This window comes from Onychomys torridus, chromosome 6 (genome assembly GCF_903995425.1).
Source record: "Onychomys torridus chromosome 6, mOncTor1.1, whole genome shotgun sequence".
NCBI classification, from domain to species: Eukaryota; Metazoa; Chordata; class Mammalia; order Rodentia; family Cricetidae; genus Onychomys; species Onychomys torridus.
In genome coordinates, this window is record NC_050448.1 from 71,253,129 (window position 1) to 71,322,679 (window position 69,551).

Sequence of the window (69,551 nt, forward strand, 5' to 3'; positions counted from 1 at the left end):
GTGAAGACTGGGCTTCATGAAAACTGTAGGTAGAGGAAAAAGAAGGAAAAATATTTGAAGAAACAATGGCTGGAAATTCCCCAACCAGGACAAAGATTATTGTGTTGTGGGGGATCTGCCAGAGAAGACTACTCAACAGAGGTTTAACCAATAGAAAGCCATTAGTAAGCTGGGTGTGGTGCATGCCTTTAATCCCAGCACTGGGGAAGCAGAGGCAGGCGGATCTCTGTGAGTTCGAGGCCAGCCTGGGCTACAGAGTGAGTTCCAGAACAACTGTTATAAAGGAAAAGCTCTGTCTCACAAAACAAAAGCAAAAAAATCAAAAAGAAAGTCATAACTAGTAGCTGGTGGCGGCTACAGTGGGTGCTCGGGATCCCAGTATGGACAGAACCTTTCTCAGGGTGAACTTTTAGCACAAAACCACATTCTGAGGGACAGGCCTAAGTTAACAAGAACAGTTAGCCAGAAGCGGTGTCACAGGGCTGCTGAAAAAGCAAGGTCAGTGCATTTAGAGACTTTCCCAGAACTGTGAACTCTGATGGATTAGGCCTTTGTTTCGTTTTGGCAGGTGGTGCTGTCTACCTGCTGAGTTTTGTGGCTTGGATGACATCTGTCGGTTAAGTAAGATCCGGGGCCTGTCACAATGAAAGCAAGACTCGCAGAAAGCTGAGGAACTCAATCCAAGAGTCATGATGTAAAATTAGCCCCAGACAGGTTGTAATCAACTCCAGCGGAAACGACATTGTAATACGTGGGAACAAGGAGAAAGCTCATGTCAAATTCCTTCCTGCAGTTTCCAAGACTATCTGTAGCCGCCTAAAGGAGAACACGGCAAAGGCAATTAAAAAAAAAACACTGAGGGCAAGAAAAAATCTATGCCATAATATGTTGTGGAATAATCTTTTTGTTCACTGTGAAGATGTGTGTTTGCCAAGGTGTAATAAAGAGCTTTTCTGAACGGTGTAATAAAGAGCTGAATGGCCAATAGCTAGGCAGGAGAGGCTAGGTGGGACTTCCAGGCAGAGAGAGAGGAAGAGATGAATCTAGATGTGGGAGAGACCAGAAGACACCCAGAGGAAACAGGAGGTCTGAGGTAGAAGGAAAAAAGCCATGAACAAAGATGTGGATTAATACAAATGGGTTAATTTCAGTTATAAGAGCTAGTGGGAGAAGCCTAAGCTAAGGCCAATTCATAATTAGTAAGAAGTCTCCATGCCATTATTTGGGATCCGGCTAGTGGGACAGAAAAAGACTTGTTACAATAATAGTTATTTTCTAAAAATGGATTCAGGAAAGAAAAAAAAAAAAAGGATCCAGACTTGATGGCATAGACCTGAAATTCTAACACTGGAGACGCTGAGGAAGGAGGATGGGGAGTTCAAGGCGATGCGCTACACAAAAGGAACTGAGGCCAGCCTGGGCTACAGAAGATCCTACTTTAAAAATAACTCAGGGCTGGAGAGGTGGCTCAGAGGTCCAGAGCACCGACTGCTCTTCCAGAGGTCCCGAGTTCAATCCCCAGCAACCACATGATGGCTCACAACCATGTGTAATGAGATCTGGCGCCCTCTTCTAGCCTGCAGTCACACATGCTGTATACATAATAAATAAATAAATAAATCTTAAAACAAAAACAAAAAAACTCATCTAAACAAAGGCATTCCGGGAAATGCTGAAATAAAGGGAAGAATGTCACTTAAACATGTGGAAAACACAAGGCATGTCAGAAACCCTAAAGCAAGCATTAAGAAAGAGAGTTTTAGAAAAAAAAGCCACCGAAGGAGAGAAACAAATCAACGAAAATAAAATAAAATACATAAACACTCGAATAGGGCTTTTGTTCTCCTCCCCCAGAAAATCTTAGATCATTGGTCAAAGGCAAGAAAGGGACCGAAGCTCATGTCAGATTTCATGTCTGATTTGTAATCAGAAAATCCTAGACCCAATTTAATCCAACATGTATGAGGTAACAGCAAAATAAATCATTGACTCGGGAAAATGGCAAACATGCCTAAAATGGTGAAGAACCCCGAGACTGCTGGTGGTTGTTTTGTTATTTAAAAGAGTCTGTGTACGGCCGGTTTCCTCCCTGGCTCTTTGAAAAGAGAACGACTTTTAACTTTTTTTTATTTTAATATCATTGTTATTCTTTTGAGTAGGGTCTTAACTGCGTACCTCTGGCTGAACTCCCTATGTAGTCCAGGCTGGCCAGGACCACCATTCACAGCCTCTCGAAGGGCACCAGCCACAGCAAAGACATTGGAGGAAAATGAAGGTGTCGCGAAGTCAGGGGGTGGGGGTGGCAAACACCACAACAAAAACACAAAAAGAAAACTGGGAGTAGCAGAGACTCGAACTTCCCACCTTCCGACCAGTACACGGCTTCACTATCCAAGCGAGCCACAGAAGAGAGCAGAGGAAACTCTTCCCATCGCAGCAGGAGGAAGTTCCCACCTCCGTGCCGGCCGCAGCCGCAGCCTTCTGCGTCACGGGCCGCTCGGAGACCTCGCAAACTGGCAGCAGATTCATCCGCGTCCGCGCTCGCTTCCAGCGGAGCGGCGGGTGGCCGCGTTACCGCGCAGGCATCCCGGGAGAAGCAGCCGCCGGGGTCAGGGCCGGGAGGACCTGGACTGAGGTTCAGCCAATTGTGCGAGCGCCGGTAATGTTCTCGTCGTTCGGTCTGTGGCTCGCCGTGATCGTATAGTGGTTAGTACTCTGCGTTGTGGCCGCAGCAACCTCGGTTCGAATCCGAGTCACGGCACTATCGTCCTTCTGCCCGGCGATCTTTTGCTCCGGTTCTGAGCTCATTTCTAGCCACAGATCTCCCCGCCCCCGGTGCTCTGGGGAGCACAAACACCAAACACTGCTCTCCCCCAAGATCTGGGATGGGCGACAACACTCCCCGCCCCCCACCCTCTCCTCCCCTCGGTCACCTACAATGGCACGCCAGCGGGCACCCTTACTCTGGGGCCGGCGTGCACTCAGCTGTGTGTTTCCAGCCTCGCCGAGAACATTTTGCACGAAATGGAAATGAACGTCCTCAGACTCATCCCTACAGTCTACAGCGGTTGTCAGCACTCAGAGTTCCCCTGCTTCGTATTTGTGTACTAACAGAAGTACTGGAGCATCTTACAATAATGGTTTTTAAAAGTCAACATCTGGACCAAGTCACTGTGAATTCCCCTCATCCCAGCAAGGTCGGGGAGTGGGTAGAGAGGAAGCGGGGACAGGGAGAGGGAGCCATGGTGCACCTACGAAGGTCAGAGGACAGTTTTCATGGTGCAGAGCGAGTCCTTTCATCCACCTTAAAAAGTGAGCGTCCAAGGCTGACTTAAAGCTAGAATTCCTGATCCTCCTGCCTAGGACCCTTGGTAGGATACAGACATTAGCCCACAGGCCAGGCAGCGTTTTATTCCTTGATAGTAACATGAACAAAGGTATCTCCTCTGCCCCCTCCTGGCTTTCCCCACGCCTCATAGCTCTCCTGCCTTGCGAGTCTGTCCACTTTCACGTGATTATCACTCCCTCTTTGGTGTCCTTTCTGGTTTGGAGTGTGTCTTCGTCAGTGTTCTATTGCTGTGAAGAGATGCCATGACCACGTCAACTCTTACAAAGGAAAACATTTAAACTCTGAAACATTTAAACTCACACTTCAGAGGTTTAGTCCATTATCATCATGGTGGGATATGGCGGCATGCAGGCAGACAGGGTGCTGGAGAAGAAGCTGAGACTTCTACATCTGGATCCTCAGGCAGCAGGAAGAGAGAGTGAGCCACTGGGCCTAGCTTGAGCTTCTGAGACCTCAAAGCCCACCCCAGGTGACACAATTTCTCCAGCAAGGCCACACCTCCTAATAATGCCACTCCCTAGGAGTCTATGGGGTCCACTTTCCTTCAAACCACCACATGTGTCTGTTCCATCACACTGGCGTTCCATCTTGCGGCCTAGAGCGTGCTGAGTACCTGCTGCAACACGGAGCTACTCCTCCATCCTTACTTTGGTCTCACTGATGAGTGTGACCACAGTACATGAACTGTGAGGTGCTTCTGTTTCTATTGTGTGAAGGGTTCTGGAAAGGCTTTCAGGCCCACCAGCCACTCTAAAGTAGAAGAAAGGGCTTGTGGCCCAGAAGACTTCTTCCTTCCTTACAGGAAAGAGTCCTTACTGAAGTGCTAAACTTACCAGATCTCCCACTGTAGCCCCATCTAGCCTTGAAATTCCTGTGTGGCACAGTGAGTGTGGCCTCGATCTTACAGCAATCCTCTAGCCTCAGCATCCCAGACGCTAGGATTATAGCCATGAACCACCACCTCCAGCTAACTTATTTCATTGAAATCATTCTCTGTGTGCCTTTAAAAAATATTTATTATTTTAAAAGTTATGTCTATGGGGAGTTATGGGGGCATAGATGTGTCTGTACCAGTGAAGGCTATAAGAGGGCATCAATTGTAACCCATCTGAGGCGAGTGCCAAGACCTGAACTTGGGTCCTGTGGAAGAGCAGAATTGCTGGTCCTTCTGCTCCTGCGCACCCCTCCCCCCCAGATCTGGTATTTCAGGCAGACTTCCAAATTCAAGTCCATTTTTTTTGTATACATTTTTCCTAGGTGCTGTTTAGCATATCTTTGCATATCATCATCTCCTTGAAGTACTTTACCACTAGATTTTAAGGTTTGACCTATGACACACATCAAATTAACTTTTGAGTGTGGCTGGGGAATCAAACCCATGACCACGTACATGCCAGGCAAGCACTATACCACATTAGACCCACAGCCTCAAATTAACATTTATGTTAGCATTCAACAGAAATAAAGTTGATGACATTTTGCTCTCCAACACGGACATTGAGTTAAGTTGTTCCAATCAACATTGTTTATTAAAGCTGGTTTCTTTCCCTCACTGAACTACTAGAGATGAAAACCAATTGATCAAGTAGCTGTGGGTTGGTTTCAACTCTTATTATTCGTCCATTTATGTATTTGTGCCTCCTGTTGCTACTCATGCATTGCCTAGTCTGAAGTGGCTTCCAGTACATCTTTGTTGTTGTTATTGTTTGTTTGTTTTTCGAGACAGGATTTCTCTGTGTAGCTTTGCACCTGTCCTAGAACTCACTCTGTAGCCCAGGTTGGCCTTGAACTCACAGAGATCCGCCTAGCACTGCCTCCCGAGTGCTGGGATTAAAGCTGGCAGTGGTGGCACAGTCCAGTATGTTAAAGTCAAGCAGTTTGTCAGTTTTCTCCAATGGGCATCCCTGGGCATCTCAGCCACACTCCAGGGCAGGCCCCATGCCCAGGAATAGCTGTCCAGCAAAATATGAATCCTCATTTGTTTGTTTTGTTTTGTTCTGACATCCCTTGCCTTATTGTGGTTTTGTTTGTTTGTTTTGAATTTTGGTATTTTGTTTGGAAGAACATGAGAGAGAAAGAACATGAACTTAGGTGGGTGGGGAGGATTTGGGAGGAGTTGTGGAAGGAAAAAAAATAATAAAAATATATTGTATGAAAAAATTGTACCATCATGTCTGGCTGTATGATACAGATCAAAATATTCTGAGACCTTACTTTTCCCATTCATTGTGAGCTACTTGCCCTCCAATATGGACTGGTTGTCCCCTGTGGCCAAAAACTCTAGACCTTTAATAAAGAAGAAAATGAAAGTTTTGCAGTCCTTTGATTTTTAGAAAGTTTCTTCATCTCTAAAGTGTGGGGGCGCACACGCTGTTTAGGATGTTCTGTTCTGGGTAGACTGCGTGTGTCTGCCTCCACTCCAAGTCTGTGTGTTGAAACCCCAACCGATGATGCAAGAGGATTAGGGGGTGGAGTTAGTTCACAATAATTAGATCATGAAGGTGAGATGGCTCTGGGGCTGTGCCCTTGTAGGAGGAGACCCACGGGATTCTCAGACTCTCTTTGCCCTGTGTGAAAAGGAGCCTTTGCCGGAACCCTAGTGGGCCAGGCAGGAACGCACTTACAGCCCAACATGTGAGGCTGTTCGGGTGAATCCTAAGTTGAAATGGAGACCTAAGATGTTGGAGACGCCAGGGATGTAGGCCTACCTCAGGCAAGGACAGGCACCAAGTTGCGGATCAATCTGGTAGCCTGTATGGCTCAGATTCCCATCCTGCTGTCATGTGAAATCTGCTTGCTTTTCTTTCATTTGCTCTTCCCCCTGTCTCCCCTCCCCCCCCCCCACCCGCTGTAGGCTTTGGCAGGCTGATCCCCAGTAAATCTTTCTTCTTTTCTGCCCACAGAGCAGTCGAGTTCGGTGGTTTCTCTGTACCATCGCTTGCATTTACTTCACCCTTTTGGAATGGGGATGTTTAGGGTTTACCATTGTATATTGAAGGTATGTAACGAGAAGAATTGTCTTGAGTCTCAAAAGCGACTGAGCTGCTGAACACTGTTGGAATTGTTGAGACTACGGGACTCCCGCGGTGGAATTGGATGCACTATGAAATGGCTCTTCTGGAGGAAGAGCAGTGTTCTGGTTTGAATGCAAAATATATACCCCCCAGGCTGGTGGGATGGAGCACTTGCTCCGCGTTAAGGGGCTATCCAGAGAGGTTGTCATCTTCGTCGTCGTGGTGTCTGTGGTGTCCAGCCCATCCCGTCCCCTCTCCGTCCCCCCACCCCACCCCAGGATGCGAATAAGCCCGGTGCAAGAGCAGAGCTGCTGTAGCTGCCCTGCCTTCCTCACCGCAGGGCTGTGCACCCTCTGAAGCGGGAACAGAAACAAGGGTGCTCTTTTCTCAGGGTGCTCTGTTGGGCATTCTGTCACATCGGTAAGGAAGGGAAGCGGTGCAAACAGAGATACAGAGCAGAGGAAGCATAAGCTAGAATCAGCAAGCTGAAATTAAGGGCTGGATCTGGACACCTGACTTTGGAGGACACTGATGGGTGCACACAGACAGGAAAGTCACTGGAAATAGCAGACAATGTAAGGGCATTTTATAGTTTTCATTTACATGCAATTCTTTTCCCCATTTTTGTAAATACAGCACAGGTGATTTTGATATGTATTAAATATTTGGGTATTTTATTTGTTTGTTTGTTTTTTATGTTTTCCAAGGCAGGGTTTCTCTGTGTGCTCCCGGCTAGTCTGGGATTCATCCTGTAGACCAGGCTGGCCTCAACTCAGAGATCCACCTGCCTCTGTCTCCTGAGTGCTGGAATTAAAAACATGTGCCACCACACCCATCAAGGCAAATATATTTTTGCAATATACTCTTGTATCCCCAATTTTAGATTAAAGAACTCCTAGAAGCAGTAGAGTTGCAAAGTAAAACTCTTTATCACGATGCCGGGCCTACTCACTCTGCACTGGAATAGGAGAAGATGGGCGGCAATGTTGGGATACATAGACAATTGATAGGGAATACAGAGATGTTGGGTTCAACCATAGGTCAACCAATCAGGACAGACAAAATGTCCACAAAACCATAAAAGCAGAACTGCCTGTTTACAAAAGAGTTTAAACCAACGGTCAGCCGATTGGAACAGCCGCCTGTTTACAATCTTAAGATTAGGACACACTTGGTGTCATTTGATTAATGTGACAGGTTTGACAACCTCGTGGTGTTTACCATCTCTAAGGTTACAACCCCTCTGTGACAGGTTTTACAAGTCCATGTTTTTGTTATGGGATTGTACACTGTGTGAAGGATGTATTGCTGTGATTGGTGTAATAAAGAGCTGAATGGTCAACAGCTAGGCAGGAGAGGCTAGGCAGGATTTCCCGGGAGAGAAAGGAAGAGAAGGAGGAATCCAGGCATGTGGATTTCACCAGAAGAAGTCAGACACAGGGTACAGAGCAGAGGTAGCTAAGCCACATGGCAGAATATAGATGAAAAGAAACAGGTTAATTTTAGGAGTTAGTGGGACAAGTCTAAGCTAACGACAGGCTTTCCTAATCAATACCAAGTCTCTGTGTCCTTATTTGTCGGCTGGCAGACCTGAGGAGAAAATACAAGTACATGTTTAACAATTCCAAAGGCAAATGTTTTATCTCCTGCTTTAGTTAGAGAGATCCAAGGGATCCTTTAACAACCGTGGGTGTGGCCAGATCCAGGTGAGGAACTGAACTCTTAACATGTGGGAAGAAAACAGTTGCTGTCCAAAAAGATTCCCTCTTCTGCCCCTTTTGGACCCAGCACTGGCTCCATTTTAACTCAGTGTGGAGGTTTCCTACACGTGGATATTTATTTAGCTTAAGAATTTTCCTGGACTGGGCGGTGGTGGCACACGCCTGTAATCCCAGCAGCACTCGGGAGGCAGAGGCAGGCAGATCTGTGAGTTCGAGACCAGCCTGGTCTACGGAGCTAGTCCAGGACAGGCTCCAAAGCTACAGAGAAACTCTGTCTCGAAAAACCAAAAAAAAGAAGAAGAAGAAGAAGAAGAAGAAGAAGAAGAAGAAGAAGAAGAAGAAGAAGAAGAAGAATAATTTTCCTGGTTGTAATGATTTCTTGGGATGCCTTATGAGATTTGTAAAACCTTAGAGAACTTCCTCTGTACAAGTGTTATATGATCCTGTGTACAGCGGATTCACTTGTCTGTTTGACTTTAGGAAATACTCTCAGGAAACATTTAGGGCCTCAGGACAACTGCTGCCTTGGTCAATCTGTAAGCCTTGGCACGGCACTTTGAGGCTGCAAAGCCATCCTTGTGTTACCAAGGTCTCCTCAGCTCTAGACATATCTTCTTTTTCTTTTCATGATGATAAGTCTGTCTATAACGGAAGCAGTTCTGCAAATTTAAGTATGATGTATAAACTAAAATTATTTTAAAACAACAACAAAAAATATAGTAGGTTACATCCTTTCTTACTCCAAGAGGGAAGAACCAGAGCACAATTAAATCAAAGCAAAACCAAAAATGTATTTACTTAGTGTGCAAGGTCTGGGATTCATGATCTTTTGTGTTCCAGAGGGTCTGGCTGGGCAGCCCACTTACCCAGTTCTGCTATCCACAGCACAGGCAACTTCTCATAGGTTCTTGTTTGTCTGTTGGCACTACTGAGACACTTCCAGAATCCTTCAAATGACTTAAAAATAAAATCTAAATAGTGGTCTCATGGGGCTCTTCACTGTCCACTGTCAGTGCTGCGGGTGTGAAAAGCATACTTACCTGGCAGAGCAGACACCGTAAATCAGGAAGGTGGCTTTTCCAGGGTGAGGATCACCCATTGCACTCAGGTTGTGCTGACCCCTGCGATTTCCCTAAATGCAAGAACTAGACTTTGAGAAACTGGAATGCATAATTTGTCAGCGGCAGACTGTGTTCGTGCTCTCCCTGATATACATGAGGTTGTTAATGACAGACTTCAAAAATTACATTTCCTTTCCTCTGGAAACCTCCAGGTTTTGTTTGTTTGTTTGTTGTTTTGTTTTTTCCCCTTGTTTGTGTGTACGTTGTAGCTTTGTTCGTGGCTGTGTGTAACAGACAGAATGCATGCATATTCATTACTTTAATTTCCTATAGTTCTACTTATTGGTTCCTTTACACAACCCAGGCCGGTGAAAAATGGTTAGGGGGAAAAAAAGTGGTGACTGTCTAGTGATACGTTCTTCTCACAGAAATTACTTTCCACAACTGATTAACAGACAGCAACAAGAAGTGAGCTCAGAAATATGGTGCCTCTCTGTTGTTCTGGCTTTTCCAGTGCTAGGTACTGAACACTTAAACTTATTTAAGGCCCTTCAAACCTTGAAAGAGTCTCTTGTCCCCTCTCTGGTCTGAGTAGTGGTCTGGTTCCTAGTCTCCAGTTCTTAGAGATGACAGTCTAGTCAGCTGTAAATGAGTAGGAAGAGCTGTAAGATTTGAAGTCTGGAGCTTTCGTGAAACCACAGAGAGCATTTGGGGTCAAGCAACTCAAAGTTTGGTTTGAATTTCTTCCTTGGCTCTGTGCTTTTAACATGCCTCAAACCTGCATTTAGTTGCCAGACAATCCTTCTCAATAGATGTTTTGAATAGTTGAGTCAGTGGCAATTGAAAGGACAGGGATGCGCGGACCAGCCTCAGCAGTTTCGGGGGTCCGAAGGACGGGATACCTGGAAGGTGCAGTAACTCAGAGACATGCTCATGCAAACTGATAGGTCACTTCTGGCTTCTGCAGTTGCTAAGTAGCTTCGGCTACAGCTTCTGCTTTTGCCCTGATAACCTCAGTCTTTTATTATCATGAGCAAGGTGAAACAGAAAGAAAAGGGGAAATCATTACAGGGTGTTCTCATAATTCCAAAGGTTATTCTTAGAAAATCACCAATATATTCTTCACCATCTTTGATTAAACACAGGAACTATCCCAGGCTTAACACCAAAGCAAGCATAATCTATTTTTATTATTGATTATACAGTCTTCTGAGCACTTGACCCAGAGGCTAGCAACATGCAATTTTGCCAAAAAGGTAAAAATAAGAACAGTGGTCAATGCACCAGACAGTCATTTCCTTCTCACACAGCCTGCTCCGACCTCAAGACCCCTGTAGCCACCTAAGTTCCTCCTCAGTCCTCTGCAAACACCAAGCCCCATGACCGGTGGGCCACAATGACCTCAGACAAGAAATCTGTCCTGGCAAGTCAAAACTTTTGTCCTTCTTATCCCAACAATCCCAAGGAAGACCTGATCCAATTTTCAGATCTTCCATGAAAAGAAGCTCACCTTTCCTAGCAGCTCTTTTCAATCTAGGAACCCAGTAAAGCTTGCAGCAATCACTCCAACCATTGCCATTGTCTCCACACTCCTTCAGGAGGAATACAAATATCTGGATTAAAATTGCCATCTCCCTTTCTTGGTGGAGTCCACCATTTTCCTCCTGTTCTAGGTTCCCACACTTCTTGTTTGTCATCCCATCCAAGTGTTACTCCATCCACGGTCTTCAGCCAAAGCCCCTTAGGGTCTCAAGTTTTACACAATGTCCTTGGAATATCCTCAGAAACTGAATTATTAATCATGGCCAATTTGAATCCAGTGTGTTGATACACATCATACCATGTGCTATAGTTGATCATAGGCTTGGTACAGTTTACCCAAGCCTGAAAAGCTTCCCCAGGCTGCAGGTTCTTTCCCTTGACCTGCATAACTGCCTTGATCCCAGACTGGGTGATCATCTCTGTATAATTTCCCGTGAAATTTACTTCACTCCTTTCCTGCATCACAGAAATCACCATTGATCTAGGAACACAGAACATGAAGATCAGATAGAAGAAAAACACTAGCATTACAAGAAGTAATTATATGGAGGAGAACATGACAAGTGCATGCCATAAAGCATGACCTCGAGCCCCGTAGGCATTTCTGCCTTGGCCCTCTAGGGGCACTCTAAGCAGAAGATCTGGAGGGGAACACACGGAGGGTTGATGGCCCACAATCTCAGGTCCCTCACCTCCAATCTCTGCTGGCAGCACGTCAGCCATCTTATATGAGATCCCTGGCACAGGGAAACAGTTGCTAGGAAACAATTTCTCGCTTATTTTTTGTTTTCTCTCCAGACCTATGCCATTAACTTTTTTTCTTTGAAATCCAACCTTACAATCTTCATGACAAATCAACCTAGAGCTGGACCACTTACTTGGCCTTTTCTCTTCTTGTTTCTTCCCATTCAAAGTTCTTGCATAACAAACATCCTCTTGGGTCTGCTGTCCGGCTCTGGGCACACTCTTCTTTGGAGGCGTGTATAGATATAGTTAAGGAAAATACATTCAGTCAGCCACTGTAGGCTCCCTGCAGAAAGACACTAATCCTCACCCTTCTAGTACTCTGTCACTTTGTGGGGCTGGTGCTCACCCAGTTCTTGCAGAAAGTCTGGTGAGTTTTAGGAAAGTTCAGGTGCACTATCCAGTCAGGAAACTGTTACATTTCTGTAAAGATGCTATCATTTGTGTGTCTGTTATAAGCAGGATAACTACAGTGGTTCTGAGTATTCTTAGGAGCCAGGATGGCTAAATTCATATTCAGTGTTTCATGTCCAATTTCATAAGCTGCCTGACCTTGAAACAAAGGTTATGTCAAGTCCCTGTTCCTTTTCCTTAATTTCCCTTCCCAGGCATCCTGGGCTTACAAGTCCCTGTAGGTGGACTTTTCCATACTGCCAGCCAGTTCCCATATAATCTCACAGAAACTTATGATTAATTATAAATGCTCAGCCAATAGCTTAGGCTTGTTTCCAGCTGTCTCTTACAATTTAAATCAACCCATTTCTATTACTCTCTATGCTACCCCAAGGCTCGATTCTCTCATCTCTGAGCTTCCCATGTTGTTTCGTTTGCACCTGGCTCACGACTCCTCAGTCTCCTCCCTTCTTCCCAGCACCCTCTCTCTGCCCCCAAATCCCACCTCTCAGCCAATCAGCTTCTTATTAACAACGAGAGCAACACATTTTCACATTGTACAGAAGGATTATTCCACCGCATATTTTGTCTAATAAGAAAGGGAGGTTTGGAAGACATACAGAGAGGACCGGCCACACTAGTGGAAGTCCACAAACTGTAGACTAGTGGCTGTGGAGCCCCCATGGGACTGGACTAGGCCCTCTGGATATGGAAGACAGTTGTTTGGCTCAAACTGTTTGGGGGGCACCCAGGCAGGGTTATCGGGGTCTGTCCCTGGTACATGGGCAGGGTTTTGGGAGTCTGGTGCCTGTGATGTGATGCCTTACTGTAGTAGGAATCTTAAAAGGTCTTATTAATGAAATCAAACCTGAGGCCAGTTATTGGGGTGAATGCTGGAAGATCAGAGAAGCAGAACAGGCCACAATTTCCTCACCTTGGTAGTTCCTCAGGTTGGTAGTTTCCTCAGGCTGGAAGCTTCTGAGTCCTCCTCCACATGAATCTCCCTTGAACTGTGTTGCTCCAAAGCCTGAACGCTTAACCAACCAAATACTTAACTAACTACATGCTTTACTCCTCTAGTTCCTGGTCCTCACGCCTTATATACCTCTCTCTTTCTGCCCCCACTCCCTGGGATTAAAGGTTGGGTTTCTGGGATTAAAGGTGTGGATCACCATGCTTAGCTGTTTCTAAAGTGGCCTTGAACACACAGAGATCCACTTGGCTCTGCCTCCCAAGTGCTGGGATTAAAGGTGAGCACCACCACCGCCCATCTCCTGCTCTGGCTTGCTCTGATCCATTTTCTAGCCACCATTTTTGGCTTTGTTCTAGTGGCTGTCTGCTCTCTGACCCCAGATAAGTTTATTTCAGGCAACACAATACCTTACACAGCCTTGGTGCAATGGGAAGGGGCTTGGACCTGCCTAGGCTCAGTGTGCTGGGCTCTGATGACTCACCATGGGAGACCTTGATTTGAGAGATGTGGGGATGTGGGGTGGTTTGGGAGGGAGGGCTGGGGGGTGGGAGGAGGGAGGAGGGGTATCCGTGGGTGGTATGTGGAGTGAATAGAAGTTTTCTTAATAAAGAAAAATGAAAAATTTTTTTTTGTTTTTTGAGACAGGGTTTCCCTGTGTAGCTTTGCACCTTTCCTGGAACTCACTTGGTAGCCCAGGCTGGCCTTGAACTCACAGAGATCCGTCTGGCTCTGCCTCTGGAGTGCTGGGATTAAAGGTAAGTGCCACCATCATCCGGCTCAGAAAAAAAAAAAAATATTTTAAACAGCAGTGAAAACAGGAAAAAATGAAAGAAAGGTTTTTACTTTAACATAGTAAAATTATATACAACAAATGTAAGTATCAAGCAAGATTTACAGTTACAATTCCAATCTATTTGTATTTGCAAATTTAGAAAATATATTCTATTATTTATCTTATATTTGTGAGCTCAAACAAAGAAAAGCAAACTAAGAAACAAAAACTAAAAACCCTTCATAAGCACAGGGACTATTTAGTGTTTTCCTTAGTTATGTTAAAAAGTAGATTTGAGCTGGGCAGTGGTGGTACATGCCTGTAATCCCAGCACTCAGGAGGCAGAGACAGGTGGATCTCTGTGAGTTCGAGGCCAGTCTGGTCTACAAAGCGAGTCCCAGGACAGCCTCCAAAGCTACAGAGAAACCCTGTCTCAAAAAAACCAAAAAAAAAAAAAAAAGTAAATTTGTACTGTGGGCCGCAGGAATATATCATATGAACTCAGCTGGTTATGGCAAAGTCACTACCTGGAGGGATCAGGGAATTCCTCCAGAGGAAGCCAAATCCCAAGGAGTTTTTGGTGTTACATGGCTTGTTACATATCAGCTGTATTCTGTTATAAAAATCATGTGTGCCTTCATAGTTTTCCCAACTGACTTTTCCCTAAGAAGGGCTAACAGTGTGGACTGATCACTCTCTGGACATACACATTCCAGGAATTTGGAGAACAGCCTCAGGAAAGGCTTTCTCTGGAATCAGATATCTTCCTTAGCCACTTCCAAGGACTACAGGAAGCACCGCCCAGGTGGGTGCCCAACTTTCAAGGACTAAAAGTGATAGCAGCCCACATACAAGTCTCCTGACTTAAGGTAAATTCCACAAGGAGACACCGCCCAGGTGGGTGCCCAGCTTCCGAGGACTAACAATAGCAGCCCATGTGCAAGTCTCCTGACTTAAGGTAAATTCCACAGGGGGACACCGCCTAGGTCAGGTGGTCATTAAGTAATAACTCGGACCCTCCCTTTTTATACCGGGACTTCCAGGGCACAAGTCAGAGAAGAGAAAAGAGAATGGAAGAACTAGATAGGTCGGAACTTGAGAGGAACAAACCAAGATGGGGAAGAACTAGACTGAAGGGCTAGAAGAGAGTACTAGAGGAATGAGATGGAAGATGAGGAAGAGCCAGATGGGGAAGAACAAGATGAGGAAGAGCCAGATGAGAGAGAAGGAGATAGGAGAGGGATAGGGGAAAGAACTAGATGGATGAGAACCTAGAAGGACAGAACTAGATGAAGGAATGAAGACAGAACCTAGAGGGGACAATAGTTAAATATAGAGAGAAATCAGGCAAGAAAGGAGCTAGACATGAAAGCAGAATACAAGCTGTGTAGAGAGAACTATCACAGAGTAATAAAGTGTATGAACTAAGGAGTTTGGTGTACATAGATTCATTTCTTTTCATCAAAGATTAATTATCAGCTGGTTGTAGATTCTTCCCGGACCCTGGGAGGGGACTATCGAGGGGCTGGACCCCCATAGTCCCAGATAAATTTGATTTAAAAAAAAAAAAAAAGCTTACAGATGGGAAATTTACAGAGAGTCTGATCCTGTATGTTACTGTGTTGCCTTTAGATTTTCTGATTGCTGATGAAGGAACCACAGCTGCTAAGACACACAAGATTATGAAAACTGCTGGATTAATACACTTCAAAAATTCTTGACTTCAAAACGGGAGTCAAAAGGTGTATTACTTTGGGGAAGAGGTTATGCTTTTATTTCCACAGGAAATGATAGCCTGTGAATTCATTCCAGGTTGATGTGGATCAGGTTTTATTAGGTAAGACCCCATGAAAATCCTGGTTACAGACATATAGAAATAAACCTAAAAAAGCTACAAGACATGTAACATATATTTTACCTGCTCAAACATAATACAAAAATCATCTTTGGCTAACTTGGGTGTAACACACAGTCTATACTTGTATTAATGCAGATATGTATGTTACCTTTAAAAGTTTATATATTTTCAAGAGGACCAGACACCAAGAAAAACAGATAGCCTAAATGATCCAACATCTCAGAGCACTTCTCCTGTGACTCTCTGTGCCCCTCTGTCTCTGTGGCTCTCTGTCTCTGTGCCCCTCTGTCTCTGTGGCTCTCTGTCTCTGTGCCCCTCTGTCTCTGTGCCCCTCTGTCTCTGTGGCTCTCTGTCTCTGTGGCTCTCTGTCTCTGTGCCCCTCTGTCTCTGTGGCTCTCTGTCTCTGTGCCCCTCTGTCTCTGTGCCCCTCTGTCTCTGTGGCTCTCTGTCTCTGTGGCTCTCTGTCTCTGTGCCCCTCTGTCTCTGTGGCTCTCTGTCTCTGTGCCCCTCTGTCTCTGTGGCTCTCTGTCTCTGTGGCTCTCTGTCTCTGTGCCCCTCTGTCTCTGTGCCCCTCTGTCTCTGTGCCCCTCTGTCTCTGTGGCTCTCTGTCTCTGTGGCTCTCTGTCTCTGTGCCCCTCTGTCTCTGTGGCTCTCTGTCTCTGTGGCTCTCTGTCTCTGTGGCTCTCTGTCTCTGTGGCTCTCTGTCTCTGTGGCTCTCTGTCTCTGTGGCTCTCTGTCTCTGTGCCCCTCTGTCTCTGTGGCTCTCTGTCTCTGTGCCCCTCTGTCTCTGTGGCTCTCTGTCTCTGTGGCTCTCTGTCTCTGTGCCCCTCTGTCTCTGTGCCCCTCTGTCTCTGTGCCCCTCTGTCTCTGTGGCTCTCTGTCTCTGTGGCTCTCTGTCTCTGTGCCCTCTGTCTCTGTGGCTCTCTGTCTCTGTGGCTCTCTGTCTCTGTGCCCCTCTGTCTCTGTGGCTCTCTGTCTCTGTGGCTCTCTGTCTCTGTGGCTCTCTGTCTCTGTGGCTCTCTGTCTCTGTGCCCCTCTGTCTCTGTGGCTCTCTGTCTCTGTGGCCCCTCTGTCTCTGTGCCCCTCTGTCTCTGTGGCTCTCTGTCTCTGTGGCTCTCTGTCTCTGTTGCCCCTCTGTCTCTGTGGCTTCTCTGTGCCCCTCTGTCTCTGTGGCTCTCTGTCTCTGTGCCCCTCTGTCTCTGTGCCCCTCTGTCTCTGTGGCTCTCTGTCTCTGTGCCCTCTGTCTCTGTGCCCCTCTGTCTCTGTGGCTCTCTGTCTCTGTGCCCCTCTGTCTCTGTGCCCCTCTGTCTCTGTGCCCCTCTGTCTCTGTGCCCCTCTGTCTCTGTGGCTCTCTGTCTCTGTGGCTCTCTGTCTCTGTGCCCCTCTGTCTCTGTGGCTCTCTTCCTCCTCCGTCTTTAGGTCCCTTTTCTCTCTCTAGTGTCTCTGTTCACCGCTCTCGGAGTCAGCTACCGTCTCTCGCTATCTATGACTTGCTCCCATCTGGCCCACTGCAAGAGTCCATGTGATGATCACTGGTTGGGTCCCTAAAAATCTTCCTTCCTGTTTGGGAACCTGCTTCATGTACCACAAAACCAAGAACATAAGGGGACAGAGTCCCAGGACCAGATGTTCCTGCTCTAGTCCTGAATCTCCGCCTGTCCTACTGAGCTCTTCTCCTTACTGTATGTAGCTGGATTTTTCTCAGGGCTTCCAGCTCACAAAAAACAATATGGAGACTTTTTGTTAATTACAAAAGTTTGGCCTTAACTTAGGCTTGTCCCCAGCTAATTCTTATGGCTTAAATTAACCCGTTTCTATCAATCAAAATTCTATCATGTGGCATTACCGAAACCTTGCACCTCCTGTCTCTTCTCCACGCCTCCATCTCTCTCAGCTCCAGCAGTGCTTGGACTTCGTGGGTATGCCCGATAGAGCCTTTTCAGACAAGATTCACTGAGGTAGGAAACAGGCCTTCAAATTGGATGGAGTTTTCCAACACAGGGTGTAGGGATAAAATGTCCCAAAGAAAAGCAGCGTAAAAAGCACCCGCCTGCTTGCACTTCCGCCCTACCAATATTGTCTAATACCACAGCTTCAACACAGTGTTGACTTCAGACCAGCCTTACAGCCTAGACTCCATCCCGTGACTCTCCCGGGAGCACCAGGCCATCAGCACCAGTTTGAGACAGCAGAGGCATCCTGTGCAATGGACTGAACTGGTTTCCCTGCTTCCCAGTGTGGTGATCATTATGTGTGGACTGAACAGCCCCTACCATGTAACCATCCTATCAAATACACACATGTGCAAACACACGGAGGAGAACACCCTGTTGATCCTGCCCCTCTACAGAATCTCGCTGTCTTCACCACTTTTCTTTTTGCTGTGACAAGATACTAGAAGCAAGTTAAGGGGGGAAAGACCTAATTTTGTTCGTGATCTGAGGGTATATTCCATCATGTCGGGGAAGACCCAGCATCCAGTGTCAGGCAACAGATCACACTGTTTATGCAGTAGGGTGTGTGTGGGAGAGAGAGACACATAGATAGATAGATAGATAGATAGATAGATAGATAGATAGATAGATAGATAGATAGATAGATAGGTAGAAAGAAAGAAAGAAAGAAAGAAAGAAAGAAAGAAAGAAAGAAAGAACACTGGTACTAAGCTGGCTTCTTCCTTTCTAATTTTCCCTTTGGTCTGTGAACTGAGTTGAGATGGTGCTGTACACATTCAGGATAGGGTTTCTCTCAGTCAAAACTTTCTGGAAACACCCTTACAGGCCGGCCTAGAGAGGTATGTCCTAGAGGATTCTAAACCTATGACAAGTTGAGGATGAAGATTAAACACACATCTGCCAAGTTCTCTCGGCCTTCAACATGTCTACCCCAGGGCAGTATTTATTTGAGTCTCTCTGTCTCCCCCTTGGTTCTCCATATGGCATGATCTGTGGTGAGAATCAAGCAGGCCAATCACAAAACCTGTCCCGTCAGCTGTGGCTGGAACACAGCACAAGACACTGAGCATTGACTGGTGGAGTGGGGAAGCGCTCCTATTTGGATTATAAAACTGATTGTGTTTAGGTTACATCCTCAGTACTCACCAGCGCCACAGACTCTGCTACAGAGGGGAGACTTTTCTGCTTGCCTTCCCGCTATCTCCTGGGCTGGGGCATCCCAGAAACCGGAGTCCCCAGTAGGTGCGCCTCTCACAGACCAGAGGACCTGCCTCTCACAGTCCAGGGGACCTGCCTCTCACAGTCCAGGGGACCTGCCTCTCACAGTCCAGGGGACCTGCCTCTCACAGTCCAGGGGACCTGCCTCTCACAGTCCAGGGGACCTGCCTCTCACAGTCCAGGGGACCTGCCTCTCACAGTCCAGGGGACCTGCCTCTCACAGTCCAGGGGACCTGCCTCTCACAGTCCAGGGGACCTGCCTCTCACAGTCCAGGGGACCCGCTACAGCATTCACTGTGGGATCTTATGTTCATTGCAAGGACAGTTAATTAGGTTGCTAGCCTCAAAACTGTCCGTATGACATCCTTTCTACTTTATTTTCGAGACAGGGTTTTCTCTGTGTAGCTTTGGAGCCTTTCCTGGAACTCACTCTGTAGTCCAGGCCTGGCTCTGCCTCCTGAGTGCTGGTTTAAAGGCGTGCGCCACCACCGCCGGGCTGGCACACCTGGCAAGTTAATTTTTTTTTTTTTTGCAATATGCATTTACAGAAAAAGGATGATCATATTTAAATATTCATCTGTGACAAACCTGACCTCCTTCAAGCTGTCCTCTTACCGCCACACCAACTATAGCCTGCACGAGCACACAAGTACACACACACAAGTACACACCACACACACACACACACACACACACACACACGCACACGCACCACACGCACACAAATGTAATTATCAGAAGTGTTTGTATTCTTTGAAAGTCTCACTCACTGTCACAATGCATTTTGATCATATCTGTGACGGCTAATTTTGGTTGTCAACTTGACTACATCTGAAATGAACTAGAGCCCAAGTTGCTGGGCATATCTGGAAGGGATTTAAAAAAAATCAGATCATTTGAAGCAGGAAGACACACCCCAAATTGTGGCCACACCTTCTAGAGGCAGCCTACAAAAAGCCTGGACGAAGGAAGCCGAGCTTAGCCTGTTGGTCTTCACTCTCCGCCTGTCCCGTTGCTGTGACAGGTGTTAAATCCACCTTCTCCAGCACTCCATTGTAGACTGAAGAGCAGCCGCCCTCCAGGGATCTCTCAGGCTTCCAGCACCAGACTGGGACTTCAGAGACATCCCGCCTCCCGGGCTGACCAAGGACTACTCAGAACACTACCCGTTAACCAGTTTAACAAATTCCCTTTTAACATACATTTTTTCCCCATCCTATCAGTCCTGTTCCTTTAGAGAACCCCAATATACTATTTGGCTCACAGCTACCTTCCTCCAACCCTCTCTAGACGGGGTAGGGGACACTAGAGGACACACCCAATTTTACATTTTTTCTTTTTCTTTTTAATTTTACAAATTTTATTACAAAATATCACAACACCTGCCTTCACTTAAGTTCTCTCTCCCCATATCTGGTGAGCCTTTAGACAGATGGCGACTCTCTTGGCGTGGTGTCTTCAAACAAACCCACGAGGTACGCTTCACTGAAGCTAATGCCTGCTGCGCTCTGAAACCTCAAGTCGGTTTTGAAATCCTGGGCGATCTCTCTCGTCAACTTCTGGAAACGCAGCTTCCAGGTAACAACAGTTCAGTGGATTTCTGGCAACCATGAATCTGTGGAAGAGACAGGATCCTGCGTCTGTAGCTATGAGCTTTCTTCACCTCTCAAGCAGAAAGTGCGCTGTTTCTGGCAGCCTTTGTGCCCAGTTGTTTGCGGGACGGGAACTTTCCCTGTTGGGATCAGAAGGGCTCTGACCCCTCTAAGATTGTCCCGCCTCCCCTGTTCTGAGTGCGCTGAGGTCAGGCTGTTCTGAGGATGTTTTGCTGATCGGTTCATCTGGTTTGGCAGCTGTGGCTTCCTGGGGCATGCTGACCATTCCTTGACCCTGGGTGCTTGGTAAATAATTCTGTTTGTTCCTCCTTCTGAAAGGGTATAAAAGATGGGGAAGAAAGAATAAAAGAGTCCTGATGCTTGCAACTTAACTGGTGTGTGCTGTGTTCATCCCGACTCCCCTCGCCAGATTTCGGGCTCAATTGCCGAGCGGGTGCGGCGGCATTTCCCTTCCATGGAATGTTTGGCTTGGTTCAGAGCAAAACACGAAGTCTGAGGGCTTTCTGTGACCACTGTAACTCTGATAGTCCAGGAGCTGAGCAGGAAGATGCTATAGCAAACCACCAAAGACTCTGCGCCCCTTGTCACCTTTAAAACTGTTATGAATAACCTGCTGAGTGCAGTTAGTGCTGCCCATACGCACATGGGTGTGTGGACACGAAGAACCACCACGAACCCAGCACCGAAGGAGAGTGACTCACTCCAGAGAAGCCATCAACTTCTGATCCTTGCTCCTTTACAGATGGTGCCTCCAAAGCAGTTTATTTGCTTTTTCATATTTACCTAGTGGTCACAAGGATGACATAAAGGTAGTCAATCAATAACTATTTATGCAGCTAAGATAGTCCAAGACAACCTGGCTGCCGACTTGTACCAGCATACTGATCACAGGAATCTCAATCAGCCAATAGGCCTGTGAAACTGCACAAAGCTGTGGCTCGTTCTGGAAACATTTTTAGTCTGCAGTTCCTCTTGTTGGCCAAGGGGGCATGATTATATGTCCCTCGTGCTGAAGGACTCATTCCAGGTTGTGCCATAGACAAGGCTGAATAGGCAGGGAAGCAGTCTTCAAGAGAAAAGGAAGTGGTTGGTAAACCATAAAAGGAAGACATCTGCGGACTAGATTGTCAAATGCACTTAGGTAGCAGGATCTGGGTTTGATTTCTGACTTTGATTCTTTTCCACCTGCAATCTAACATTGACCTATGACTCAACACTGGAGTGCCACACCTAACGTTAACATCATCAAGAACATAGAATGATCCAAACAAAGACACCGGGTTGGAGAGGTGGCTCGGAGGGTAAGGGCCCTTGCTGTCTTCCAGGGGACCTGAGTTCAACTCCTAGCACCCACATCAGGTGGCTCACAATCACCTGTCATTCCCCGCCCCAAGGGATCCCAGGCCGCTGGCTACTGGAGGCATGTACACATGCACAACCCCTTACTGATACACATGCACATATACATAATTTAAACAAATCTATTTATTTTAAAAAGGAAGCAAAGACAACTGATGACAGAAACAGGCACTTCAATCAACTAAAAATGTATTTTTAAACAATATCTAATAACTTTTTCATGGCTAGCCAGGCTGGCCTCAAACTCACACAAACCCACCTGCCTCTTCTTCCCAAGTACCGAAGTTAATAACGTTTCCACCTGATTGCCTCAGTATTTTACCAAATTTTAGTTTGAGGAATAAAGAGAAAGTCACATTACAGACAAAAATCACGTAACAGTGTTGCAGGAATCTTAAAGAATTCTTATTAATAAGAACAAACCCGAGGCCAGTTATTGGGGTGAATGCTGGAAGATCAGAGACACAGAACAAGCCACAGCTATCTCACCTTGCTATTTCCTCAGGTGATCCTGTTTCCTTAGGCTGGAAGCTTCTGAGTCCTCCTCCACATGAATGTCAGCTGAACTGTGTTGCTCCAAAGCTTAACTAACTACATGCTTTTCCTCCTTAGTTCCTGGTCCTCGTGCCTTATATACCTTTTTCTTTCTGCCCCCACTCCCTGGGGTTAAAGGTTGGGTTTCTGGGATTAAAGGCATGGGTCACCATGCTTAGCTGTTTCTAAAGTGGCCTTGAACTCAGATATCCACCTGGCTCTGCCTCCCAAGTGCTGGGATTAAAGGTGTGTACAACCACCGCCCAACTTCTGTTATGGCTTACTCTTCCTATTTTCTAGCCACCATTTTTGGCTTTGTTCTAGTGGCTGTCTGTTCTCTGACCCCAGATTTGTTTATTTCGGGGAACACACAATATTTCAGGGAACACAATACCCACCACATAACAGTATGGTTGTTCAGGTTGGTTTGGTTTACGAGATTTGCCTTTTGAGACAGGATCTCACTTTGTAGCCCTGGCTAGCCTAGAACTCACTTTCTAGACCAGCTTAGCCTCAAACTCAGAAAAATCCATTTGCCTCTGCTTCTGGGTGCTGGGATTAAAGGTGGGCACCAACATGCTGGCTGTTGTGACTTTTATTTTATGCCTACAGGTATGTTGCTCGAAGGGCCTTAGTGTGCAGGCCTATTTCCTGCAGAGGCCAGAAAAGGACTCTAGATTTCTTGGACCTGGAGTGGTGGTCTTCTGTGAGGCAGCATGTGGATGGTGGAAAATGAAGCTCGGTCCACAAAAAGCAGCAAGTGCTCCTAACTGCTGAGCTCTAGCTCCCAATATAGTAGTTTTAGAATTTCCTTTCAACAAAATTGTCTGGTTGTTTTTATGTACCAAGTATTATTAATAGCATGGATAGCAATAAGAGGTCGGACCTGTCAAAAATCGAGACCTGTAGGTTTGGGGGCATAACTAAATAGTATTGCTTGTTTTATGTTACAAAGTGAATTGGGACTCCAATAGGAGTCACTTTATATTATTGTCTGTTGCTTATTGGGGGGCTCTTGTAGAGGATCCAGATTCAGTTCCCGGCACCTACATGGTGGGTCACAACCACCCATAAATCCAGATACAGGGTTCTGATCCCCTCTCTTGACCATCATGGGCACTGCATGCATGTGGTAGACAGAAACACAAAAGCAAAAATACTCATGTGCATAAAGTAAATCTTTAAAATGTACATTTTATTTAATTAGTCTTTTTAAACCCAGGGTAGGTGTGCGTGCTATAAGGCTTCTCAGATACTTGTTTAATCAAGAAACATGGACTTTTAGTTATAAACACCATGGATGTCGTTCTCATTGAAGGTGCCTGTTTTGAATAATGTGCATAAGAACAACTAACTAAAGGCTTTGGGTATTTCTAGTAAGAGTCTGTGGAAGGGATGGAGAGATGGCTCATCAGCTAAGAGGATTTGCCCCTCTTGTAGAGGACCCAGGTTTGGTTCCCAAGACCTATGTGACATCTCAGAACAATCAAACATTTACAATTCCAGGAGATCAGACTCCATCCAAGGGCACCAGGCACTCAATTTAGAAAACACTATCTGGGGTTGGGGCTTTAGCTCAGTGGTAGTGCGCTTGTCTAGCAAGCACAAGGCCCTGAGTTCGATCCTCAGCTTAAAAAACAAAACAAAACAAAACTATCTGAAGGGACACCAGCCAGCCCGAGCATGGCAAGGATGGCTCTGGCAGGCCTTGCCCTTCTCCCCCATTCCCTCTGCCCTGCTGAGAACCTTTAGACTCCTAAAGCTAGCCACCACGGTCTAGCCCCTCATTGGCCACTTCCTCCTCCTGAGACTGACCACCAAGGTCCAGCTATGAAAGTACTAAGTCCAGCAATCAAGGTTCCTTTGGCTCATCCTGACACTGAGTTTCCCCCTTTACCTTTATAAACCGCCATTTGCTTATGGGCCACCCCTGTCTCCCCTCTATCCAGAGGCATCCCTTTGTCCCTCTGGGACAAATATCCCTCCCCCTCTCCTCCTTGTTCCCTTAGGCTTCTGCCTCCCATCTTCGTTTCTTATTCCCTGTCCTCTGTCCCCCTGGGGCAAATACATCTCCTTTGTGCTGAGAACTGAGTCTTGGGGCTCCTGAGTCCACACTGGTCACTTCCCTATCCAGCAAGCCTACTACAGCAAGCCCCGAATATTCCAACACAGCTCAAGCACAAGAAAGCAACCTTAAAACCAATTGTATGAGATGACAGAGCTCCTTAAAGAGGAGATGAATAAATTCCTCAAAGAAAGCCAGGAAAAACAAAGCGTGGTGGAGGAAATGGATAAAACGGTTCAAGACCTCAAAGTGGAAACAGAAACAATAAAGAAAACACAAACTGAGAGATCCTGGAGAAAACACTGTCTTCTTTATAAAATAGCTATATTCCAAACCAAAATCCAGGCAGCTGTATCCCAAACAAAGAAAATGTGTGTTTTGTATCTTAGCTGTCTCACAATTATAAATCAAAACATGTTATGAATGCTGCAGACATTTACATTTTCTTCTGGCCAACAAAACTGCATTAACCAGTTCGTTAAAATTTTAAGCCACGTGGCAATGGACACTTAGAGCTTCCCCTTTTGAGCCTAGAGACAGTGAGAAGCAGAGATACTATCTGATTTGTGTTTGGTTGTTCCATTTTTTTCCCCAGCCTTTACTACTGAGTCCTCTCTTTGCCTTCGTGAAGCACATGTTCATCATTTGATGAGTATCTCCCCTCAGTCACTCTAACCTTCTTTGAGCCTGAGGATCCGAAAACATTGTATAAGAGTAATTATGTTTATGATGTAATGACTAAACATTAGGGTCATCTGTAAACCTTAAAAAGCTGTATTATGTCTGTAAATGGGTTAAAGAGGTTTTAAGGGAGCCAGCCAGGTGTGGTGGCAGAAGCTCTTATTCCCAGAACTATGTAGACCGACCCTATCTGCGGGTGAAGGTAGTGGGCGTTGAGGTGGGGTGCAGAGAGAGACAGAGAGGGAGGGGAGAACAGGAGGTGGGGGCGGAGGGAGTGAGGGTGGGGTGTGGTTAAAGACCCAGAGAGAAGGCTTATAGGCAAGGGCAAGGGCAGTTGCCATGAGGCCTGACATTCCAAGAACTTGATCCACAGAGCCCACCCGGTAGAAAGTGATCCGACTGTTACAAAGTGTCCGGTGGCCACAACACGCCAGTCAGGGCACACACACCCGCCCCTCCCCACACAGACAACACAGAAAGGACAGTACTTATTTACTTCGTGTGTAATGTGTTTGTGCCAGAGTGTATGTGTGCGCACCACATACATGCAGGAGCTTGAGGAGGTCCAGAGAGGGCATAGTGGATCCCCTGGACCAGGAACACGGACTTGGGTCACCCCAAATACCATGACCACACGTAGTGTCAGCTTCACGGTGTTTCTGTAGAAAAGAACAAAGAAACTCATACATCAAGAGTCTTTTAAAATGCAGGGGTGGAGACACCAGGTAGGCAGGTTGGAGCGAAGCGGGGAGACCTCTGATGTAGCGCTGGCTCCCGGGTTCCCCGAAAACATTCTCCGACTTGGTGTTGGAGGGAGATGGGGGTCTGTTCTTACTCCCCAAAACCAGTTACAAGGCAGTTAGGCCACAGCGGTGGGGAGCCCACGGCTATTTAGGATTTGGAGACAATTCAAGATGATTTGTGTCTGGTCCAGCAACACTCCATCCAGCTCTCCGCGGGCAAGAGAGTTCTCCAGGACAACGTGGCAAAGGGGAGTGTTGTCATGTCACCCTTGGGTGCCAGTCGGGGGCGCGGTCTATGCAGAAGAGGGGCGCGCAGGGGCTGCCGGTCCTCACCGCTGCGGAAACGCGAGGGATTTCGCGCGCGGCGTGGGAGGGAGCGCGGGTCCGCGGGGGGCAGCGGAGCTCAGGAAGCGGGCGCGGGTGCGCGGTGACCCGGGATCGCCGGCGGCGAAGTGACCGTGTGTTGAGAGCGCAGGGCCGGTGTGGCTGAGTGGTGTGTGTCGGGGAGACGAGCATACTTACCTGGCAGGGGAGACACCATGATCAAGCAGGTGGTTTTCCCAGGGCGAGGCTCACCCATTGCACTTGGGGTGTGCTGACCCCTGCGATTTCCCCAAATGCGGGAAACTCGACTGCAGAATTTGTGGTAGTGGGGGACTGCGTGCGCGCTCTCCCCTCACGTTTTTCCTGTAACAAAAAGCAGACAACTTTTTCAGCATTTGTGTTTATCTCTTTATGCTTTGACAAGGAGCTGAACACATTCGAGGTGATCACAAAAACAAAGGAAAACAAAACACACAAACCAGGGCTGACCTGTTGCCTGCCAGCCACACAGCACTTTTAGGAGAACTAGGTCCCAATTTGGCTTTCACAGCCCAGCCCTTGCTTGCTTCCCGTGTTTGACATGCACCACACCTGCTCCCGGGGCCAGCAACACCACTGTGCAAAACCTGTTGTGAGTTTAGTACAAGTGAGTCATCTCTAGAAACCGAAGCTAGGCAGCAACTCCAACTCTGCTTTTTGTTTATTCGTTTCCCACCCACCCCCACCCCACCCCCGTGTTTTTGCGCTTAATTGAAAAGAACAAAACACCCGCGGGACTTCATTGTCCTCCTAACAGAGTTGGCTTCGCTCTGCGTCCGCTCAGTTCTAAACGCCGGAGCCTCGGAGATGCCCTGGGGCTGCACCGGGCTCGCGCCTCCTCTGGGCCCCGCCGCGTGTCCCCACTCCCACCCCACCCCACGCTCGCTCCCGCCGCTCCCTCTGCACCCCCGGGTCCAGTCCCGCCTTCTCCCTCGCGTCCGGCCTCGCTGAGCACCGCACCGCACTCGCCGCCTTCCCCTGGCGGGCCGCGCCCAGGCTCCAGCGCACACCGGGGGGACGAGCCCTCTCGCGTCCGTGCTCGGGGTCTGCAAAGGCCCGGACCCCAAAGCGCCCTCCGCGAGCCGCCAGCGTGGAGTCCCGGCGGCCCCGACCCCCGGGGGGCGGAGGGTCCCTGCGTCCCCGCGTCCCGGAGCCGCCGGCGGCCGCTCGCCCCGGGTTCGGGAGGTTCGCGCGAGCTCGGGAAGCGGGTGCGCGGCGCGCGGGGCACGGCGGCGCGGGGCCGGGTGGCTTCGGGGCTCGGGCGTCCCAGGTGTGGCCGCCGCGGTGACGCCCGCATCACCAAGGGGACGCCGCGTGGCCTACCGCACCGTCTCTGTGGCGCAATCGGTTAGCGCGTTCGGCTGTTAACCGAAAGGTTGGTGGTTCGAGCCCACCCAGGGACGACTGGCCTTTGACTTTTAACACTTTTCCCAGTATTGCCACGTGTGAACAACTGGAAAATACACATTCCTACATTCTATCCACAGATCCGTGACACCCACGTAAAACTCAAGCTTATGCATGAAAAAGCCCTACCTTACCCTCTCACAGATGATTCATGACCAGGCCTCTGGCAACCAAAATTACAACAACAACGCCTTTTTTATTTAATTCCGCGATGGGGGCTCCAGGGGACAAAACCTCTGCAGACTGGCGTCCACCCAAGTCTCTGGCCCGCTGGTTTGCTCCCTGCTCCGGGAAGGACCCGTAGCAGTCTGGCCCCCCGAGGTGGCCCAGCCTGAGCGCACAGCAGGCCGTGGCAGTCTGTCAGGGGCTTGGGGAAAGTCTGCTCCTGCAGGAGTGGCCTCGACCCCGGACTCAGTCAGCAGCTGCCCTCAGCACCCGGCCGAGGCGCAGACGCGTGCCCGGCGCCGCTCCCCACGCCGCAGCGGGGACAAATCCCTGATGCACCACAGGCGCTTCCGAAGCACATGGACACCCGCCGTGGGCTGTGGCTCGCCGTGATCGTATAGTGGTTAGTACTCTGCGTTGTGGCCGCAGCAACCTCGGTTCGAATCCGAGTCACGGCACTATCGTCCGCCCACCGTGCTGCTTTCTTGCCCCCTGCGACCCGTACCTCGCTAACGTCTTGCCACAGTCTCCAGTCTCCCGTGTTCGAGCCCAGCTGGCGGCAGGACTCAAGCAGAACTGTTACACTTCGGGGCTGTAGTCCTCACTGTCCACCCCGCTGGCTCCTGGACTCAAGGTCATTCCACTGTCGCTCACACCTGACACCTAGGGCATACTTTCCTCCCCTTTCAGCAACACCCCGACCCCTATTTTGGTCCTGGTCAGTATGATACAGGGTCTGAATGTTCTGTCTGTATTTGGTCTTAGGGTAACACATCCAGTGGAAAAGCTTGTTTAATGTGTGCTGCCCCACCCCTTTGAGAGTAAAATCTTTATCTTCTCCATGCTGAATAATTATTGAAGATGAAACCCGTTCTAACTACGCAACAAGACCACAATGTCCATAGAACACACACACACCTTTATGTTTATAATGTCCTGGTCAAAGACGTCTGAGAAGCATGAGCTGCTGCATCCCCCAGGGATCGGTTCTCCAGACCCATTGAGAGGAGAGACGGACAGCCTAGGACGCTTCCTGCTCATCCCAGTGCAGGAGGGCAGACAGGAGACGGATTACGTCTAGATGTGCCCTGTAAGCGTGTGATGGCTTTACTTGAAACGCTTTAATTAGTTCAGTTACAGAACAAATACTATTCGATGGGCTATTTGGAATTAATTTGAAACCCATTTGACAGACGCATTTAAAAGTGGCGGAATAATCTCACAGTATAAAAGACAGAGGCTGAAGAAGAGCCTGCTTGATGGACATGCAGAAAACTGTTTTAAAATACGTTCATGTTTTTGTTTGTGTAAGCTCCCATGTGCTTGTGAGCACACGTGCCCCACATGCTGTGGGGTAAGGCGGTAACTTGAAGGAGCCAGTTCCCCTCCACTCCACCAGGTGGGCTCAGGGAGAGAATCAGCACGTGACAGACTGCCACGGCCTGCTGTGCGCTCAGGCTGGGCCACCTCGGGGGGCCAGACTGCTACGGGTCCTTCCCGGAGCAGGGAGCAAACCAGCGGGCCAGAGACTTGGGTGGACGCCAGTCTGCAGAGACCGAAGCCGCCGTCCATCCCGGGATTCCTTCCCACGCGGCCCGTCCTGCCCGTTTCTCTGGTCTGTGTTTCCACAGCACATGGTTTTCGACTTAAATGGGTTCTAAGGTTTTCCGATTACCAGTTTCGTTGCGGGGTCGCCCTTCTCGTATGCGTATCTTCAAACGGTGGTGTAGAGTTCACCTGTTTTATTAAAATCCGTTTTGTGTCCCGTGCTTTGGAGACTTGTCCATAACTTTCTTTTTATAGAGAAAGCATTCCCACTCTACCCATTCCGTAATACACCAAAGACAGCTGCAGGGGTTTTGTCCCCTGGAGCCCCCATTGCGGAATTTAATTAATTAATCAATCAATTAATCAATCAATTAATTAATAAAAGGCGTTGTTGTAATTTTGGTTGCCAGAGGCCTGGTCATGAATCATCTGTGAGAGGGTAAGGTAGGGCTTTTTCATACATAAGCTTGAGTTTTACGTGGGTGTCACGGATCTGTGAATAGAATGTAGGAATGTGTATTTTCCAGTTGTTCACACGTGGGAATACTGGGAAAAGTGTTAAAAGCCAGAGGCCCATCGTCCCTGGGTGGGCTCGAACCACCAACCTTTCGGTTAACAGCCGAACGCGCTAACCGATTGCGCCACAGAGACGGTGCGGTAGGCCACGCGGCGTCCCCTTGGTGATGCGGGCGTCACCGCGGCGGCCACACCTGGGACGCCCGAGCCCCGCAGCCACCCGGCCCCGCGCCGCCGGGACCCGCGCGCCGCGCACCCGCTTCCCGAGCTCGCGCGAACCTCCCGAACCCGGGGCGAGCGGCCGCCGGCGGCTCCGGGACGCGGGGACGCAGGGACCCTCCGCCCCCCGGGGGTCGGGGCCGCCGGGACTCCACGCTGGCGGCTCGCGGAGGGCGCTTTGGGGTCCGGGCCTTTGCAGACCCCGAGCACGGACGCGCGAGGGCTCGTCCCCCCGGTGTGCGCTGGAGCCTGGGCGCGGCCCGCCAGGGGAAGGCGGCGAGTGCGGTGCGGTGCTCAGCGAGGCCGGACGCGAGGGAGAAGGCGGGACTGGACCCGGGGGTGCAGAGGGAGCGGCGGGAGCGAGCGTGGGGTGGGGTGGGAGTGGGGACACGCGGCGGGACCCAGAGGAGGCGCGAGCCCGGTGCAGCCCCAGGGCATCTCCGAGGCTCCGGCGTTTAGAACTGAGCGGACGCAGAGCGAAGCCAACTCTGTTAGGAGGACAATGAAGTCCCGCGGGTGTTTTGTTCTTTTCAATTAAGCGCAAAAACACGGGGGTGGGGTGGGGGTGGGTGGGAAACGAATGAACAAAAAGCAGAGTTGGAGTTGCTGCCTAGCTTCGGTTTCTAGAGATGACTCACTTGTACTAAACTCACAACAGGTTTTGCACAGTGGTGTTGCTGGCCCCGGGAGCAGGTGTGGTGCATGTCAAACACGGGAAGCAAGCAAGCAAGCAAGGGCTGGGCTGTGAAAGCCAAATTGGGACCTAGTTCTCCTAAAAGTGCTGTGTGGCTGGCAGGCAACAGGTCAGCCCTGATTTGTGTGTTTTGTTTTCCTGTGTTTTTGTGATCACCTCGAATGTGTTCAGCTCCTTATCAAAGCATAAAGAGATAAATGCAAATGCTGAAAAATGTTGTCTGCTTTTTGTTACAGGAAAAACGTGAGGGGAGAGCGCGCACGCAGTCCCGCACTACCACAAATTCCGCAGTCGAGTTTCCCGCATTTGGGGAAATCGCAGGGGTCAACACACCCCAAGTGCAATGGGTGAGCCTCGCCCTGGGAAAACCACCTGTTTGATCATGGTGTCTCCCCTGCCAGGTAAGTATGCTCGTCTTCCCGCCACACACCACTCAGCCACACCGGCCCTGCGCTCTCAACACACGGTCACTTCGCCGCCGGCGATCCCGGGTCACCGCGCACCCGCGCCCGCTTCCTGCGCTCCGCTGCCCCCCGCCGACCCGCGCTCCCTCCCACGCCGCGCGCGAAATCCCTCGCGTTTCCGCAGCGGTGCGGACCGGCAACCCCTGCGCGCCCCTCATCTGCATAGACCGCGCCTCGACTGGCACACAAGGGTGACATGACACCCCTCCCCTTTGCCACGTTGTCCTGGAGAACTCTCTTGCCCGCGGAGAGCTGGATGGAGTGTTGCTGGATCAGACACAAATCATCTTGAATTGTCTCCAAACCCTAAATATCCGTGGGCTGCCGACCGCTGTGGCCGAACAGCCTTGTAACTGGTTTTGGGGAGTAAGAACAGACCCCCATCTCCCTCCAACACCAAGTAGGAGAATGTTTTCGGGGAGCCCGGGAGCCAGCCCTACAGCAGAGGTAGACTAAAGAGGGATATGCATGGCAATCCTTTACCTTCAGGAAACTTGATGCCGGCCTTAGCTTGGGGTCCAGGAACAAATGAGATGAGCTACCTGTGTCCCGATGCAATGGGGTGGCTCCTCAACAGCTATTGGGGAGCAAATGCTCAGCGTTGGAGATTTAAGGCTTGCTACGCAGGACGCGCTGCTTTAGAACTGGCAATGGTCAAACATCCTTTGTTATCTCCACAATTCCTTGTTATAGAATAGCCACTGGGGTGTATGTTCCCTTCCCTGAGGAACAGCAGGAATAATTTGCGAAGAGGCAGTTTGATGTCTCAAGGATTTATTGTACACCCAGGAATTACAGATGAAGATTACCAGAGAGGAAGGAAATTATGGCATATGTAAAAAGGACTGTGCGCAGAGAAGCTGGGGATAGAGCTGCTCAGTTGTTATCACCCCCACGTTTCAAAGGTAAAGCAGCTCCTATATGTAGGAGAGAAGGTTTTTTAAGTAGGGGGAAAAGGTATTTGGCAAATTGTCATCAATGATGAAAGGTCTAAATTGAAAATAAAACTAAATGAGGTTGATATGGAAGGAGTATTGGATTCTGGTGCTGTTGTATCTATAATTTCACAAGAATCCTGGGATCCCAACTGGCCTTGAATAGAATTTGTAGGCATTGGAACCTTATCTTAGGTAAAACAGAGTGTAGAGTGGATTCTATGCCTAGGGCCTGAAGGACAGATAGGAATGTTGAAGCCTTATGTAGCTGATGTAGCCATGGATTTATGGGGAGAGATTTGTTACAATGGGGAGCTCAGGTGAGTACTCCTACAATTACAGAAACAGCTTGTAAATGATTATTAAAATGGGGTATTCCTGGGAAAGATTTTGGAAAAAGTTGTCAAGGAAACCACAGGCTACACAGGTTGTCCAACAACATAAAGCAGGAACTGGCTATTCAAATTTAGAGTAGGGGCCACTGCTGGTAACCCAACTGTTCTGCCTTTAAAATGGCTAACTAATGAGCCTGTATGGGTGGAGTGATATTTTATTGGCTGCTTCTGAAGCAAATATCTTAGAAAATGTTTAATGTGATACAGAAAATTTTACCCTGTTGGGAATTACAAATTTCTCCTGAAAAAAACAAAAACAAAACCTAATAACTAAGGAGATTTTCTTAGTTATTTGGGATTTAAATTAAGTAAACAGATAATTCAGCAGTAAAAGGTACAGATTAGAAGAGATCAGTTCACACCTTTTTGTTGTTGTTGTTTTGTTTTTTTGTTTTCTGAGACAGGGTTTCTCTGCATAGCTTTGGCGCCTTTCCTGGATCTCACTCTGTAGCCAACCCTGGCCTCAGACTCACAGAGATCAGCCTGCCTCTGCCTCCCGAATGCTGGGATTAAAGGAGTGTGCCACCACTGCCCAGCTTTTCTCTTTTTTTTCAGTTCCACACTCTTAATGACATTAAAAAATTATTGGATGATATTAACTGGTTGCAGCTTACCATTGGATTGTCTACTTAAGAATTAAGTAATCTGGTTCAAATTTTGCAATAGCTCAGATTTAAACAGTCCAAGACAATTAACAGCTGAGGCTGAAAGGGAATTAGCCCAAGAACAAAACTTACAGAATGCCTATGTGGGTCGATTAGGTCTCACAACTGTGAATGTATTTCCATAACTGTTCCTTCCAATCATTCCCCTACTGGACTCATTATGTGAGGGGTGATAATATTTTGGAATAGATTTTTCTAGCTCACAAACAGTGTAAAAAGTTAAAGACCTAAAGGGTTTCTGAATTAATCATATAGGGAAGAATAAGACTTCATCAATTGTGAGGAACAGATCCAGCTGAGACTGTAGACCCTATACTAATGCTCAAATTTTGCAATTGTAGGTGATTAATGACAGTTGGTAAAGAGCTTGCAGTAATTTCTTAAGAGAAATTAACAAAAAAATTTAAAAAAATAAGGAACTTCAATTTACAAAAAGAGCTGAATAGCTTCTTGCCTGCATAGTAGAAGAGCACCTGGGACTCTTACCTTTTATACTGATGCAAATAAATTAGGAACAGCTGGCTATAAAGCAGGATGAGTCAGTAAGGTTACCTCAAAGTCGGTATGATTTGGTTCAAAACTCAGAGTTATATGCCATTCTGATGGTTTTATAAGACCTTAACGAATTTCTTAAGATAATTACTAATTCTCGATATGCAAAAAGAATTACATTTTATATAAAACTGCTGAAATTATTCCTGATAATTCAGAATTAACTTTATTATTTGTATAACCTCAACAGGCAATCACAGAAAGGAATTCCCCACTTTATATTACACATATTTGATCTCATACTGGGTTGCCTGGACCATTAACAAAAGGAAACCAAGAGATTGATCAATTACTGATAGGAAATGTGTTGGAAGCTTCAGAATTTCTTAAGAAACTTAATAGTAGGGGCTTAAGAAAAAAATTCCATTACTTGGCAACAAGCTAAGGAAATTATAAAAAACAAACAAACAAAAAACCTGTCCTACTTGTTCTTTGTATAACCAATTTCCTTTACCTGCAGGAACTAATTCTAAAGGTACACAAGGAAATGAAATTTGGCAATTGATGTATTTCATTTAGCAAAATTTGGAAAATTAAAATATATCATCATACCATTAATACGTACTCTGAATTTCAGTGGGCATCTGCCTTAAGTTCTGAAAAGGCTGATTCTATAATTACACATTTATTAGAAACAATGGCCATAATAGGCATACCGATACAAATTAAAACTGATAATTCCTGAGTTTATGTTTCCAGTAAAATCAAACCATTTTTTTACACATTACAACTTAAAACGCATTACAGGGATACCATGTAATCCTACGAGAGAAGCAGTTGTTGAAAGAGCTAATCACACTCTACAGGAGATGCGTGTTAAACAGAAGGGGGACATGAGGACCCCCAGGGACAGACTGCATACTGCTTTACCAACTTTAAATCTTTAAATGCTAATGAAACAGGGATAACAGCTGCTGAAAGACATTGGATTGTGGGAAAAACTGCTGAGCTGGGCCAGCCAGTATATTATAAATGTGTTAACATCTTTATGGGGTCCATGAAGTGTTGAGATGGGGCCGAGGGTATGCTTATGGTTCTACGGGAGACGTGAAGTTATGGATCCCATCAAGATTGATCAAAATCCAGCATGAGCAAGAGGAATGTCTTGGATGCTTTGGCTGCTGAGATGCCTCTGTTTAAAAAAAAAAAATTACAGAAGGCCTGTTGGAGCCTTTCGACCAGTCAGCTGAGTAGCTGGGTAGAGGCGTGCAGATTTGTAGAGACAGTCTTGAAGGACAGAGGGGTAAAACAATGCACAACACAGGCATCCAACCATTAAACTGGTTCCTTGCATCAAGGAGCAGGCAGTTCTTTCTTTTTTAAAGGTTTATTTATTATATATACAGTGTTCTGCCTGCATGTAGGCTACACACCAGGAGAGGGCACCAGATCTCATTACAGATGGTTGTGAGCCACCATGAGGTTGCTGGGAATTGAACTCAGGACCTCTGGAAGAGCTGCCAGTGCTCTTAACCACTGAGCCATCTCTCCAGCCCTAGCAGTTGGTTTTCTGTCTCCATGTTCCTCCGGCTGACGTCAAGCTAGATAGTATGTTCCTTCCTGTGGGCTAATCAGGACTTTCTCAAAGCCCTGGAGCAAGCAAGCCTGAACTCTATTGACTCAGAATAGACTTCATTTTCAAACTGGGAAACTGAGTCAGTTGTGGGCTCCCACAAAGGCCTTTGGAACAGACAGCGAATCTTCCGACCTGGGGACAGCTTAAGAACTGGTGTGACGAAGGAGAGGCGATAATTCAAATGACTCACAAACTTCTGAAAGTTACAGATCTGTTCCTTGCTGTGGTGTCTGTGGAAACTGTGCAGGCAACAGCAGAAGTTGGGGAGATATGGATATTCCTGTGTTGGTTAATGAATCTTCTTGGCTACCTGGTCTTTATGACAACCGAGGTTTTGCTCAGTCAATGGAGGAGGGTAAAGAGATTAAATAATATTACACTGTGGGAGTACAAGCATGTAACACAGATTTTAAATGGTCTTATTAATAAAAAAAAATTCAGTGCCAGCTGGACAGTGGTGGCACACACCTTTAATCCCAGGACTTTGGAGGCAGAGGCAGGTGGATCTCTGTGAGTTCAAGGCCAGCCTGGTCCGCAGAGTGAGATCCAGGAGAGACACCAAAACAACACAGAGAAACCCTGTTCTGAAAAACCAAAACAACAACAAAACCCCTCAGTGCCAGCTATCGGGGTAAATTCTGAAAGACCAGAGAGACAGAACAGGCCACAACTAACTTCACCTCACCAACTTCTCAGCCGATCCTGTTTCCTCAAACTGGAAGCCTTTGAGTCCTCATCTGAATGGATCTCAGCTGAACTGCTGCTAAAAGCCTAAAAGCTTAAAAGCCTCTAGTTCCTGGTCCTCACGCCTTATATACCTTTCTGCTTCTTGCCGTCACTTCCTGGGATTAAAGGCGTGTTTCTTCCCAAGCAAGACAGGAGGTCTCAAGTCCTGGGATTAAAAGTGTGTGCCACCAGGCCTGGCTGTGTTTCCAGTGTGGCCTTGAACTCACGGAGATCCGATGGATTTCTGCCTCTGGAATGCTAGGATTCAGGGTGTGTGCCACCAATGTCTGGCCTCTGTCTAACCTAGGGGCTGTTCTGTTCTCTGACCCCAGATAAGTTTTATTAAGGTACACAATATATTGGGGGACACAATTTATCACCACACATGGAATTCCTATTTGTATGGGAAATGGAATTTCATGTATGACTATCCATAGTCAATACTACCCAAGACTCTCATAATAGATTTCATATGGTTCATGCATCTGGTTTTAAAGGACAGGAGATTAATTCCACTAGTTCCATAAATCTACCCTTGTGTGAGATGAGGGTTACCAACATGGAATCTTACATTGGCAACAATGTAAGAGAAACCTTGTGTGCTAATATCTCCCATGGAGACATCACTGACTGGAGCCCCTATGGCTTCCCTCAAATAAAACATTCTCACTCAAAGTTAAGATGGCAGCAGTGCCTGGCGGTGGTGGCGCACGCCTTTAAACCCAGCACTCGGCGGCGGCGGGGGGGGGGGGGGGGGGGGGGGGGTGGGGTGCAGAGCCAGGTGGATCTCTGTGAGTTCGAGGCCAGCCTGGTCTCCAAAGCGAGTTCCAGGAACGGCACAAAGCTACACAGAGAAACCCCGTCTCGAAAATAAAATAAAATAAAATGGCAGTAGTATAGTTTGAATGGAACTGTAGAAATTAGTCTTCTGTTAATGAACCAATCCAATGGCATGGAGTTGGAACATCAAGTTCTCTCCTGCAAGTTGGCAATTCAATTCAGACGAACATGTGGAAATTAGCAAGCGCCTTCCACCCTCTTAAAGCATGGGCAGGAAAGTTAAGCAATAGCACTCTAATAATTACAGCATCACTTGTGAATGCTGTACCCTTCATACCTGTGTTAATTCTAGTATGCCTTTAAACCTAACCTCTGAAAGTTGATGTGTTCTTAGAGCAAGGCCAACAATCGGGATGTCAGTGAAGCTGTCGAGGCCATGGCAAGACTCACCTGTGATGATCCTGGTACAGAAGCTCGCTGAAAGAACACGATGGATGGTTGCACTGATTATCACTGCTATGGGAATTACTGCCTTGACTGCTACTGCTCCAGCAGCCAGCCCTCCATAAAGAAATCCAAACTGCTGGGTTCATTAGAGACTGGCATACACATTCTACAGAGCTTTGGCTTGAACAAAATAAAATAGATGATGAGATAGTTAATGAATTAGCTGATTTGAGACAAGCTGTTATATTGTTGGGAGATGGGTTAGAAATACTGAAGGAGCAGATACAATTAAAATGTGATTGGAATGTTACATCCTATTGTATTGCACATGTAAGGTCAATGATAGCAAGTATGATTGGGAAAGGTTAAGATGCTTTTGATGGGTCACCCTGACTCTTCTCCAATGATTTATGACTTACAGCAAGAAAAAAGGAAAATTCTACAAAAAGTTACCTGATATGACAGGAATGGATGTTATGGAAAGCCTTGCAGATATGATACCCTCACTCAACCCTGTGGATGACTTTAAGAGATTCTTGTTTTAGCAAGTGTTACTCTTGTGCTAGCAATAGGAACTGTATTGGCTTTAAAATGTGTTTGGGCTTACTTACATAAGATTGTAAAACAGAATAGAGAAAAGACTGTATATGCTGCAAAGCTACATAATCTCCAATATAATTAATTGTTGTATTTGTATAAGGATATGTTACTGGAGTTCCTGCAGATTTCAACAGCTGGTTTGATTCTAGAGTTAGCACCTAGCTTTGATCTGCCTTCTGTGATAGCTACCTTTTGTTTCCAGAACTTTCTGTTTGAAGTCTTATCTGAGAGTTTCCTAGGGGTTCAAAGCCTATGTAGAACTTGGTTGGGGGACAACCCAGAAAACCATGGTATTCCTTAACTGAGAAAATGCATTTGGCTTTGTCCCTTTGGGGAGCTGAAATAAGAGGTTTTGGGATAAGGAAATTAACTTGTTAAAGGTATAAATTGGAGAACAATAAAAAAAGCCCTTTGTTAAGCTATGCGAGTCTGTCTGGAGAGACTGACCCCTGCAGCTGGAAAGGCTAAGAATCATCCTTAAGTGCTTCTGTGTCTTTTCCCCGAGACCCACATGAATCCACACTCGCTATGCAACAATGTTTGGTTGTTGTCCCTGGGAATCCTGTTCTTTTCTAATGAGAGAAAGAAAGGGGGTGGATCGGGAGGGGGGGGGAGGGCAGGGGAGAGAAGGGAAACTGTAATCAGGATATATTGCATGAGAAACCGGTCTATTTTCAACAAAAGGGAAAAACTGGAAAGTGATACTCTGAATGAAGGAGATTTCATTTTTAAAGATTGCTCTCTTTTCAAAAGATAAAAACTAAGAAAAATATGCAAACATTGAAAAGAAAGATTCTTTGAAAGAAAGAAAACTGTTCACTTCTAAGAGTGAAAGGGCATAGGTGGGGGAGACTTTACTCTCTGTGTTTTTATACTTTTTGGTTTTTTTTTTTTTTGGTTGTTGTTGGTTTTGTTTTTGTTTTTGTTTAAGACAGGGTTTCTCTGTGTAGTTCTGGTGCCTGCAGATCAGGCTGGCCAGGAACTCACAGAAATCCATCTGACTCTGCCTCCCAAGTGCTGGGATTAAAGGCGTGCGCCACCACTGCCCGGCTTACTTTTTGATGTTTTAGCCAAATAAATATAGCATCTGTTCCAAAAACTCATTTGGAAATTTTTATTCTCAATTTGCTAAAAATATATAAGCATTCATTAGCCGAAAAAATTTTAAAACAAAATGAAGGAAGGAAGAAATGAATCCGTGTTAAAACAATGATATTCTAAGAACTGCCTTTGTTCATTCACAATGTGACAAGAAAAATTTTTGCAGAGGAACTATTTTTCAATAATCCTCTTGATAGGCTTGATAAATAAGTTATCAGTTTCTTTCGGAAATGTGACATAGTAAAGGAGATATAACTAATGTTGATGGTAAATTCTAATCATCCCATTTATTCTGATAGTGGACTTTAGCTTATTTGTGTGAGGACAGTTCTTAAATATGAATTTAGAATGTATACAATAACGCAGCGTCAGAAATTATTATGGATGTGAGAACCGCGTTAAAAAGATTACTGTATTTTCAGGATTTTAAAAAAGATTTATTTATTTGCCACCATTTGGTCGCTGGGAATTGAACTCAGGACTTCTGGAAGAGCAGCTAAGCAGATGGCTTAACCTCTGAGCCATCTTTCCAGCCCTATTTTAAGCATTTCAAAGCTAATAAAATTTAAATCTATTGTGTAAAATTACAATTTTAGCCATTCAGACTTTAATATGTATGCTTACCGCTCCTCTAATTTTTAGAAACTGTTATATATGTTATAGTTACGTAGTTTATTAAAGTACCTTTCCATAGAAAGTAAAAATAAGTGTTTAACAAAATGGCTGGCAAGATGGCTGAGCGGTACCTGCAGGCACGCCTGACCCCTGAGTTCTCTCCCTGAGCCCACCTGGTGGAGTGGAGGGGAACTGACTCCTTCAAGTTGCCGCCTTACCCCACAACATGTGGGGCACCAGTGCTCACAAGCACATGGGAGCTTACACAAACAAATACACGAACGTATTTTAAAACAGTTTTCTGCATGTCCATCAAGCAGGCTCTTCTTCAGCCTCTGTCTTTTATACTGTGAGATTATTCCGCCACTTTTAAATGCGTCTGTCAAATGGGTTTCAAATTAATTCCAAATAGCCCATCGAATAGTATTTGTTCTGTAACTGAACTAATTAAAGCGTTTCAAGTAAAGCCATCACACGCTTACAGGGCACATCTAGACGTAATCCGTCTCCTGTCTGCCCTCCTGCACTGGGATGAGCAGGAAGCGTCCTAGGCTGTCAGTCTCTCCTCTCAATGGGTCTGGAGAACCGATCCCTGGGGGATGCAGCAGCTCATGCTTCTCAGATCTCTTTGACCAGGAATTATAAATATAAAGGTGTGTGTGTGTTCTATGGACATTGTGGTCTTGTTGCGTAGTTAGAACGGGTTTCATCTTCAATAATTATTCAGCATGGAGAAGATAAAGATTTTACTCTCAAAGGGGTGGGGCAGCACACATTAAACAAGCTTTTCCACTGGATGTGTTACCCTAAGACCAAATACAGACAGAACATTCAGACCCTGTATCATACTGACCAGGACCAAAATAGGGGTCGGGGTGTTGCTGTAAGGGGAGGAAAGTATGCCCTAGGTGTCAGGTGTGAGCGACAGTGGAATGGCCTTGAGTCCAGGAGCCAGCGGGGTGGACAGTGAGGACTACAGCCCCGAAGTGTAACAGTTCTGCTTGAGTCCTGCCACCAGCTGGGCTCGAACACGGGAGACTGGAGACTGTGGCAAGACGTCAGCTAGGTACGGGGCGCAGGGGGCAAGAAAGCAGCACGGTGGGCGGACGATAGTGCCGTGACTCGGATTCGAACCGAGGTTGCTGCGGCCACAACGCAGAGTACTAACCACTATACGATCACGGCGAGCCACAGCCCACGGCGGGTGTCCATGTGCTTCGGAAGCGCCTGTGGTGCATCAGGGATTTGTCCCCGCTGCGGCGTGGGGAGCGGCGCCGGGCACGCGTCTGCGCCTCGGCCGGGTGCTGAGGGCAGCTGCTGACTGAGTCCGGGGTCGAGGCCACTCCTGCAGGAGCAGACTTTCCCCAAGCCCCTGACAGACTGCCACGGCCTGCTGTGCGCTCAGGCTGGGCCACCTCGGGGGGCCAGACCGCTACGGGTCCTTCCCGGAGCAAGGAGCAAACCAGCGGGCCAGAGACTTGGGTGGACGCCAGTCTGCAGAGACCGAAGCCGCCGTCCGTCCCGGGATTCCTTCCCACGCGGCCCGTCCTGCCCGTTTCTCTGGTTTATTTTGGTGTCTCCACACTGTTGTACCCAGAGACCCCAAAGATCACCAAGAGACCAACTCTGATGCAAAAGCGAAGACTTTTTATGGTTGCGTGGTTACTAGGGACTCCCTGTCGGCCTGACGGGGCAGCGGAGCAGGAGAGACCCCGAGTGGCCGTCAAGCAGGGTTTTATAAGGGTAGGCGATCTGGCGGAATTCCAACTCTATACAGTTAGGCGCTCAGGACTGCTGCTTGTTTCAGGTTAGACACACTTGGTTTGGACCGATTGGAGAGTTGCAGCTGCAAGGGAACTGCCATCTCCTCCTGCCATCTACGTTATTGTATCGATTTTGCCAGCAGACCTATTTCCTCTGATAGTTAGACATTCCATTTTTATCCGCAGGAAACCTATTCCTTCTGACAGCTATGGTGCACAATCTATATCAACAGAACACATCTCACAGGACATATCTGGTGCTTTGTTTATTATGCCAGTTATGTTATATAACATCCTTTAGGCTGTGGCAGGAAATGTCTGGTGTGCTTCTCCTAATTGTCTGGGTCTAGGGGCTCAGGGGCAGCACATACTCTGCGGGGTTTTCTTTAGAGCAATGTGTCCAAGGGCCTGCTGCCCCCGTCTGACTCTTCTCTAAGATAGCTGCAAACCTGGCATCCTCTCACACACCACATGGTTTTCGACTTAAATGGGTTCTAGGGTTTTCTGATTACCAATTACGTTGCGGGGTCGCCCTTCTCCTATGCGTATCTTTAAACAGTGATGTAAAACTGATCTGTTTTATTAAAATCTGGTCTGTGTCCCGTGCTTTGGTGACTTGTTATCCATAATTTTCTTTTATTAAAAAAGGATTCCCACTCTACCCATTCCGAAATGAACCAAAGAGCTGCAGGGAGGGGTTGTCCACAGGTGCCCCATTCCAAAAAAAGAAAAAAGAAAAAAAAGGCTCAGTTGTTTTTGTTTGTTTTGTTTTGTTTTCTTGCCAGAGGCCAGGCCATAAAGAATGTGTGACAGGGTGTTTGTCTTCTCTTTCTTTCATACATAGGCTGGAGATTTTAGTGGGTCTCAAGGGTTTCTGAGTAGAACCTAGGAATGCGCATTTTTCAGAGTGAGCTCGTTCCCAGTGGCTGTTTATTGGGAAAGCATTTACAAGCGTGTTAAAAGCCAGAGGCCCATCGTCCCTGGGTGGGCTCGAACCACCAACCTTTCGGTTAACAGCCGAACGCGCTAACCGATTGCGCCACAGAGACGGTGCGGTAGGCCACGCGGCGGCCCCTTGGTGATGCGGGCGTCACCGCGGCGGTCACACCTGGGACGCCCGAGCCCCGAAGCCACCCGGCCCCGCGCCGCCGTGCCCCGCGCGCCGCGCACCCGCTTCCCGAGCTCGCGCGAACCTCCCGAACCCGGGGCGAGCGGCCGCCGGCGGCTCCGGGACGCGGGGACGCAGGGACCCTCCGCCCCCCGGGGGTCGGGGCCGCCGGGACTCCACGCTGGCGGCTCGCGGAGGGCGCTTTGGGGTCCGGGCCTTTGCAGACCCCGAGCACGGACGCGCGAGGGCTCGTCCCCCCTGTGTGCGCTGGAGCCTGGGCGCGGCCCGCCAGGGGAAGGCGGCGAGTGCGGTGCGGTGCTCAGCGAGGCCGGACGCGAGGGAGAAGGCGGGACTGGACCCGGGGGTGCAGAGGGAGCGGCGGGAGCGAGCGTGGGGTGGGGTGGGAGTGGGGACACGCGGCGGGGCCCAGAGGAGGCGCGAGCCCGGTGCAGCCCCAGGGCATCTCCGAGGCTCCGGCGTTTAGAACTGAGCGGACGCAGAGCGAAGCCAACTCTGTTAGGAGGAGCATGAAAGTCCGCGGGTTTTTGTTCTTTCAATTAAAGCGCAAAACACGCGGGTGGGGTGGGGTGGTGGGAACGAATAAACAAAAAGCAGAGTTGGAATTGCTTCCCATCAACGGCTTCCAGGGGTGATTCATTTTTACTAAACAGTGGTGTTGCTGGCCCCGGGACCCAGGTGTGGTGCACCCAAGTTCGGACCTATTCTCCTAAATGTGCTGTTGTTTGGCTGCCAGGCAAAAGACAAATGAAACAAAAAGATCCAGACCTGAAATAATGCTTCGCGTCTTGTAACGCAAAACGCTAAGGACAATTATATTAGTCTTTTTGGTGTACCTAAAGTCTAAACACGTTACAACCAAAGAGTTTGCTACTTTTGCCACATTGATTTCCAGGGGAGAGCGCGCACGCAGTCCCCCACTACCACAAATTCTGCAGTCGAGTTTCCCGCATTTGGGGAAATCGCAGGTGTCAACACACCCCAAGTGCAATGGATGAGCCTCGCCCTGGGAAAACCACCTGCTTGATCATGGTGTCTCCCCTGCCAGGTAAGTATGCTCGTCTCCCCGACACACACCACTCAGCCACACCGGCCCTGCGCTCTCAACACACGGTCACTTCGCCGCCGGCGATCCCGGGTCACCGCGCACCCGCGCCCGCTTCCTGCGCTCCGCTGCCCCCCGCGGACCCGCGCTCCCTTCCACGCCGCGCGCGAAATCCCTCGCGTTTCCGCAGCGGTGCAGACCGGCAGCTCCTGCGCGCCCCTCATCTGCATAGACAGCGCCCCCGACTGGCACCCAAGGGTGACAGACCTCACACCCCTCTCCTGAATGTGTTCGTGTGTATTCGCGCGCGCGCGGAAAACAACTGCAGTTATTGGCGGCCTTTGAAGCATCTTGTGAGTTTCTGTCCAAAAATAGTATCTGTGTGCCTGTGCACTGGGGTCCCCCGCTGCACCCCCCCAGCTAAGCCTGTACACTGGGGTCCCCCGCTGCACCCCCCCAGCTAAGCCTGTACACTGGGGTCTCCCGCTGCACCTCTCCCCCCTACACCTCCCCTCCCCAGCTAAGCCTGTGCACTGGGGTCCCCCGCTGCACCTCTCCTTCCCCCACTCCCCGCCACCTCCCCTCCCCAGCTAAGCCTGTGCACTGGGGTCCTCTGCTGCACAGTCCCTGAGCTAAGTCCCGGTGACAGCATTGCCCTAGGTCAGCGCTGGGGACAGCTGGGAGAAAGTTTGGTGTGCAGGCAAGTAAACAAGAAAGGAACACGGTTACAGCTGGAAACACTAACCAGGACCAGGACCAGGCCCCACCCCTGTGGAAGATACATTTGCAGAATGGGCTCAGAGTAGAGCATGATATAAACCCATCACGTGACAATGGCACCCCCATCTCTCCACTATTGAAGTAAACATGTGCAGGAGTCCTCAAACGATGATCGCAACAGCATGGCTTGTGTTGTAACCTAGAAAAGAATAAACCAAACACTCATAATTTAAGTAAGAGTCTCTTTCCCTACAACAAGTAACAGCAGACAGTGGTTATAGCCCCCAGGACGCTACAAGAGCTTGAGTTAAATGTCAACCAACCAACAGTGTTTTACTGATGGTCCCTTTCTGAGACTGTAAGATCACTGCAGTTTATTTTGTTTGCCTGAGGCTGTAGACAAATCCTGACTGGTCGGTTTCTCCTGTATCGCAGCAATCTTGTTGTTGTTAGATGGGGTCTCACTATGCAGCCCTGGCTGGCCTGGAACTCACAAGAGATCCTTCTGCCCCGCTCTCCCGAATGCTGGGATTAAGGAGGATCTCGGAGAGTTTTGAATCCTACAGTTGTAAAGGGAATGTGCCAGCAGCTGCTGTAAAAAATGGAAGCGGTGGGTACTCTAAGGGAATGTGAATTTACCAGTTCCGGAATTGCGCCGCAGGTGACTGTTTATTAGGGAAACTGCTAAAAAAAAAAAAAAAAAAAAAAAAAACCTAAGGGCTCGTCCCCGGGTCCGCCTGGAGAATGCGCTAACTGATTGAGCCACAGTGACAGTTAGGGAGACAGCCCTGTGCTGTTGTGATCATTGATGACTGAATGGTCACCGCGGCGGCCCACCCCTCCTGAGCTCGCGCGAACCTCCCGAACCCGAACCCGAACCCGGGGCGAGCGGCCGCCGGGACTCCACGCTGGCGGCTCGCGGAGGGCGCTTTGGGGTCCGGGCCTTTGCAGACCCCGAGCCCGGACGCGCGAGGGCTCGTCCCCCCTGGTGTGCGCTGGAGCCTGGGCGCGGCCCGCCAGGGGAAGGCGGCGAGTGCGGTGCGGTGCTCAGCGAGGCCGGACGCGAGGGAACAGGAGGAAACCGGGATAGGGGGAGCGGGGTACGGGGAGGGTAGCACAGGAGCCTAGAGCCTAGGCCCTCGGAGATGCTCACTTGCTGGGCGCGGCTAACGGGGTTGGGGGTGGGGAGCAGGTTAAGGGAATGGGTGTTTTGTGTGAGCAAATCGGGGATGGGCAGAAGAAAGAAGCGACCTTTACCCGTCTGAATTTTTGGGGAGTGGGGTGGGGATTTAAGACAGGGTTTCTCTGTGTTGCCCTGGCTGTCCTGGAACTCACAGAGATCCACCTGCCTCTTCCTCCTGAGTGATGGGATTAACAGCGTGCTCCACCACCGCCGGGTTTACGTGTCTGATTTTTTTGACGGCGGCCACTGGTTTTTACACTTACACTTGACAAACAGTAAAGTGCCCCGGCCAGCAGGGTCCTCGACAGGGACATGAAGGGAGGGCCGGCGAAGGGACAAGAGACAAAGAATGAGAGCAAGACAAGATGTTTGATCAAGCTCCAAAATTTTATTTTCCTCTCAAGGCATATATAGGTGGGCAAAGGGGGTTGCAAGCAGGAAGGGACTTAATCATGGGCTGTTCAGCCAGCAGGGAATGTTGCTCTGGGGCTTATCTGTCTACTCTTGCCTAACTGCCTAATTGCTTAACTGTAGCTCCTTCATCTGATCTCTGAGAAGAGGTTCTGGTATTTTTAGAAGAGGTTCTGGAGACTTAAGCAAGGCCTAGATCTAAGAAAAGAGGAGAGAAGTCCAAATATGGCAGCATGTGTGTCAAGTGTTGCTTAGGCTTATGGCTCCCCTCAGTAAAGAAGCTGCGTGTAGTTAGAGTTTTCCTGCCTGGCCCACAGTCAGTACAAATCTCTCTCACCCGCCAGGCCCATAGATGCTCAGAACCAACCAAGTAAACACACAGAAACTTACATTGTTTAGAAACTGTATGGCTGTGGCAGGCTTCTTGTTATCTACATTTTTCTATCTTAAATTAATCCATTTCTATTTATCTATACTTTGCCACATGGCTTGTGGCTTACCAGTGTCTTTACACGTTGCTTCTCATGGCGGCAGCTGGCGGTGTCTTTCTCCACTCAGCTTTCCACCTCCCAGAATTCTCTTCTCTCTTGTCCCGCCTATACTTCCTGCCTGGCCACTGGCCAAACACCATTTTATTTATACAGAGTGATATCCACAGCAGCTGCGTCTTTGGTGGTGCTCCTGCGGCTCACGGTGATCTCACAGTTGCTAGTACTCTGTGTTGTTTGTGATCAAAGTAATGTGGATTCGAATTCAAGACACATAAGTAATTTCTACGGTGTGGTAAAATGGCCCTTCCACTCTCCAGTCTTCCCATCACGGCACCATAAGTGCGTGTGACCCAATGAAAAGGCATTTGAGAGCCTGAAACTGCGTTTGCCTTTTCTGAGCAAAGCGCAAGAACCAAGCCATCCTCGCTGAGGTCTTGTTTTGATCCAGGGATGTAGTCCTGCCATTCTTTTCTGTGGTGGATGTTTTTAAATACTGGGCCTTCCTTCCCACAAATTCTGAGATGAGAGTTCCTGCCTCAGTGGACTATTTTGGATAACATCTAATAAGTGTAATAAAACTAAGCCTGACCTTGTGACTAATGCCTGTAATCTGAACACTTGGGACGCTTAGGCAGGATGAGCAAATGGACTTCCAAGTCAGCCTGAGATACCTAGTGAAATCCTGTCCTTCCCCACCCCAAAATATCCAAAATATCACATTAAACGCGATACATGTCCAGCTACTTTTTATAAAACAGTGAAGTATACAGACCAAATTGTACACCTATCTGGTGCTTTCATGGTAAGTTTAATGAAAGGAATTGCCCTTTTCCCCTTTCCTATTGTTGTGATGAGATACCCTGACAAGGTCCATTTATGGGAGAAAGGGTTAATCTATAGTTCACAGATCCAGGCTAGAGTCCATCATCATTTTGAGGAAGTCAGTGGTTGGAGACAGAGGCAGCTGATCACTTTGCATCCTTATTAAAGAAACAGAGAGGAACCAATCAATGCATTCATGCTAGAACTCTCTCTCTCCAGTCTCATACTGTTGAGGACACTCTGCCTACAGAATGGTGTCACCCACAGTGGGCAGCAGGTTCTAAAACCTCAACCTAATCAAGATATCTAATCAATTAATATTAAATCAATTAATCTAATCAAGATAACCCCCAACAAACATGCCCACAGCCAACCTGATTTGGCTAAGAATGTCATCGGTGTCTTGGGCTTATAGATAAGCTTCCCCCATTTTGCTGTAGAAGCCTCCCTGAGGTACCCACAAATGTATTTTAAACCTGCTTGATTTTATGACTCTTTTCGATCTTAAAACCATAAAACTTCATGAAACAGCTTCCATTTTGGAACATGCAATTTGGAGAAACCTAAGTCTGTTTTCTTGGGCTTCGGTCACTCTAAATGACTCTAAAACTGTCTCTTATTCCCTTTAAGATGACTGCTGTGTTTTGTCTTGTTTTGCATCAACAATATCTACTAAGACCTTGTCTCAAAAAGCAAAACATGAAAACTCCAATCAAACAAACAAAAATTGTGAGTTCCTGTAATTCCAGCACTTGAGAGGCATAGGCTGGAGGGTCAGCTCTAGGCTTAAGCGACAGACAAGGCCAATTCACCTCTCCCTATTGATTCTGGGAGAAGTGAACCCGGAAACCAGGCAAAAGAGCCCAGGAGTGCAAATTTGTATTGTTACAGCCCCTTTGATAATAGTTCAACAAGGCAGCCTGATTCCATGGAAGTCGGCATGTTCAAGGTTCTCGGTGGGATCTTTATGTCTACCGTGGGAGAAAGTAGTTTTCTTTCATTTCAGTGACACTTCAGCCCTCTGTCCAAGGTATGAGTCCCCCGGGGCAGCAAGGTCCCAGGTCCTGAGCCGGTGCAGAAAGGCCAGAGAGGGCGAAATTGCTCACACCACACTAGGGCGACTGGGCCTGGGGCGCGAGGTCCTACCAGAACATAGAAACCCTGGGTCTCTGCCCCCTGCGCTGGTCATTTTGCAGTGCAGGCTGGAGCAGAGGCCGGGACTGCCTTTCTGCAGTTGACTTCTATCTTTCCAGATTTTGTTTTGCTGATGGTTTTCGGGTGGTGCTGGGAGAAGAGCAGAGCTCAGGAATGTCGTCCTCAGGAGCCGGTCTTTCCCTGCCTCGGGAGCCTAACAGCTAGAGCGTCTTCATCTTGGAGCCAAAGGCTTTGGCCAAACTCTCAGGACAGAACTTGGAAGCTGTTCAAAGGTTGCCTGGGGGCAGAATCCTTGCTGGCTCCCTTGACATGGCTTAGGGAGGGAACCCAAAGCTCCAAGTTCCCTCTGCAGGCAGGTCTGACAGCCTTGCATGGAGAACGAAAGAAGCAAGGAAAGACAGTAGTTACCAGAGATGAGATGAATACCAAACAAGATGGCTGCAATCCTGGATAATGACATTCCTTAGGGGACTGCTGTTTTCTTAACAAGCTTTGGACACATAGACCTGAGAGGAAAAAATATGTAATAAATACAAACCCATTCCTTTGTATGGATGTAAGCATTTGGAATTAATCTTCCCAGTCTTTGACATCACTGATTTAGATTCTGGGTTTTGCATCTTAGGGATACTGAGCTTGGGACACAACAGCCCTGAACATGGCACTTTGGTACATTAATCTGAAAGACCCCCCGGCACCCCTATAGTAATGCTATGTTTGCAAGGCTTATAAGGGAACAAAAGACCAGTCCAGGGAAATAGACATGGCCCCCACCGGCAAGCCCCAGATAGCCGATAGATAACAGGATGTCAGGGGACTCATGGTAAGCAGATGCTGGAGGGGCATTCACTCCTCCTCCACATCTGCCCCCTCCAAGCAGGCCCCAAGAGCCTCCTGGGAGGGGTGCTGATGTGTAGCAGTTCCTGGGAAGTTAACACCTTCCTTATTGGAGGATTAAGAGACAGGATTTCAAGGGGAAGCAAAACATCAGGCGATCTAAGGGGAAGTGAAGACAGGATGTTAAAAGGAGATGAAGTGAAACATTGTATCCTGCAAGAAGTTCAAGGAATAAATAACTCAATCGCTTCAGGAAGTCACGGAAACTGACCAGATTCACTCGGGCCTGCCCTCACAAGCGTGCACACAAGCTGCAAGATCTGCAGAGAGCCCCTCTGACCTCCTGGGCTGCCTGGGAAGCACACCCGTTGAGCTGCCTGCGGGCTGTGCGATGCACTCCAGGTTCCCAGCTTTTGTGAGCTGTCAGCCACGCTTCATGGGCTTCTGGGTTGCAGCTGTCTTTGGAGTTGTTTCTGCTTCTGTAAGTGACCCCAGTGAAATTCACTGCTTCTCCTGTGTCCTCGGTTGAGTCGTACCTGGCTAGCCCTAGAGTGGAAGGATTTGACCTTCTCTAACCATCAGGTTAGCTGACTGTCTGAGTCACAATACTTGGGAGATGGGATGTGAGAAAACTGGGAAGATCGGTGATATGAGCTTTGAAAGGGGAATTTGAGACTTAGGCAGTTTAGCCCCTGAAAACATGCGGAGAATCACTGTGCCTCCATACCACACTAAGAAACAGAACTGCGTTTGTTTAACACCAGAGAAAAATCCTGTAACAGGATGTCCTCATGACCTATATTCTTCATATAAAAAGACTCCAGAAACAGCCATCCAAATTCCCACCACTTGAAATTACCACTGCAGACTAATCAGTTCTAAAGTTCTCTTCATCTTCAAAGGTATAACGCACTTACTGAATACCTTTGGAACAAACCAGGAAAAGCATAAATACGGCAGTTAGCACCTTACGTGAAGAAAAGGCTTGTTTATTAACATTGGTGGAGTCGTTTTGTTTTGATATCTCTACAGAGAAAAGGTCCGAGGAAATCATTATCACATGGAACTGGAAGGCAGGTTCACTTGGTTTGTGGAGAAGGAAGCCACTCGAGGTCGGTCCCCCCTTGTCTCCCCTTCTCCCCCCAACACACCCACACCCAGAATGAGCGTTATTAGGAGGGAGAACACACACACACACACACACACCCAGAATGAGCGTTATTAGGAGGGAGCACACACACACACAGAATGAGCGTTATTAGGAGGGAGAATCCGGAGCCGTCGCGGGGCGCAATCCAGCCTTGAGCTGCGAGAGCAATCAGGAAGGAGAGTGAGGAGGGAGCTGGCCCGAAGTGAGGGAGCCGGCAGGAGAGGCGGGTGCCCTGGGCAGAAGGACGCGGGAACAAGCTGTCGAAGAAGCGGAGGGAAGAAGAACGCGCTCTCACTTTTACAGTTTCGGGGAAACTGGATTTGCTGCCTCAGCCAAGATCTATGCGCTCTGAGGAGGAGGTGCTCTCGGTTCTTTTGTCTCAGGGGACACACTGCAGGTTGGGGACCCTGGCCTGACTTCGGGGAGGGAAGGCCGCCGGATGAGGTGTCCGTGTAGTCCAGGAGCTGACTGCAATTATGTTTATCCGGACGATCCAAGGGTTCCAGGTCTCAAAAGGGGAATTCTTGGCTTAAGAATGTAGTAAACATTGGCCTCTGAAAGCGGAGTCAAGGTCAACAACCTACCAAGGGAAAACCCTGGAGAGCCGGAGGCCTTAGGGGGTGGGGAAGGCAGAAGCACCTGCTCCGTCATTTGAGACAGGGTCTCACTTAGCACCCAGGCTGGCCTCAACCTCATCGAGGATCAGACGCACAGGGTAGAGACTAATTAGTAACTTGTCGAAGTAGGAGTCAACAGTCTTACTTTCTGCACACCGACATCAGGGGAGAGCGCGCACGCAGTCCCCCACTACCACAAATTCTGCAGTCGAGTTTCCCGCATTTGGGGAAATCGCAGGGGTCAACACACCCCAAGTGCAATGGGTGAGCCTCGCTCTGGGAAAGCCACCTGCTTGATCATGGTGTCTCCCCTGCCAGGTAAGTATGCTCCTCTCCCCGACACACACCACTCAGCCACACCGGCCCTGCGCTCTCAACACACGGTCACTTCGCCGCCGGCGATCCCGGGTCACCGCGCACCCGCGCCCGCTTCCTGCGCTCCGCTGCCACCCGCGGACCCGCGCTCCCTCCCACGCCGCGCGCGAAATCCCTCGCGTTTCCGCAGCGGTGCTGACCGGCAGCTCCTGCGCGCCCCTCATCTGCATAGATCCCGCCCATGCCCGTGACTTCGAGGATGACGTCCCCGTCCGCAGCCAACCAGTGCGCCCCCCACCTCGGGGGTGGGGGTGGGGGAGGTGGAGACAACCTGCCGGGTCCTTTTCCGCACCTCATCTGCATAGACCGCGCCCCTCGCCTGCGCCCTGTTGGCTTGGTGCACATTCTCTCTGGCTTTTTAACGCACTTCTTGGTTTTCTCCGTGTAGCCTTGACTGTCCCGGAACTCGCCCTGTAGACCAGGCTGGCCTCAGAACTCCAGGGATCCGCCTGCCTCTGCCTCTGCCTCTGCCTCTCAGGGCCTCTCTGAGATCAAAGGCGTGCGCCACTGGGCAGGGCCTTCACGTTGTCTTTAAATTCTTATTCCGTTTCTATTCTACTATTGTAATTTCCAAGCATTTGTTTAAGCTTGAGTCTTCTGGCAGTGACTGAAGGTAAGTGGTGCACTTATAAGGCTGTGACAGAAAGAAAAATTGTGCCAGGACTGAAGTTTGGGGTTGCTGAGAAAGTATCTTCTAATGAAATAAACATTGCCCAGACTCCATTAGTCTCCATGCCCAGAATAAAAGGAGACACCCCTGACTGGGAAACAACCTTTAGGACCATCCCTGTATCACAGAACAAGTCTCTAACAGGCAGCTCAACCGGACACCTCAGGGTCACAACCACCATTAAGTCCTTGTCTGCCATTAACTACTCAGCACTCCTGTTAGAAAAGCATAATTCTGCCAGATGCAAAAGGTGCACTATTCGAAAAGAACATCACTGTTGTGCTTAAGAAACAATTCAGCTGTGGGATGGGGGTGGGGTAGGTTGTGCGGAGTGGAGTGGGGAGGGGTGTGGGCTCACACCTCTAATCCCAGCACTCGGGAGGCAGAGGCAGGCGGATCCCTGTGAATTCAAGGCCAGCCTGGACTACAGAGTGAGATCCAGGACAGCCTCCAAAACTACACAGAGAAACCCTGTCTCAAAAAACAATAACAAAAACTAATTCAGGCAATTCTTGCTGTGTAAATTGGCCACCTGCCCCAGCGCCTGGGCTGACTGACAGTCTCCTCTCTGTTTAAATTGTTCAAACTGTAACTGTTAGGATCTCGTGACCCCTGGAAAACAGACTCAATCTCTCTGTAATTAAAGGATTTATTGATTAGCTGCTAGCAGGATGAACAATCTCTGAACCAAATTTCAGATTGCTGTAAAGGAGGGGTATGGGGAACGATCTCTAAAGGGGAAAACCAAATGAAGTCCTTCAATATCCATGCAAGCAAGCAAAAATGTTGTCAAGTGATTTAGGCAACTCAAGACAGTCTTTGGGTATCTGTGTAAGCAAGTTACAGAAGCGAAAAAGCAATTAGTCATCATAAAAAGTAGAGAATCACAGCTGTACATTTCTGGGTGGGGATCTGTGAGTTGGGGGTACTGGGAACTTATCTTCCAGGGACTGGAGTCAACTGCTGGTGGGTACAAAGATGGATGCCTAACATAAAAACAAGCTGCTTTAGCCATAACAGTACTGGAGCTGGGCCCCGAGAGATCTCAGGATGACAGCATATACAGAATGCACAAGCCCATGTCTATATGCATATATGGTCTATATACACTAGAGAAGCCTGTTCAGAGAGTGCAGAGAGATTTCTTACTGGAAGACATTAAACTTGTAACAAATATGGAGGCCTCAGTGAGATTTCCTTTCACACAGGCTCCTTGTGCTCATGAAAGGACCGACCGCTCAAAGCAGGGAGACCTCTGGTGTAGGGCTGGCTCCCACGTTCCCTGACCACATTCTCGGACTCTGTTCGTACACACCAAAACCAGTTACAAGGCTGTTAGGCCTTAGCAGTGGGCAGCCCACAGCTATTTAGGGTTTGGAGAAAATTCTGGATGACTTGTCTCTGGTCCTTCAACACTCCAGCTCAACGGAGGCAAGCAAGAGAGTCTCCAAACTGTAGCTTGCATGATGACATTAAAAAAAATAAAATAAAATAAAAAATCCCATCCCCGTTGTTTTTTGCCCTTCTCTTAAATTTTGTTTTATTTGAGGAGGGGGTGGTGGTGAAGGGGCGGAGGGGCGGATGCGAAGGGACGGGGAAGTGAATGGGATAAAGATACAAAACGTAAAAGACATACAATAAATAAAAAGAGGAAGACAAAGTAACCAAAGGCGACTGTGGTGGCGCACACACAGAGGCACCTGAGAGGCAGAGGCAGAGGCAGGCGGATCCCTGGAGTTCTGAGGCCAGCCTGGTCTACAGGGCGAGTTCCGGGACAGTCAAGGCTACACGGAGAAAACCAAGAAGTGCGTTAAAAAGCCAGAGAGAATGTGCACCAAGCCAACAGGGCGCAGGCGAGGGGCGCGGTCTATGCAGATGAGGTGCGGAAAAGGACCCGGCAGGTTGTCTCCACCTCCCCCACTCCCACCCCCGAGGTGGGGGGCGCACTGGTTGGCTGCGGACGGGGACGTCATCCTCGAAGTCACGGGCATGGGCGGGATCTATGCAGATGAGGGGCGCGCAGGAGCTGCCGGTCCGCACCGCTGCGGAAACGCGAGGGATTTCGCGCGCGGCGTGGGAGGGAGCGCGGGTCCGCGGGTGGCAGCGGAGCGCAGGAAGCGGGCGCGGGTGCGCGGTGACCCGGGATCGCCGGCGGCGAAGTGACCGTGTGTTGAGAGCGCAGGGCCGGTGTGGCTGAGTGGTGTGTGTCGGGGAGACGAGCATACTTACCTGGCAGGGGAGACACCATGATCAAGCAGGTGGTTTTCCCAGGGCGAGGCTCACCCATTGCACTTGGGGTGTGTTGACCCCTGCGATTTCCCCAAATGCGGGAAACTCGACTGCAGAATTTGTGGTAGTGGGGGACTGCGTGCGCGCTCTCCCCTGATGTTGGTGTGCAGAAAGTAAGACTGTTGACTCCTACTTCGACAAGTTACTAATTAGTCTCTACCCTGTGCGTCTGATCCTCGATGAGGTTGAGGCCAGTCTGGGTGCTAAGTGAGACCCTGTCTCAAGTGACGGAGCAGGTGCTTCTGCCTTCCCCACCCCCTAAGGCCTCCGACTCTCCAGGGTTTTCCCTTGGTAGGTTGTTGACCTTGACTCCGCTTTCAGAGGCCAATGTTTACTACATTCTTAAGCCAAGAATTCCCCTTTTGAGACCTGGAACCCTTGGATCGTCCGGATAAACATAATTGCAGTCAGCTCCTGGACTACACGGACACCTCATCCGGCGGCCTTCCCTCCCCGAAGTCAGGCCAGGGTCCCCAACCTGCAGTGTGTCCCCTGAGACAAAAGAACCGAGAGCACCTCCTCAGAGCGCATAGATCTTGGCTGAGGCAGCAAATCCAGTTTTCCCGAAACTGTAAAAGTGAGAGCGCGTTCTTCTTCCCTCCGCTTCTTTGACAGCTTGTTCCCGCGTCCTTCTGCCCAGGGCACCCGCCTCTCCTGCCGGCTCCCTCACTTGGGGCTAGCTCCCTCCTCACTCTCCTTCCTGATTGCTCTCGCAGCTCAAGGCTGGATCGCGCCCCGCGTGGACTCCGGATTCTCCCTCCTAATAACGCTCATTCTGTGTGTGTGTGTGCTCCCTCCTAATAACGCTCATTCTGTGTGTGTGTGTGTGTGTGCTCCCTCCTAATAACGCTCATTCTGTGTGTGTGTGTGTGTGTGTGTGTGTGTTCTCCCTCCTAATAACGCTCATTCTGTGTGTGTGTGTGTGCGTGTGCTCCCTCCTAATAACGCTCATTTGGTGTGTGTGTGTGTGTGTGTGTGTGTGTGTGTGTGTTCTGGGTGTGGGTGTGTTGGGGGGAGAAGGGGAGACAAGGGGGGACCGACCTCGAGTGGCTTCCTTCTCCACAAACCAAGTGAGCCCGCCTTCCAGTTCCACGTGATAATGATTTCCTCGGACCTTTTCTCTGTAGAGATATCAAAACAAAACGACTCCACCAATGTCCATCTGTTAATAAAAGCACGTAAGGTGCTAAAAAGAAATATCTTTCCGTACTTATTTACGCTTTTTCTGGTTTGTTCCAAGGGTATTCAGTGAGTGCGTGTACTTTTGCAGAAGAGAACTTTAAAACAGATTACAATCTATAACTGAAGGGGTCTCCCGCACAGCAAGGGGCAGGACCCGGATAAGGCACAAGCCACACCAAACACCTGTTTTCACAGAGAGACGCTTTATTAATCGGGGAAGAAAAGTGTCTGATCTCAGACTCAGGAAACAGCAGCAAACGACCTTGCAGGTGTAGTTTTTAAGAGGAGGGAAAGGGGAGGTCTGTGTTAGAACAGGCTAGGATGCAGTGGTAAAGGAGATGAGGCAGAAGGGAACAAGGGAGAAGTATTTTTGTCGGAGGACAAAGGACTGCCTCTGGATAGAGAGGAGACAGATGTGGCCTATAGGAAAATGGCGGCAGAGCCAGGTTAATCTCTGTGAGTTCGAGGCCAGCCTGGTCTACAGAGTTAGCTCTAGGACAGCCTGGTCTACAGAGCGAGGTCCAGGAAAGACGCAAAGCTATACAGAGAAACCCTGTTTCGAAAAAACAAAAATAAATAAATAAATAAACAAACAAACAAACACAAATAAATGAATGAATGAATGAATAAATAAATAAATACATACATAAATAAAATAAAGGGGAAACCCCATATTACAATGAGGTGTTTAATTTTCATTGGGCATGTTCATTAGGTGAGCCAAAGGAAGCTTGATTGCTGGACTTAATACTTTGATAGCTGGGCCTTGGTGGTCAGTCTCAGGAGGAGGAAGTGGCCGAATAAGGGGCTAGACCGGGGTGGCTAGCTTTAGGGATGTAGTCTAAAGGTTCTTAGCAAGACAGAGGGAAGGGGAAGAAGGACAAGGCCTGCCAGAGCCACATGCTGGAGTGGGCTAGTGTCCCTTCAGTAACGGTAGTGTCAAGTGTTCGGAACATGGATGGTTTGTTATGGGCTCTGTATAGTTTGTGTGTGTGTGTGTGTGTGTGTGTGTGTGTGTGTGTGTTTTAATTTTTTAAAGATTTATTTTTAATTCTCTTGTGACTGTTTGTAGGAGGTACAGGTATTCTCAGAAGTCAGATCCTCCCAGAGCTTACGTTACAGACACTTGTGAGCCTTTAGATGTGGGTCCTAACCATTGAGCCATCTCTAGCTCTTTCGTGTTTTTAAATTCAAAATGTTGATGACCTGTCATGGAAAGAACAGGATGTGGAAGGGATGTGGGGCAAGTGAGAGTAAAGTATGAGAGGAAGGGAAAAAACTAGATTTAGAAACAGTGTTGTTTAAGATAGGTAGTTGGTCCTAACACTGGGGAGGCATAGGCAAGGATCTCTGTGAGTTCGATACCAGCCTGGTCTACACAACTGGTTCCAGGTCAGTCAGGGTTACACAAAGAAACCCTGTCTAAACAAACAAATAAATAAACAAATGAACAAGTCAATAAATACATGTAGTTGGAAGGTTTCTCTGGTCCCAATCGGCCCCGCGGTCCTGCAGTTGCTTATAAAATAATCACTCAGAGGCTTAATATTATTTACAAACTGTATGGTCTACGGCGGGCCTCTTGATAGCTAGCTCTTATATCTGAAATTAATCCATTTCTATTCATCTTTGTTTTGCCACATGTTCCATGGCTTACCAGTCTGCTGGCAAGTTCCTCGGGCGGCAGGCTGGCGTCTCTCCAGACTCCACCTTCTCCTTCCTGTCTCTCTCCTTAGATTTCCCACCTGCCTCTAAGCTGCCTTGCCATAGGCCAAACTGGTTATTTATTAACCAATGGGAACAACATATATTCCCAGCACACAGAAAGACCTCCCCCAGAAAACTAACAAACAAAATGAAACAAAGATGCCTATTTGGGGGCTGGCTTGATGGTTTCTTGCCCGCTCCCAAATGTGCGTCTGCACACACCAAAGATAAACAAATGAAAATGAAATTAAAAGTTTGTTGTTTCAATTTTATTTTTTGTAGCTGTTGTTTTTGAGACAGAATCTCATTATGTAGCCTTAGTTGACAAGGAACTCCAGGTATCAAGTTGGCCTAACTTAGGGTGATCTGCCCACACCACCTCTGCCCACCCCCCAAGACTGGGGCTGCAGGCATATGTCACCATGAAGAAGAGCACATTCAGAAGGCTTTTGTTCTGTTTTAAGATGGCTGGTTTGGAGCAGGCGTTAGATAATGATTATGTAGACACCGGCAGGTCATGAGGAATTTGGGTCAACCTCAGGCTTGTCACATGATCTCTCTTCTGGTTTTAAGCAGATACACAGTCAGTTTGCTTGGCAGAGGCACAGTGATTCTGAGCCAGGCCATCTTGGTTTCAAGTTCCATATTCGGAATGCCATGTCAGTAGATGTGGCTGTCTGTCCTGGTTTTCCCACACTCCCACTTCTCCCAGGCATCTGTGTTCACCAAAGCCCTCTGCTAAGCATGGGCTTCTCCTGAGATGGCCGCATTCTGCCATCTGTATGCTATTTCTTCTCTCAGTACTTGGGACAGAATCCATGCTGCTGGCTTCTGTCAGAAAGAGCCATTACTTCCCTTACGTGCTTTTACAGCCAACTACCTCCAGCAGCGACAGGAGCATCTGGTTCCCTATTACCGTATACCCAGAACACTTATAATCCCCACACTAGCTCCCAGGCTCTCTGTCCTGTTCACACATGCCTGTAACACACATGAAAGTTCCACACTCATCCCCAGGCTGGTTCTGCTTGCATATGTCCCTCCTCCGCAGCTACCTGCTCCCCTTAAAACGGGCAAGGATTTCCCCACCGTTTGCTGTTCTTCCTGCGGCTCGAGAGATAGCCACAGCAGTTTTAAATTGCCCAATAAACCTTTCTACCCATGGAGTGGTCCAATTCCCCGGTTTCACTGCGCGGCTTGCGCTTGTGAGTCCTCTTCCCTGAGCTCTGGGTCCAGCCCCTTTTATCCTTTGATTTTGTGGTGTTACTGAATCCCACAGAGAGAGTGACCTTCAAGTCATCCTATAGACCAGGCTGGCCTTGCATAGGTGATCCTCTTGCCTCTGCCCGCCACAGTCGATGGATCACTGGCCTGAGTAAACAGGCTAGGCTTTTTGTTTTCAACACAGCCGCTGGAGGAGACCCAAGGATGAGGTCACTTTACCTGGAAAGGTGGGAAATCGGTTTGTTTTTAGTGCACATGGAGTCGCAAGCGAGGGCCGGTCTGCTTTTCTCGTTCTGGAACCCTGACATTTTCTTCCTTTTGAAGCCACGTGGTGGTGTCTTTCTCCCCGACCGCACACGCGTGGGTGTTTCATGAGGTGCTGGGCGTGCTCTGGAAAAGGCGAACAAGCCCCAGGGCAGGCGGCCGGGTACAGCGGTTCTTCCCACTCTCAGGCCGGCCTGCGGGGTAAGGACTGTGAGGACAGTCCCTGAGTGGGCAAGCACGCGGCGGTGGTGACCAGTAGAGGGCAGGCGACTTTGGAGACTGAAATCAGGTGGAGCCGGGTGGTGGGAGGTCTGAGGCACCGAGCTGACTTAAGCCGGGTTCATGTGCAAGCTTGACAAACACGCCCACTGGCCTCGGTGTGTTGTTTTACTCTCTGGAATCCTAGGAGTCGGGCAGGCCCCAGACGCGGGTGGCTGGCCAGCCCGGAGTTCAAAAGCACGTTCTAAGATTAGCAAACGAATTTACAGCCAGAGCTCTGCATGTCTCTGTGGCGCAATCGGTTAGCGCGTTCGGCTGTTAACCGAAAGGTTGGTGGTTCGAGCCCACCCAGGGACGGAGCCTTTTGCCTGATTGGAATCCTCCTTCCATTTAAAATCGATTTAGATGTATCGTCCACGCCCCTGTTAGGTCCTTAGATAACGTGGTGAAAGTATGCCATGCCAAGACTCAAGTTCCACGAAGCCTCTAAACTGCGGATAATTCAGAAAAAGTAGTGGAGCCGACTTGGGGCTTCGGGACTTCAGAGCCTCTGGCCACTGAGCGTTTGCGTGCGGCACAATTATTTCATGCGTGTACGCTATGCGTTCCTATGTGTTCCGGTCCTCGGTCCCGTCCGCCCCCCTTTCCCTCAGACTGTGAACAAATGACTGAATTTCCCCAGCTGTAGAAGAGGGTTAGCAGGAATACTTCCTTTACAAAGCCATCCAACATTTGACGAGAAAAGCCTGAAAAGCATCTGCGCACAGAAATCAATGTTCATTAAACGATGGCCACTATAATTATTTTCTCTTGCAGCAGCAGCAGCGTTTCATTTTTTACCGCGGCCTTACTCCCCTCCTCACTTACCTTTTCTTTTCTTCGGAGGTGGGGTTGCTCCCTTTTCTAAACTTTGAGACAGAGGTTTACTAATTGCTGAGCCTGCCCTTAACCTAACTGTGTAGACCAGGTCGGCCTCGACTTGTGACCTCATACCTCTGCTTCCTTCCAGAGGTAGCTAGCTGGGACTAGAGGCCTGCACCGCCAGGCCCGCAGTCCTCAGCTGTGTTTCCAGGCATGGCCATGTTTCTCCCTAACTGTTGAGACGGCCAGGTTAGAGGGGGTCTGACTAAAACTCCCCAGCCAGGCTGTTCTGTTAAAAATGAGAAACGTGCTGGGCTTGATAGCACTGGGGAGGCCGAGGCAGGCACATCTCTGAGTCTGTGGCCAGCCTGGGCTACAGAGTGGCACAGTCTCCACGCGGAGGAAACCTGAAAACTCTGCAGCCGGGAGGCTGGGGATCAGCCAACCTGGAGCTACATACATAGCAAGACCTTGTCTGAACGCAGTCGTAGCTCCACAGAAATGGAGCTCTGTCCCAGCCACAAGGGTGACAGCTCCGCCCTTTGTCAGCTCCAAGAGTGACTTCCAGCTCTTTACCATTTTCTTATTTAGCCTTGCTCCTCCCTCTCACCCTCCGGATAAAAAGTATTAACATTTCCAACTGCGAAGGCTGACTATATCTCCAAGGCTAGACCTTGGTGAGATGGAGGGATGGATGGTGGGAAGCTGTGGGGCTCTGTGGGCTGCTCAGAGCTGCACAGCTTCTCCGGGCAGACTCGCGTGGAACAGGACCCCAGTTCTCTGAAACCGCCGCCGCCGGCTGGATTCTTTCCCTTTAACGAGTTTGGCGTAAATGGGGCGATGATTTGGAGACGTTTGCGCGTTTATTATATCATTGCCATCATAATCATCATTATTATCAATGGTTATTTTGGTGTTGTCCGGTTTTTTGTTTGTTTGTTTGTTTGTTTGTTTTGTTGTTGTTGTTGCTTTGTTACTTTTTTCAGACAAGGCTCCACGTAGTCCGTGCTGATTTTTAGAACATCTCCCACCTTCACCTTCTAAGACCACTTCACTGAAATTTAAAACAATAGTGGCTTCTATGTTCAATGAAAATTTAGATGCTCATGATTCTGTATCCAGCTAAGTAGAGAATAAAAACCACAGGGGGTAGAGATTGTTAAAAGTTAAAGGGAAAGGAAACCCCACCAAAAAATGACCGCCCAACGTGGGGCTCGAACCCACGACCCTGAGATTAAGAGTCTCATGCTCTACCGACTGAGCTAGCCGGGCGTTAGCACAACCGTCCAGCCTATGCCTATATAACCTTGTTGGGTAATGGCGCAATCGTCCCTTTTGCTCCTTGGCGTTAGCTAATTTCTAGGTCTAGGATTTTGTCCGAAGCCCTTTGCTTCTGAGGAACCTGAAGTCCAGAGAGTGGAGGGCTAGAGAGAGCCGGGTGGGCCTCTCAGTTTCCTCCAGTTCCTTCTGAACGGAGCTGCCCGAGAGCGGGAGTCTGGGCGCGTGGAGCCGAGGACAGCCGACCGAGCGCGGAGACTCGTATTCCCGGAAGCCTGAGCTTTGCTCTGGTGCCTTTTCGCGGCTAGACCTCAGTGACGGTGGCTCGGGCGTGAGGGAAAACTGTGTCTCCACTCCTCTTCGGCGGAAGTTTCTTTCTAAACACCCAGTTTGTGCTGCCCGAGAAACAAGGCCCAGGCCATCCGGTGTAAAAATCACCGAGACACACTCGTATGGCATCCCGGTGTAGCATTTGCTGCAGAGGCAAGGGCTCGGCTCCGGGGTGTTTGCTTTTCCGACCGGTAGAAGAGGCGCCAAGTTTCCGGGGTCACAGGAGAACTTCGGCCCTGCGCTGGGGGAGGCGGGAAGAGCTTCCTCTGCAGCCCGGGTTCTTCCCAAGAGTTTGGGTCCCTCTTTTTGGGTGAGCCGCGTGGAATTATTTCAGTGACCCGGTTTTTCCGCAAAGGCAAAATTAGAATCTTGTTACCTTAACTAGTGCATAAAAGAGCTGCAAAGGGACGGTACTACCATATGCCGTGACTCGGATTCGAACCGAGGTTGCTGCGGCCACAACGCAGAGTACTAACCACTATACGATCACGGCGAGCCACCGAGCGAGCAGCGGGTTCCGGGCTCAATTTAACGGCCTTTCAAGGAGAGTAGCCTGCCCGCGATGTCTGACTTAGTCTAGGTAGCAGCGACGTCAAATATCTGGCTTTGCAAACCTTGACGCTTCCGGAATGCTGGCGCGGGGATCAATTCCTCACCTCTCAGCCCTTCTCCCGGCGATCTGGAATGAGAAACCGACACCCGCCGCACCGACCCACTTCGGTTATTCCTCTCCAAAGAAGCAAACCACCTCGCAGGCAGCCCAGACGATATGCCTATTTACACTCCAGCCAGGGTTCAGGAATTTGTTACCAGAATGGTGCAGTTGGAAAAGGAGCAGAGCTGGCGAGCAAGGTTCTTCCCAGCGGTGTTTTCCGTCTCCACGAGTTCCCTCCAGAATGCGGATCCGCCACTGAAGTCTCAGAGGAGAGCAGCCTGCACTTCAGACACTACAGAGCCCCAAGAGGACGAGCCTGCGCCTCCATCCGCGCCACCCGGCACACCGCAAGGCTTGTGGCAGGACCACCTCGCCTTATCCCCAGACCAGCTAGGAGAAGAAATTCCGAGGCTTGGGATCCAAGGATCCACTCAAAAAGTAGACGATGCGTTGGCCGGGAATCGAACCCGGGTCAACTGCTTGGAAGGCAGCTATGCTCACCACTATACCACCAACGCTCGCTGACCTGAGAATCGCTTGGTTTCCTTATGAAGAGTGCAAGTTCTCTGGCAAACTTCAGACTAAGGACAACTAAGACAAAAGAAAAGGAAAAAGAGAGAAACAAACTCTGGAATTCTAGGATTCGTCCTGTTGAACTTCCTGTGGTGGTTCTTGATCTCCAAGTTTAAAGATCAGTTCGTTCCTTTTACCGTTTGAAGGGAGCTTCTGGCATCGAGTGATCCGGGGAGAAGCTCTGCTGTGGGTTGTTTGTGGGAGACTTTCTTGAGGACAAATGCAGAAACGGTTGCGCTGAGACCTTAAAGCTATGTTCTCGATCTGCTCACTGTTCAGCGAGTCAAACATCGGCTGGAATATACCGCCTTCTTCTCTTCTTTACAAAGTATAGGATCTCATTATGGCGTCTCACTTTAATTTGCATTTATTTTATCTGTCGAAACGGATCGTGTTCCATGGTTTGGTAATTATTTACACCAGTGAATTGCATTTACTGAGTTTTATGTTTTGCCTGGTTTTTCTGTTGAGTATTTGTTTCCCCTACTGATTTATATCAGACCAACATTTCCCTTTTAATAATAATTATAAGAAACTTTTTAATAGGTAGAAGTGTTCTTTTATATTCTCAGGCTCATGAGTTTTGTTCTTTATGATCTCTGCCTTGTTTCTATCTTGAAAAAGTCCTTCTAGCCAAAAATCAAGACGCTTCTTCATAAATGTTTTCTTGTAGCTTTGTAATGTTTCCCTTCTTCTTTAATGCACGGTGGTATGAGATGCCAGTTCCACAACTAGACGTTTATCCCGAGGAAATAGCTAAGGATGTTATGCCCAGATCGCGAGGACCTCCAAAAGACAGAATCCCGCATGTAAAAACAAAGAGCCTTTATTCCAAGCTCCGGAGCCTGGTCCCTCTGTCTGTCCGACTCAGCGGTGAGAGCAGAGAGCCCTGAGCTCAGGTTGGGCAGAGTTTTTATCATAGCAGAGGTTGGGGTGAGGGGATTTCCAGGGTCCAGGGCCCTGATTGGCTGACAATTGTGTAGGGTATCTATCTGTAAAACAAAAACAGGTGTGTGCTAGACTCAAGGGCATCTGGCCATCTGACCTAACAGTTGGAATGTTTGGGGTGTCAGGTAATTCCTCACCCCTGGGTGGATCCCTGGGTGGTATCAGCTTAAGGCTTTTCCTGGATAGGGGTGTTGCCTACCAGCAGGACTGTCTCAGAAGCTGTGTCTAGGCCCCTAAGCCTGTCATGGCTGCTGTGTTTTCAAGCTATTTGGGGGCCCCTCCACCTTCCCCCCTTCACAAGTACCAATGATAGGACTCAATCATGAGTCCTACCTGTTCAGGGATGCAAGGGTATTGGGACCTACGAGCCATTCACTAACAGGTATTTCTAGGGCAGTGACATCTGTATCTATTGCCATTTTTAAGGCTCTGTAGTTCTGATCTTTGAGAACAACCAGACTATGATCTTATAGAATACCTCTTTGGTTCTGGATAAAAAAAAAAGGTCAAGTGTCTTATCTTACTGCAGAACAATTTTAGTTAATCAATTTATCTATTGACAACTCTGAATCTATTTCCTGGTATGTCAATGGACATTATAGTTGGCCATCTTGCCTCTGTGCCAAGGAATTTCCTTTTGACCCAGCATTTCAGCCTTTTCTGAACAAGGAACATGGGATGACATATTCTCTTCTGGAACTGCTTCAAGCTGGCATTGGGGCGCCATTGTCAGGGTCCCCAAAAGGCTCAAAGGCTAGTCAAAGGCTGGGCAATGGGGCATCTATCAGAAGCATGTGGCTATCTGACCCTGCCAAGTGGAAATCTGTTGAGACAAACTTGAACTAGGAACAGAAGTTAAATTTTATGAACTTATTTGGAACCCTTAGACCCACCTTCTTAATAACTGGGAAGAGCAGGAGTCCCAAGACAAGTGGGGAAATTTAAGCTGTACCTATCTGGAGTCCTTTTAACCTCTGTGAAGTGGATCCAAGTTTTGACCCTTTTAATCCTCTGAGTCCTACAGGAACTATCTTACAAAATGACATTAAAGTTTTAGATACATTAGTATTACCAATCTGTACTGACATCCATATCACAGACAAATCAGGGGATGGGTATCTGCAGAACAGCAAAAGTGGACTCCTACTGTTGAGTCCCAACCAGAACTACAGATTTGGGGCAAAAGCATAAACGTTTTCCAAAAGATGATAAACAGGCTGGTTACTGCGTAAAGGTCACGGTCATGACAGAACCCAGTGTTAGTTTGCAGAGCTTTATTAGGAGGAAAAGGTGGGGAGAGGAAAGAGGAGAGCCAGGCCTGGAGAGAGAGAAAAGAGGGGGGTGTGTGCAAAGCAGAGAGAGAGGGTGGGGTCTGATTCCGGCTTTTAAGGTGCATATGTAGTTGCCAGCCACTCTGATGATGTAAGAGGCAAGACCTGCTCTGCACATAGCTGGAGTGAGGACAGGATCCTAACACAGAGAGCCAGGTATAAAGTGGACAGATGGGAAGCATCTAGGTTCATAGATGACAACTAAAATAAATCTAAAATGCTGATAAGTTCTGAACTGCTATAACAGAACGGGAGAGCAATTTAAAACATTCCTCATCAACACTTATAGGCTTTCATATCCTCAGACCTTCCTTAGACCCATATTTAAGCCTTATGACTTACTTAAATTTTTATATCTTAGAATATTTTCTTAAAAATGAGCTAACAAGCTGGCTATAGTCTTGTAGATGGATCTGGTTGTCTGATGCTGTCAAGCTGACAAAGTCATAGCTAGCCTAGCTATTTTGGAGCCCCTTCACAAGGACACACACAGATAGATCTATATGGATGCTCATCAAAGTGTAAATCCAAAAATTTAGTTGGAGCAGAGGGGCACTCTAAACGTCCAGCAATAAGATTGGTTAAATTCAAACCATGTTTACTTCGTTGTGCCTTGCTTGCGGAATATTACTTTCTGAAGGGCAGTTGGTAACATCTATCCACAAATGCACATAACCTTTGATCCAGCATTTCATCCTAGGCTTTAAAACCACACATGTGCAAAATGCCATACGCACAAAATTATTTATGAAAGCACTGTTTTGTAATGGCACGGAGTTAGGAAAAACAAAAACAAAACTCTAAGGTTTCATCAGTAGGAAGCTATTAACTATGGAATACTCAAACGATGGAATGGTACATGCCATTAAAAAACAAAACAAAACCACACACACACACAAAAAAAACTCCCTCTAAAAAGGCCCTGTTGAATCAGGCGTGGTGGGGCAAGCCGGGCATCTCTGGTCTTGGGAGGCAGATGTGCAAATCTGACACCAACCTGACCTACATAAGAGTCCCAAGCCAGCCAGGACTGGAAAGAATTGTCAGACGGAAGAGACAAGGTGCAGAGGAGATCGCCTCTGTTCGTGCAAGAGCACAGATAAAGCGTCTCCGAAGTTGAGAATAACACTGATCACCTCAGTAGACACGGAGGGAATGTAGCAGGGAAGTCTGGTTACAGTTGTGCGTTTTTTTGCAAATTTGAATTCTAAATTACGTAAAACATATTCTTTTGAAAAATTAAGTGGACAAAAAAAACTACCAAAGGCTATTTTGTCTACTGAAAGTGTTAGAAATGTTATCTTTTGAAACATCCTATATTAAAACTGTGTAGTATGACTTTTTTGTACTTTCCGACTCAGTTGAGGAGTAAAATATGCACTTCCCTGACCGGGAATCGAACCCGGGCCGCGGCGGTGAGAGCGCCGAATCCTAACCACTAGACCACCAGGGACGCTGACAGGCTGGTCTCGTTAAGATCATATGATGCGAAGTAACTGTGAGCTTCCGGCTCTCCATCGTTCCGCTGAAGTTTTGAGATTCTGCACGAGACATTCTGTTTATCGAGACAACCTCTTCGAAAGAGAAAACAGCGAAAGAGTTCTCAAGCCTGGCTTTTAAACCCTGGGGAGGATTACATACACAGGATCACGATCCCAAGACCAGAAAGAGAGACAAACCTCTGCAGACAGGCTGCTCCTCTCTAGAAAGCCAAATCGCCCGGACTAGCAGGGGCTTTTATGCACGAATGTCCTCAGAGGGTGTAAGGAACGTCGCGGGAGGAACGCTAAGACATCCTAGGCCTCCGGCAGCCACCAGGTCCCGGGAGAGCGGCGCCGGCTGCCGCAGCTCCAGCACAGACCGGTGGTGCCCAGACTGCAGAAATCCGCCTGCTGGTTGGTGCGCAGAAGTACCTCAGTTTAACTCGATTTTTTTTTTAAAAAAGAACTTAATCTGAGAGAGTGGGGAGGAAAAAAATTTTGGCGTGCATTCCCAGACGAAGGAGCCTTTTAAAGTTCCCTACCCACCCCCCATCAAGGTAGTGCACGGAATTGGGGGAAAGAGAGACAGAGACGGAGAGAGAGAAACAGAGAGAAAGCAAACACGGCAAACTGCTGGCCACGAAGGCAACAAATAGAATGTTATACCCGCTTTTCTGTAGGTCTGGAATTGTTTAAAACAGTTTGAGGGGAAAAGAAAACCAAAATTAAGCAATCAAAAGCCGCTCCTCCGGCCTTCCTTTTTGTTTGTCTGTTTGTGTGTGATCTAACCGTGAAGTGATGAACTTTACGACGTACCAGTTCAACTAGAACATTTTAAAAGCACATCCCTACAGTTGGCTGGAATTATTTCTTTGGCTTACAGTCAAAGCCTTACCTAGAGTGAATAGACGTCACTTTTGATAATTGATTCTAATACAAACAAATAGAATTTAAAAACTGAGTCATTAACGATGTGCCCGTATCAATAGGGCCTAACCGGAGGGGGGAAAGATAGGATCCGGGGATGTTTGACGAAAGGGTATCTTTCTGCTTGTTTTTAATGAGTATGCTAAGATGTTAAGTATTAATCTTCCGTTCATCCACTCTCCACCTCCCTGTACATCGAGACTCTGCCCAGACCAGGTTGTGCAGCAGCCTTCCCAAGCGCGTTCACAAATTCTGACAGGCACCAAAAGGCTCTGGTTCCCTTCAGGGACCCCGCCAGGACCTCTGTCTCTGGTGCTAGGGCCTGAACTCTCCTCGGAGACGCGGGCATGCTGCTGCTTCTCTGCTGGTTCGTGGCACTAACAAAACTCTTAATTCCTTTGTCCCCAGTCCCAGTGTCCCTTGAACCTCTCCTATCCCAGACTTAACAGGTGTCCAAATGTTGGACATTTATTTTCCTAAAACCTCAGGAATCTGTGCTGTCATGGGAGAGCCTAATCTCTTGTTCTTTTCCTTCAGATGTTTTCACTGGATATCGGTGACTAAGTATCAGACAAACCCCCCAGGGATTGGTAAAAGGAAGCAAATGTATTTCTCTGGTCTTGCCGCTGTGTCCTCTGGATTGCAACATTTCCTGCTGCAGAGAAAGGGCCCAAGGACCTCACAAGAGCTCTTACAGAGGTTTTATACTTAGTAACCAATCGCCAGGGAGAGGACTCTGAGTGGAGCGGCCTGAAAATTGTACAGGGGACCCCAGTGATCGTCACCCAGGCAGGGCTTTTCAGTGATGCCCAAGAAACCCGAGTTCCTGTAACTCAAACTCTGGGTCAGCAAAATAGACTTGGGTGGAATTATTTCTTTGGTTCATCCCCAGACCCTTACCTGGAGTGAACAAACACACGTTCAGTGTCCTCAAGAAGTCATACAACACTCAAAAGAAATCAGAAATTTGAAAGAAATAAGCCTTCGGTGCGTAAAGATGATAAAAATATATTGTATGAAAAAAATAAAAACAAAAAGCAAACTAATAAGCGCAGGCAGGAGGGGGAGATGATCAGCCTGCCTCTGGACAAGAGCCTTTTCATCGAGTATCCTGCCACCTGCTGGTGAGTTTTGGCAACACACGAGAACCGAGGAAAGCGTGTGTGCTCTGGTGTTGGAACTCGCCAATTGCCAGAAAATGGTCTGGGGTCCCAAGAAAATGATCGCACATTCCAAAGTATTCGGCAAGACAAACAGTTTTCCTTCTGTAGAAGGTGCGTACCTATGTCAAATCAATCAGGCAAACGCCCGCAGAGGGGTCTCCCTGGCTTTTCCCCCTAACGCAAAGGGATCCCCATGTATCTCAAATTTCTACCACTGGCTAATTTAAATCCGCGTATTTGATAAGCAGAATCAATCTGAGCACCCAGCGCGACCCCGAGCACTTACTTTGATTGCAAGAAGCGCTGACCCTGGAGGAATTAGAATTTCTGACAAACAGTTTATTTATAGTTTTAAATTTATTTTGAAGTGTCTACTTATTTAACCCTTTAGTAGAACAGTCTTTCACATTTCCCACACCACCTATCTCAACATCAAAGAACCAGGGAAGGGTAAGCCTCCTCTTCCTGGCACCAAATCTAAGAGTGGATATGATGTGGTGTTTCATTTTCTTTTGTCAAGCATTTACAAATTGTGCCTGAATACAGATCAATGATACAAAGAAATTTACTTAAACGGCCTCCATTTGGTGAAAACAAACCAGTAAACCTGTGAGGACACAAGAATGGACCAGAGAAGATTTAGATGTGCTTTTTTGAATTCCTTCTAATACGATAAAAACCCTGGGCATTGTGTAGAAAGGAAATAGAAGACAGAGAGAGAGAGAGACAGGGAGAGAGACACAGAGAGAGACAGAGACAGAGAGAGAGAGACAGAGAGATTCAAACCAGCCAGAGGTGGGGATCTCTCCCGGCTCCCCGCCCTGCACATAGTCCAGATTTGGAGCTGAAGAAGGCTGGCAACTTGGACGGCCAGCACTTGGGGGTTGGAGGTAGGAGTCTTAGTTCAAAGTCATCTCAGACACAAGGGGAGTTCAAAACCATCCTGCCTACATAAGACTCTGCCTCTAAAAACAAAACATAAATAAGTAAACGAATAAATATTATTTAAAAAAATCTCAACTGCGTGTGGTAACACATACCCCTAATCCTAGCACTTGGGAAACAGACCAGAAATTCAAGGCCAACATGCACTACACAGGCCCCTGTGTAAATAAATAAATATCTGAAACAAAAGCCTACCGAATCAAGCCAAAGGACCAGGAGAGTGGTAGCCTTGAAAGTCAGAACACTTTCAGATAAGCATGGCCCTGTTCAGCCAACACCACAGAAATAAGCTGTGCCTCACGCTCCTCTGAGAGAACGGGTGCCCAGACATCTGTCCTCAGCAGGTCTCAGAGGAGACGGGATACCAGAGAAAACTTAAAGCATCTGAGTTTGAATTTCACCAAAATCAGTGATAACAAAGCCACCTCAGTGGTGTGCGCCTTTAA

At 48.2% G+C, this 69,551-nt stretch overlaps 1 protein-coding gene, 16 non-coding genes and 1 pseudogene across 17 annotated transcripts; 7 read left to right on the forward strand and 11 right to left on the reverse strand.

Moving 5' to 3' along the window:
* Nucleotides 1-2,689: 2,689 nt before the first annotated feature.
* On the forward strand, nt 2,690-2,761 carry Trnah-gug. The gene has a single exon. It is a non-coding gene; the product is annotated as a tRNA-His (tRNA).
* A 6,355-nt stretch (nt 2,762-9,116) lies between these two features.
* LOC118586482 lies at nt 9,117-9,293 on the forward strand (annotated as a pseudogene).
* Nucleotides 9,294-26,109: 16,816 nt separating this feature from the next.
* On the forward strand, nt 26,110-26,273 carry LOC118586422. Its single transcript, XR_004945316.1, has one exon. It is a non-coding gene; the product is annotated as a U1 spliceosomal RNA (small nuclear RNA).
* Nucleotides 26,274-27,287: 1,014 nt separating this feature from the next.
* Trnan-guu lies at nt 27,288-27,361 on the forward strand. Its single transcript has one exon. It is a non-coding gene; the product is annotated as a tRNA-Asn (tRNA).
* A 555-nt stretch (nt 27,362-27,916) lies between these two features.
* Nucleotides 27,917-27,988, forward strand: Trnah-gug. The gene has a single exon. It is a non-coding gene; the product is annotated as a tRNA-His (tRNA).
* A 1,667-nt stretch (nt 27,989-29,655) lies between these two features.
* Trnan-guu lies at nt 29,656-29,729 on the reverse strand. Its single transcript has one exon. It is a non-coding gene; the product is annotated as a tRNA-Asn (tRNA).
* A 1,023-nt stretch (nt 29,730-30,752) lies between these two features.
* On the reverse strand, nt 30,753-30,916 carry LOC118586469. Its single transcript, XR_004945353.1, has one exon. It is a non-coding gene; the product is annotated as a U1 spliceosomal RNA (small nuclear RNA).
* A 9,560-nt stretch (nt 30,917-40,476) lies between these two features.
* Nucleotides 40,477-40,548, reverse strand: Trnah-gug. Its single transcript has one exon. It is a non-coding gene; the product is annotated as a tRNA-His (tRNA).
* On the reverse strand, nt 40,542-51,403 carry LOC118586209 (collagen alpha-1(I) chain-like). Its single transcript, XM_036191358.1, has 7 exons — nt 51,072-51,403; nt 50,162-50,323; nt 44,885-45,183; nt 43,371-43,542; nt 42,158-42,747; nt 41,048-41,132; nt 40,542-40,857 (listed from the first exon to the last, which is right to left on the reverse strand). Exons 1-7 carry the CDS (start codon nt 51,401-51,403, stop codon nt 40,542-40,544), a joined length of 1,956 nt encoding a protein of 651 aa, XP_036047251.1.
* Trnan-guu lies at nt 42,102-42,175 on the reverse strand. Its single transcript has one exon. It is a non-coding gene; the product is annotated as a tRNA-Asn (tRNA).
* Nucleotides 43,145-43,308, reverse strand: LOC118586457. Its single transcript, XR_004945342.1, has one exon. It is a non-coding gene; the product is annotated as a U1 spliceosomal RNA (small nuclear RNA).
* On the reverse strand, nt 50,846-51,009 carry LOC118586476. Its single transcript, XR_004945359.1, has one exon. It is a non-coding gene; the product is annotated as a U1 spliceosomal RNA (small nuclear RNA).
* A 2,546-nt stretch (nt 51,404-53,949) lies between the features above and the next one.
* Nucleotides 53,950-54,113, forward strand: LOC118586446. Its single transcript, XR_004945332.1, has one exon. It is a non-coding gene; the product is annotated as a U1 spliceosomal RNA (small nuclear RNA).
* A 4,783-nt stretch (nt 54,114-58,896) lies between these two features.
* Nucleotides 58,897-58,970, forward strand: Trnan-guu. Its single transcript has one exon. It is a non-coding gene; the product is annotated as a tRNA-Asn (tRNA).
* A 1,703-nt stretch (nt 58,971-60,673) lies between these two features.
* Nucleotides 60,674-60,746, reverse strand: Trnak-cuu. Its single transcript has one exon. It is a non-coding gene; the product is annotated as a tRNA-Lys (tRNA).
* A 757-nt stretch (nt 60,747-61,503) lies between these two features.
* On the reverse strand, nt 61,504-61,575 carry Trnah-gug. The gene has a single exon. It is a non-coding gene; the product is annotated as a tRNA-His (tRNA).
* Nucleotides 61,576-62,183: 608 nt separating this feature from the next.
* Nucleotides 62,184-62,255, reverse strand: Trnag-ucc. The gene has a single exon. It is a non-coding gene; the product is annotated as a tRNA-Gly (tRNA).
* Nucleotides 62,256-65,970: 3,715 nt separating this feature from the next.
* Nucleotides 65,971-66,042, reverse strand: Trnae-cuc. Its single transcript has one exon. It is a non-coding gene; the product is annotated as a tRNA-Glu (tRNA).
* Nucleotides 66,043-69,551: the final 3,509 nt, after the last annotated feature.

Bases quoted from the DNA above. Each gene is read 5' to 3' on its own strand.
- LOC118586209 (XM_036191358.1), bottom strand. From the start codon at position 51,403: ATGTGCACCAAGCCAACAGGGCGCAGGCGAGGGGCGCGGTCTATGCAG. The intron at 45,184-50,161 runs GTGTGTGTGTGT...CAACCCCGTTAG, and splicing joins CTCCTAATAACGCTCATTCT to CCGCGCCCAGCAAGTGAGCA. The intron at 43,543-44,884 runs GTTCGGGAGGTT...CTTGGGTGCCAG, and splicing joins CGCCCCGGGTTCGGGTTCGG to TCGGGGGCGCTGTCTATGCA.